General features: G+C 38.7%; 2 protein-coding genes across 6 annotated transcripts; both read left to right on the top strand.

Moving 5' to 3' along the window:
• The first annotated feature begins 6,295 nt into the window (after window positions 1-6,295).
• On the top strand, window positions 6,296-21,646 carry LOC116771165 (calpain-2 catalytic subunit-like). Of its 5 annotated transcripts, none has more exons than XM_032662925.2 (14): window positions 6,296-6,495; window positions 9,392-9,583; window positions 12,584-12,632; window positions 13,329-13,470; window positions 17,981-18,213; window positions 18,388-18,528; window positions 18,597-18,989; window positions 19,121-19,499; window positions 19,589-19,746; window positions 19,833-19,905; window positions 20,290-20,343; window positions 20,422-20,788; window positions 20,863-20,918; window positions 21,001-21,646. In XM_032662925.2, the coding sequence occupies exons 2-14, from the start codon at window positions 9,454-9,456 to the stop codon at window positions 21,025-21,027; spliced, it is 2,202 nt and encodes a 733-aa protein (XP_032518816.2). In that variant the 5' UTR covers window positions 6,296-6,495; window positions 9,392-9,453; the 3' UTR covers window positions 21,028-21,646. The 5 variants fall into 5 exon arrangements, with proteins under 5 accessions (XP_032518816.2, XP_032518819.2, XP_061379200.1 ...); XM_032662928.2 differs by having other exon boundaries at window positions 9,392-9,587; XM_061523213.1 differs by having other exon boundaries at window positions 6,311-6,396.
• Window positions 21,647-22,951: 1,305 nt separating this feature from the next.
• LOC116771470 (microsomal triacylglycerol transfer protein) lies at window positions 22,952-28,825 on the top strand. Its single transcript, XM_032663314.2, has 11 exons — window positions 22,952-23,339; window positions 23,645-23,842; window positions 23,917-24,015; window positions 24,086-24,412; window positions 25,461-25,660; window positions 25,739-25,886; window positions 25,955-26,113; window positions 26,178-26,607; window positions 27,242-27,396; window positions 27,495-28,027; window positions 28,126-28,825. Exons 1-11 carry the CDS (start codon window positions 23,094-23,096, stop codon window positions 28,265-28,267), a joined length of 2,637 nt encoding a protein of 878 aa, XP_032519205.2. The 5' UTR covers window positions 22,952-23,093; the 3' UTR covers window positions 28,268-28,825.
• Window positions 28,826-60,948: the final 32,123 nt, after the last annotated feature.

The raw sequence follows: 60,948 nt of genomic DNA, 5'->3' as shown, positions 1-60,948 counted from the left end.
AATAACATTAGTTCATGTTGTATCAACCCGAATGCGTTCTCTTGATCTATCCAACAAACTTTAATTTGTCTCTCGCTTCTCCTAGCATCTCTTAAACTCTCTGACAATAAAGTGTTGTGTTCTAGGCATCCAGAAATCCCGGATAGAAACCCTTTGCGTCATGCGGCAATGCTTATTTCAAGAAATGCAACGTCAACATAATTAAAATAATCCTTCGTAAGTAGTTACTCACATACAAGTTTCCGCAATTATTCTTAAAGCTATCTGATGCATAGAGGAGTGATCCAGTTGTGTGCCAAACCCTCAAGACAAGAAACGAACTCGACCCGTTCATACAGACACTAGGTTTGGATATATGAAACACTAACAGAGAATTCAAGATTCAAATCCACAACAAAATATATCGTCTCAGGACAAAGCATACAGATATCTGTAGAGAGCTGGAAAAGTGTTCCATGAAGAGGCCTGAAGATATCTCCAGTTTTAGATCATCCGAAGAAAAGAAAACAAAACCAGCATGTTTCCCTTATTTGTTACAATTTCCGTATCAGGTGGCAGCTGACAATGCTAACTCCCTTTGTTACTTACTTTTAAGAAAGCTGAAGGCACGACTGGTAACATTTATTGATAACGTTTGTGGCCGTGACGGTTACTCCTAAACGTATCATCACGTTACAGAAGCTTCTCTGTATTATTTGTGTGATTTCGATCTACTTCACGTATCACTACATTATGTTGTATCCACGAACATTTAAATGATTCTCTTTCGTTATAAATGACTTAATTGTTATTTATTATATTTAGCTGTAATAAAGATTCCTTTTTTTTTAATCTTGGTAATTTGTGATGTGTTCCTCGTTATTAATGGTTGTATTTACGATATAGTTATGGATATGGGGAAATATACTTACAACAACGAGTTCGCTGTCTGCTGTTGACGAGACGGAACTCTAATAATATGTTAAATTTAATGTTGCGAATGTTATTATGAGTTATTCTTAAAATGGCTGTAGGTATTGCTCCAATAGCAATAAACTTATCAGATCAGACGTATTTTAGTATATTTATATATCTGTGAGAGCGAGGGGATCCTCGTGGAACCTTGGCCAGGACCCTAGTCCTTTAAAAGGCTTTAGAGTCTGGGCGTTAAGTACCGATGACGATGGACAGGCTTCCATTTTGAAGCAAAGATAGTCTTTACTCAAAATGATACTTGTTTATTGCTAAAAATTCTTACAATGAATGTCAAGAATTGTATAGCGGAGATTCTACCACTGTGGCTCCTAAGAACGACCAATGTAGAATGAGTTCACTACGATTATGTAGTTTGTAGAATTTTGTAGATGTTGTGATGTGCATACACTACACGTGTCATGCCATCGGTTTGTAGAATTTTGTAGATGTGATGTGCATACACTACACGTGTCATGCCATCGGTTTGTAGAATTTTGTAGATGTGATGTGCATACACTACACGTGTCATGCCATCGGTTTGTAGAATTTTGTAGATGTTGTGATGTGCATACACTACACGTGTCATGCCATCGGTTTGTAGATTCAGATGCGCATATACTACACGTGACAGAGGCCCTGTACGTGTCAGAGAACCTGTAGAGTTTTGGAGAATTTGGTAGATGTTGTTTCAGTTGGTGTTCGTAAGCTTGTTGTCATCACACTCATCAATGTGCGACACTGCCATCCGTTCGTGTGGGTTTGTTGCTTTTAGCAATATTTCGTGGTTTTCCTCTTCCTGCAACATGCTTAGCAAAATAACGGTCATTATCAAATATTTTATAAATCTCGTAGGGTTCCCCAAGACCTAGGTCTAATGTTATATTCCCATCTACGTTAATTAAATTTAGATATGATAATGGAGCAGTGATGATAACATGGAGCAGTGATGATAATATGGAGCAGTGATGATAATATGGAGCAGTGATGATAATATGGAGCAGTGATGATAATATGGAGCAGTGATGATAATATGGAGCAGTGATGATAATATGGAGCAGTGATGATAATATGGAGCAGTGATGATAGTATGGAGCAGTGATGATAGTATGGAGCAGTGATGATAGTATGGAGCAGTGATGATAATATGGAGCAGTGATGATAATATGGAGCAGTGATGATAGTATGGAGCAGTGATGATAATATGGAGCAGTGATGATAATATGGAGCAGTGATGATAATATGGAGCAGTGATGATAATATGGAGCAGTGATGATAATATGGAGCAGTGATGATAATATGGAGCAGTGATGATAATATGGAGCAGTGATCATAATATGGAGCAGTGATGATAATATGGAGCAGTGATCATAATATGGAGCAGTGATGATAATATGGAGCAGTGATGATAATATGGAGCAGTGATGATAATATGGAGCAGTGATGATAATATGGAGCAGTGATGATAGTATGGAGCAGTGATGATAGTATGGAGCAGTGATGATAATATGGAGCAGTGATGATAATATGGAGCAGTGATGATAATGGAGAAATGCTAATGTTTTATGACTTGTACAATTTTAACATTAGCTAAAATCCAATGCAGTATGCCATTCAGAAGTGACCTATTTCTTGATCATCACTAAACAATTTTTCAAGATTGACTTGACGCGCTTTACTGATCCATTTGCTCGGCTAATACCTGGCTATACGGAGTAAATACTAATTCCAAAACTATCACAAAAAGTTTTAAGCTCTCTTAACAGCTATCCCCGTCGACGATTATATTTCTTTTGGTGTACCAAATAAATTACCAAATAAAAGCATCACTTGCTCTAAAGCTGCCAAAATACTATAATGGCTTTTTTTTCTATGCACGATATAATAACACGTATTTGGAAAAGACAGTAATATTCACGATAATGCGTTTGTCTTTTGGTATAGCAACGTACACGCGGATAACATCAAATGCCGAAGACTGATTTGGTATGGAATGCAATCTGAGGTGTCTTGATACTGATAAACTTTTAAACATTTTTACAGATAAACCGGTTGTTTATAAAAGTGCGAATTATTTTAAACGAAGTTTTCCTCCACCCAATATGCCGAAGAGAATTATGATAAGCATATATAAAACTATACTTGAAAGCAGTTGGTACAACTGTTAACTGTTGAGGTGCGATAATGGGATTATCTATGGTTTTCTTGATGACCTCGTCTTCTAGAAAACGAGTCAATATTAGAATTCCTTTCAATTATTTCCTCCATGATTGGTTTAAGGCGTTGTTTTATACAAAAATTGGGATTAACTTTCCAAAACACCCTGCAAGACCGTTGAATCGTAATTCTTGGTTAATGGTTCTGGAAATAGAAGGTTTTATAGAATTTTTTTTTTTTACTTTTGTTTGCTGGGACGCACTCTTCCATTTGAAATTACGTTACAGAGATATTCAACACATTTTTTGAAGAAAGAGCACTCAATATTAATCAAAAAATTACCGAAGCCATCGGCGAACATACGTTCAAAAAGCAAATGATTAAGCTGATGATTATTTTTCGTCTAAGGTATTAACTGTTATTTATTACGTCTATAATTCTGTGAATCATCATTTATGAATGACTACGTTGAAGTTTTTAAATAGATCATGTTTAAGAACGAAACCAATACCAGGCCCATATGTAACAATATCGGTGAGGCCGTTTTTCTCTAAAAATTTGTTCCCAAGAACATCTCAACAGAAAGTTCATGAGCTGACAAAACAAACTGATTATAGTACTATCCGAAAGGAATATGAGTAGAACCGAACCGACCCCATCTAGTTCGTTAGGAAATGACGACTAAGGATTTTTTTTTTTTTTGAAAAGATTCTTTAATAACGGCACAACCACTACCACTATCAAAAAGGGCAATAAGAGATAAATTTTGAACTTGTTTTACCATAGTGGTGAATGTAGGACTTCCGATGTTCACTTATTGCGAGGAAATATCTTTAGTAATTGACATTACCGTTGAAATAGCATCCTAAAGGTGACGTTGTTTTGCAGTTATAGCAAAATAAGCCAGATCCGATGATTAAATGACAAGATCTAATAGTTTGAAATGGAATGGAAGGTTCCTTGTGATAACCATCGTTAACTCTCCTTTTTAATCTTGCAGTGGCAGCTACAAAAATCAGTTTAGGTACGGAATGAGTACTTACGTTCATAATTCTATACTTAATTTTGTCACCTGCATTTTCAATAGCAGCTTCCACAAACGGCATTTTTTTGGCTGAATTTGTCGTTGGTATTCGAGTTTTCAAAAACGTGCGGAGTTGTATGTTGAACAAGGCGATTTCATGTAGACGATCCGGCGGTTGAAAGTGTAGCGTGAGACATCCCACTTCTGATGTGAGAGCGAGGGGATCCTCGTGGAACCTTGGCCAGGACCCTAGTCCTTTAAAAGGCTTTAGAGTCTGGGCGTTAAGTACCGATGACGATGGACAGGCTTCCATTTTGAAGCAAAGATAGTCTTTACTCAAAATGATACTTGTTTATTGCTAACAAATTCTTACAATGAATGTCAAGAATTGTATAGCGGAGATTCTACCACTGTGACTCCTAAGAGCGACCAATGTAGAATGAGTTCAGTACGATTATGCTTGGACTTTTATATGGTAAATTCTGTATTACAATTGTGGGTACTTGGAAAAAACTAATCACCTTATGTATTAATAAAATTATTAACATCGGTGAAGTGGGTAATTTGAAAACAATTATAATGAACGAATACACGAAAAGGAATATTTTCGATACGAGAAGGCTGTCGGCGCGACATATCTTTGAACATTATTTCTATTTATTTGGGTGTAAATTTTTTGCAATAACATTACTCCTGTTGTTATAAATACATACATATAGTTGTAACTTTCCACAGCGCTACGACGCTATTGTTATGTCACATAATATAGAATGAAACAAAGCGACCTTTGAAGGAAGTCGTTAAGAAAGTTTAGATTAAGAAAGGAAGTCATACAGAAATTATTTATTAATTAGCAAGTTTCCGAAATAATCATTTGAATCAAAGAGATAAATCTTTTAGGCATGGTACAGGTCGAACCCCAACCCAAGGATTATTTGACAAGTTATAAAAGGCAACAATATGTGTGAATTCTTGTGTCAGTCAGTGCTTTGGAGATTAAATTCTTCTTGACAAATCAAACGAGGAACCGGTGTTTCTTTGAACATTTTGCTATAAATATAATAAATTACTAAAAATGTTTCATTTCAAAGCCATCTGCTGGACCGCGAGGACCTCGAGGACCTCGCTCTGTATCTCAATCACTTAAAGATATTTCTTCAGTTTAAGCATAACAATGTTTTGTTGGTAACTGCTGGTTTGTTAAGAAATTAAAATTTTTAATACTATGGATTTCAAAATACTTCATTACTCGGTGTCTTTTGCTCCTTAAACTTAATATTTTTATAAAAATAAAACTATCTAATAATAGCGTCCATGAGAATGCTTCTGGCGGTAAGTTTTATTTGGCCTCGGATGCCGAGAGGGTTTGAACGATTTCCGTGCATAAAAGAGGATTACTGTGTTATTATGGACTTTAAACAGCTGCCCGATGTTCTATCCGATACGTTTGTAACACGTCGTCTCCACGCCTGGTCCGATACTAAATATATTAAAGTGTTTAAGCAGCCGTCAACTGGTTGAGGACTTCACCGGCTCTGCTTTAGACTAGATTTGTACAATTTAGATTTTTCGATTAAAATGATTTATTGTAGTAATTGAGGATGATTTAGCGTTAGTTTTCAAACCGTACTTATAGACGAGCTGCTGCTTTAACAATCTCAGTGCAAGTCTTAGTTTATATAAAGAAATCACTTGACGTAACGTAACGTCGGCTGCCGACCTCTCGGGCCTGTGCAGCTGTTTATATCGGAGATCATAAACCATGAAACCGACTCGCCATATTCAGTTTTAAAATTCAAATTATAACTGTTTACGATCTTACTAAACCATCGACACGTGGAGAGTGCGGAAATGAATTTGTTAAAAATTATTAAATTAATGTAAATATTTAATCAAATTATTGAAGAAAGGATTGATTTTCCAATGTTTTTTTTTTAAACAAGACATTCTCTTTGAAATTATTATCTTTAAACTTTGTTGAAAAATTATTTTTACAAAATTGAAATCTAATTTTTTTTATGTTATAAACTACTTGTGGTAAAACAGGAACACTCAGTAATGTAAGTTCATCAAAATGAAACAATGCTATTAACACGAGAGGCGCGCCCCGCCGGGTGCGAGCGCTAGTCGAGGCGGCCTCGTGACCACATAAACCTCGTCATGAGTGAGCAGTGAACAGTCAGCGGCGGACAGGCGGCAGTCACCGGCGTGTGGTGCGAGGACACGGACCTCGAGTGGCCAGTGATCGGAGTGTTCTGTGGCGAGTGAGTGTCGGGTGTCGCGTGTCGGGACTGTCGAGTGTCGGTGGCGGCCTACGGAATACTGTTTCAACTCTCGTTACGGTGTTGTCGACACAACAAACGGTAAGACGACAAACCCCGCGGCTAGATGTACTCACACGGCGCCCCTCATCGATGTACTTTATGCAGTGTTTTCATCGTTCACATTTACTGTTTACGATTTTGCCAGGAATGTTATTTAGATAAACTTGTAAAATCTGTAAACCCGTCTATAATAAAGTTAGTGTGAAACAAGTCACGATGCATCCACATTACATAATAATCACACTCTTGAAGCTCGTCATAGGAGACACAGATTAAACAAATAAAAGGTTCAGTTTCAATCAGTCTCTTCTGTAGCTCCAGTGAAGCTAACGTCATATTATCGAACCGAACGCTAGTAGGACGCGCTGCAGTTATGATAAAAATTATGGCGGAACCATAAAAATAATTAAACACATCACACACCTCAGCACTCGCACTACTGACGCGACTCGTGCTGAAGTGTCTCTGTATATAGATCGTCGAGGAAACAGAGAAGTCAACAAAAACACAAAAACAAAGTTATGACTCGGAAAGGAGTCCGAATACAGTAATGATTATAAAACTTCAATATGTTACGGTTAACTGTCGGTCGACTGCGAAGACTTGAGTTGTAAATATGTAGTGTAAATTACAAATATTAAAGAAAAAATAATACGGAATAAAAAAATGAACAGCTGTCGACTACTGACCTTGCACATACAATTAAATATTAATATATTTTTATAACAACAACAAGTCCTCAGAGCAGACGTTCTTGTGGTTGAGCCGAGGAGTGTATCGGTCTGTCACACTGGCGGATGTTCATAGCACAGTAAACAGCACCGAGTTAGTTTTCTTCGCCGAGCTCAACTCGGTCAACTCGTGTGGACTGTGCTCGTTAGACCCCGACGTATTATAAATCATACACACATAATAATTCGCGCGCTTTCACTGTTCTCGCCGTGCTCTGTGCTCTGTGCTCTGTGCTCTGTGCTCTGTAGGTAGCCAACATTCCCTGTATTTGAGTGAACGTCTTCTTTACTATACGCGACATATAACAGCATCATTCCCCATTCGTCGTCGATCGCGATGCATTCCTTGGACGTGTCTCCGTGTTTTTGTTCAATCTGAACACAAACTGTATGGCAACCGTTTCAAACGACGAGCCGACGGTCAGGCGCTCGTCTCTGTGGCAGTTATATTGTTCAGTTAAAGTAGATCTACATTTAACGACTCGACTGTCGTGTTGGTCATGTGGTCGTGGTGGTCATCGGCTGACCAACCAATCATTAATGAGCGTTCCTTGTGTCGGTGCCGGGATGTATTCTTTCTTCGTTTTATTTACATTACTCCTAACTTTAGTATTAAAACAGATTCCACAGGATCCTAATTTATAATGAGTGTTCAGCTGTTACTAATGCGGACTGTATCTCTCGTCGCTCGTTGCTGTCTCTGTGCCTGTTCTTTTGACTGATGGTTCTATTTTATTTTGCTTATTACGATTGAACTTTATTTCTTTGTTATCTAAACGTAAAATTCTTGTTATTTATTTGTAATCTATTTGTAATTAATAATGGCTTTGATAAAAGTAAACATAATGTATTTTATAAATAAAAACTTTTTAAATTGTTTTTGTAGGCAATAAAATCGTTGTAGGTACATGCACTTACTCTAGAGCATAGTGTGTCAGAATATGATATGAATAATATTCTGACATATTGAGCTGGACGGTAGTTCTTCGCGACGGCTGAGATGTGACGTGTGGTATATGAAGAAGAGAAATGAGGCTCTGTAACAAAGATATCCCTTTAAAATATCGTACGGTATATTGACCAACGCGCGACGAGGTTCCCCTGTACAATAAGTTACGGTTAAAGGTCTGTGGCAGCCTAGCGTTGTGTTAGTAAGAAATGTTCTCAGAAATTGGAACCACCTCTAGTACAGTATTTATGTCAGTCTAGTTGAATAGTTGCTGACCGGGAAAACCAAATACTTTTTGTTAAATTATAACAATACGGTTATTTACCGCAGAAATATAGAATATAAAAAAATTATTTAAAATTAAAAAAACAATTTTTTCTCAATATTTGCTCTTTCAGCGGCCGCTTGACTAATATATTTATTGTTACGGTTTGTCGCATCTTAAAACTTTTTTTATACTCACTTGTCCATGGATACGTTTCAGCACTACATAGTATAAAACAAAGTCGTTTCTGTCTATTCGTTATATCCCTATGCATGCTTAAATCTTTAAAACTACGCAACGAATTTTGTTGCGGTTTCTTTTAATAGATAATAGATAGATAGGGTGATTGAAGAGGAAGGTTTATATGTATTATAATAAACATGAAATTGTGAAGAAATACTGTTATTTTTGAGGTTTCTAATGTGATATCGCAAATAATTACATTTTTCCGCTTCCATTGCCAACGCAGGCTGAACCCTACGAGATTGATCAACATAATGTACTAAGTATTGTCCACATTGAAAAGGTCTACAGAAAACTCTGCGATGGTATATGTCTGTCTCTTTTGGATATCCCACAATAACACATTTTTGTCATTTACTTTTTACGACTAATATTGGTTAAATTTCGAAGCGATTTTAACGAATACAGCATTAATACAGCATTAATCCTTATCCAATTCCTTTAAAATCCAATACCTTTAACACATTTTTCATGTAATATAGATCTATATGGCCCTTTACAGCATTTGATTTAAATTTTGTACTCGTGCGAAATCGGAGCGAATCGTTAGTACGGTATAATTTAAGAAATTTAAATAAATCCTCATGAAAGTGGTTGTCGTAGGGAACAGGGAACATCCACTGGTCGGGCATATGGAAGTGTTTTAGCTTAGATTGAACAAAGGGTGAGGAGAGTCTTCGCTCTTTGTGCTCACGTGGTCAGACATATTCTGACATATTATATAATGTACTTAACGTTTGTACCAAGGTACCGAAGACAGTTACGGAGGTTAGCATGACGGTCTACGAGCGTGAGGATTGCGAGCCGATATGAGGAAGTTCATGCGAACGCGTCCCGGACACTCTGGTCACCCCGGACACACCACACTACCCGGGCATGTCGGACATCCCGCGCTCATCCCGCACGCAGCGATCGGGCACAAGACCAACGGTGTTACCAGTAGGTATCTCTAACTTTTTATAGTTATCTGAGTCCTTTGCACTCATTTCACGGAGCACGTTTTCTTGTTTCACTACGGACAGACATCTCTTGTGTCATTTTTAAAGGGAAATAAAACATCATCATCAGCCTATAGGAGCCCACTGCTGAGCAAAGGCCTCTTCTTACATGGAGAAAGTTAGATCATTAATCACCACGTTTGCTCAAGACGGGTTGGCGATTTCAATCTTATAATTTCAAATTATAAGACTAGGTTTCCTCACGATGTTTTCCTTCGCCGTCCGTCAGTGGCGTCTAAATATTCTTAGAAAGTACATATGATTCGGAAAAGATCACATTGGTACTTGCCAGGTTTCGAAACCGCGCCCTCACGTACCAGGGGCGGGCCTCTAACCTCCAGGCCACCACGACTTCGAAAAAAGAACATATTACTCTTTATTACAATCGTCAGAGGTCAGCATCTCGGTACTCATCTCAGTCCACAAAAACGGAACGTTTGAAGAATAACTTTGTCTATACGTACTGTACTGTAAGTAATCAAACAAATGATACTTAATCATCACATCCCGGATGAAAGGAAATATTCTGAAAAGTGTTTTAAAATTCCACTCTAAAATAAATACTAATTTGCCTTTCAATGTCCGGTGACAGGAACACTCGAAAACTCGACTTGTATACGTTACAAATAAATACCAATGAGTATGTTTAAAAAAATTGTGTGTATTATATTATATCAGTTACAAAAATAATGTTTTTATGTTTACCCTTCACGAGAACGAGACGAGACCTCCGATAATATGAAGGAGTAGCATTGATTTTATATTATATATTAACACCTCTGCATTGAAATGTAAAGACGTAGTTGAATTTGATAAATACTTACTATTACAAACGAGGAACACACGAGTCAGAGCGTGAAATACAAAGATGTGTCGTGTGACGCCAACGGCCGACCTTCAATTACTCAAATTGGAACAAAGGAGCGAGGTTGAACGGTGTGGATGCTCTCCATCCACACGTCTTCCAAGTGCTGCAGCCGGTCCCACACATCAATACAGATCCCGATCGTGTTATGGACTGTACATAAGGCTGTAGTATAAAAAAACGATATTGTTCTGTAACGACACATTTATTTCCCGCGTTTTTTACTTGCGTTACACGATGCAGATCAATCAAATGCCACTTGTGGCTAAGAGGAACCCAAGGTATGCTAACCTGTAGATGGTTCATCGTTTTGAATTTGTAATTGTAAATTTTACTTTGGACTTTTCCAGAGACAGCATTCCGTATTAACCTACCGTAACAGCACCAAAATCATCTTATACAAGTTCCGCCTTTATAAATTTCGCCACGGAACCCTGAAATCTTAAAGAAAATAATATTTTGTCCCGTCAGCTCTGACGGCCTGATCAATGAGACAACGCCCGGTTCCAATTACTGTTGAAACCGTTCTTTAATAAATAATTTTAATGCATTTATTTTGTTACTGTTATTATTTTTATTCTTCACAGCCACGGCCACCATCGCCGTCTTAAATAAAACCCGAGTAAATATATAACACCTACTACACTGGATCTCGCGGCTCACCTTCAACTTGGATTATTTGAATTTTGAGGTTATGTGATGAACAGTTTAAACTCAATTGCCAAGGGTCATTGTAAAACCTACACTTTTATCATTAATTCTTTCCATAGAACATATTGTTTTGCCCGGAAAGGTGACAAAACTCCCCCCGTCCCACTTCATATCTACAGATCGCCTTTAAATGTTTTCCCTTTATTTTTCTTACAGTCTCAACTTCCGAAGGCTTTCATTCCACTGCAGTGTATGTCTGTTTCACTGTTCTCGTCCTGTTCTATTAATGAGTCACCCGGTGAAGTTTAATAATATTCCTTCACTATTTCCTGCCATAACTTTCCTCAGGTAGTGCGTGCGACTGTCGGAGGTGCACGATGACCTCAATGAACGTGGCTGGAGAAGTCACAACAATAGCTTGTCTAATATGTAGTCTGTTTGATGGTCTGTTTGTTCATCGTCTTAATATGCTCGACTCCGTGCATGTAGTGTGTGTATCTTGATGTCACTTGTTCTAAAACCTATTCACTCGTAAAAAACTCGTATTGAAATCAGGAAGTCTTTCATAATACATAAAGGATAGTAAGGCTCCATTTATTTGTATATTTTCACGATTATTTTTACCAATTAGACTTTTGGAACTTTTCTTTGATCAAGTGTCATGAAAAATGCTAAGACATAGCTATTTATTTGCAACTAGTAAATTGATGATTTTATTCATTGTCCAGAACCAATGAAACTAGAATCGTTTCTGTGTCTATTATTGTACTGAAATATCAGATATAGGCTAACAGTAGCTCAGTAGCTCCAATATGTTATTTTTTCGTATTTTGTTACACGGAAGATCAAATACGATAACTTAAATTGAGACCTCTCTATAACCCTACATCTATCAATGTCATATCCATAAATCGACCAAATTGTATTCCTATATAGATGATCCCTAGGGTACAAATCTGTTGTAGAAGACAAGTGGTTCTGTAGACTGGTAGGAGTAGCATGGACATGTTCGTTCTTATATCATAGTATTTAACGCAGGCTTTTTTTTTAAACTAAAAGAAAATACTAATAATAACTAAGATGTTTCTTTTGAATTTTACATGTCGAAGAAATCCTCATGTCTTAAACGTTTTATAAAGCACGGAAGAGAAATACAGATACGTTGGACTACATCGACTATAGTTTGTAAAATTATACATCGAGTTAATCCTCAGAAATGATAATTGTGTGCTGACTAACATTGGCCTTCTACTACTTTATATGGTCAAAGTATTCTTGTAAGCATAAAATGTACCCTTGGCTGGGAAAATGGTTTAGGAAATATGGTCTCAGGTATAGACGATGATGTCTTGCACATAAACACGTGAATATTAACGTAAAAGTTATTTTTTCTAAAGAAATGCGTTTAATTTAAATTGATTTCAGATGGCGTCGGAGGTGGCCCCAGGAAGGAGGAGCTCTCCACTCTTCCGAGGTATTTATATCACTCTCGACTGAGGTTGACTATTTTTTTTTTAATTTTATTTTATGCTAAAGGCGGCCAACGATCAAACGGCGTACCTCATGGAGGTAGATACAGTCGTCCATGGACATAGCTTTGCCACCCGTCATTGGGGAAGAGGGAGAGGAAAGGGCAACCGGCTCTCTCACTCATCCGACGAAACGCAGCCATAAAAGACTACTTCTATGAGAGGGTGGTACTTCCCCGGTCGAGCCAGCCTATGTTCGAGCTGCAGTAACTTGACCACAGCTAGGCTCCACCACCTCAATAGTCTCACCAAGATAATAATTACGATATTTCTTTAACTTGTGACGAATTCTTTATTATCGGACAATAAACTATAAAGGTGTAGTTGATCAGAGGTGCTCTGAGACACGCGATCTGACTCACCAATTTAAAACAGTGTAATATGTCTAACAGTTCCACAGCCGCTTCAACGTTCAAGTTCTACAACAAATATACGTGTCTATTATAAAGTATAATTTATTTATTTTGCTTTCTTCTCACACACACTCTTTAACTTGTTAGTATATACCTGTCTCAAGTAAAGCCTCCTACTTAAATAATGTGCTCGGAACCCAAAGTTCACAAATCTGGTATTGGATATTTGGATGTGTATATTAAAAATACTGGTTCAATACATCAATGTGACTGACTGCCTATGTTTAGATACTGGAGCTCGTCGGAGGACGAGGGGGTGGAGTGTGCGGATGGAGTGGAGGCGTTGTTCATGGACCGAGACTTTCCCGCCGCCGCTTCCAGTCTGGGCGACAGACGCCTCGCCTCGCGCACTTCGTGGATAAGACCTCACGTATGTACACACACCAGAAGTGAAGTCACGGTACGGATCCTGTATACGCATTGACCTAGTATCTTTGGACTACTTACATTGTAGTTATAGTACAAATATAAAGATATATTCATGTACCCTAAGGGAAAAAGAACAAACCGGCTTATCGATAGTAAGTAGTCCCCACCGCTTGTCTATAGGCCTCTGGGACATAAACAGGTGCTTACATTATAATATGGTGATGACTATAATCCCGAATCTTGTACAATCTATAGTCATGGAAGACATGCTTGCTGTACACTCACAGTCCTAGAATGAAATCCACGTGAGAGATTCACATCACATACTTCTCTATCGGTGAGAATGTGATAGTAAAAGTGAAAGCGTAACAGTAACGTCATAACCAAAAATATCTAAAAACATACCCAATTATGCAGATAATAACAAAAAAGAGTTAGTACTGTTCCCGATTTTATATGAAATGTTCTGAAAAGCTAGACTCTTTAAGATGGAAGGTTTTTTCGTCAAACTTGTGTTAACGTGGTCTTAAAATAAATAAGATTCAGTCTTGTTCACATCGAAACCTACTCCAAGAAAGTCTCAAACGTAGACACGAATTTTATTTAATTCTCTATTAAATGTGCTGCTTCCAGCAGGACAATTACGGGCAGTCGAAAAGCCTTCAAACTTTGGGGTCAATATTATTGCATAATCTTATAGAATGGTCTTCTAACGTGGTCTTGAATGTCTTCAAGCCCGTTATTTGTTATTATTTCGAGCCAACTGAACAAATACCAGGTCTCACAAACGATCTCATTACCGATGACTTTAACGGTGTAAATAACTGCACACACTGAGACGCACACACACACGCACACACACATACACACACACGTGCGTGTGTCACGACTCGGTGTTATATTTTTCGTGACGTCGTGTTTAACACATAAATTCCACATTAAAGAAAACGTTCTCGAGTCCGGTCAACTTTGTAATTTCCGCTACGTGAGAGTCAATTTGTAATATAATAGTTATAACAGAACACCTCATGTGAATACTTTTAAATATGTGTGTGTGTGTTATAGTGGTACTGTCATGTTTATATATGTAGATATGAATCTATTGAACTGCCGTCTCCTCCTGGTGGAAGCATCGTCTCCTGGACGGTCGTCTCTGAATCCTGAAACAATATTAATAAACATTTAACGTCCCGATTACATACGACTATGACGTCCTTCAACGCCAATGGATGAAATAAATATGACTCGCTGCTAACATCTGCAGTACAGACACACATACTCAAACTATATCATTATAAAAATAAAAAAAAATCGGACCCCTTAGATCTACATTCCTAATATAATAAAACTATTACAGGGCCGATGAACACGTTAATATGGGCACCAAAAGTACGGTCTGAGACCCCACTTAGTAGTTCTAAGTGTGAAACATTCTTCCTGATTCAAGCTCCTTATCATTGTAATTAAGCCAGCGTCTCGCGCTGTCGTGACGCCGACACCGGTAATGATGTAATATTGACCCATCACTGTCCCTACTGTTGTAAAGGAATGCTTTGTGTGCTGATCATAATGTTCCTAGGACTACGTTAGTTTTGGTCTCAGACCTGTTGTTAGTTTAATGTCGGAAAACGTCCATCATCTTATATAATTTAATTTAAATAACAATTTGCAACTTTCAAAATAAATATGTTAATTTAAAATCTGTAGTGTTTAAATCTTTATAGTTCATCTGTTTTCAAATGTTTAATTATTATTCTGACAACCGGTCTAGTTACAAGTGACTCCTCGTCAAGAAGCGTACGACTTCTTATCCTATTTAATATTCCTTTCGAGTTGCCAGGAGCGGGACAGATGTGATCGATGTTATTAATTCAATCAATAATATTCTTGACATCTTTCTGGTGCCATTGAAACTTAACAACTTGTGCAGCTCCTGGTCCATGATATTTGTCCTCATCAAGTTGCTGACACGACATGGACAGTGACATCACTCACTGGGTTTCAATAAGGCAAACCAGCACTGTCGTCGTTAGACTCATACTAGATATAAATACAATATGTTTCACTGAAGAACTCCGCCGCTAGCCTCATTCGACAAGTTCATATTGAGTACAGTCTATTGAAATGTCTCCGGCGTCGACCCATTTTCATCCATGTACAGGTGTCGGAAGGCGGAGCGTGTACCATTCGTGTAACGGTGATGCCATACACGTCCGCATGACCCTCGCTTACAGACGTGCTTCTATGTCGCTCAGCGCACCACGCGCCACGCTCCTCGCACCTCGCACCTCGCTATATGATGAAACAGTACAGTTCACGTCATCGGTACCTTCGACGCGCTCTGTGTTAAGAATAACAACATTAGTGTCTCTCAGGTGGATGTTGTCGATATGTAGTGTAGATACACCTTTAATATAAACGGTATTTTAGTATTCTGTATCCATGCAACGTAAGTTACCAAAAGGCTTTATGTCCGGAACTGTCGTCATCGGCGCCGGATTTTTTTTTTGGTAACTTTCATTCGCCACAAAACATTTATCAATATATCTACTAATTAACAAACGCACGCTAATGTCGATTTGACTAACAAAAAGTACCTCAACAACGAACTTTCTCCGACGCGCCTCAAGCAGAACGTGTTACAGTTTTTCCCACTTTTACATTAAGTGAAGTGCATTTGTTGGCGTTCTAGTATAGAACGCACAGTCTGCTCGGCGATGAGTTCACATGCCGTCATCATCATCGCTAACATGAAATGATGGCTCCACCACTTCTTCACCTCACTTCCGGCGTGGCCGTGTACGTTCCAATGTTGCTGTTAATTTCATTATCTTATTACTCTAACCAAAGCTCCAAAAGTTATGCGTCTTGTTGGATAGCTATGATGGACCCCATACCTTCAACTACATCTCGTCCTATATCGACAGGATCATTGTTATCTTATTCTTTATAACAGTTGAATCCCTTCACGTTACGAGTTATATTTGTCGTTCTTTCTACGCTTTCCCTCCTCTCTGAAGTTTCACACTCATTCACCGACGTCATGTTCCATACTAATCATACAGCGATATAAGCTGACAGAATTTCAACTATTTAATAATTTTAAAACTTCACTACCCTAAGCACTAAAGTGTTGTAGTCGACTTTTGTTCTCTTATAATTCAGTAACAATAAATATATTAGTCGTCTGATTTCTGGTCTCTCTAATAAATAATAATCTAATAGTATTTCAAAATATAATTTGAAATTGGAAAAAAAATACAGAAGTTAAGAAAAAAAAAAAGGTTAAGAACAACCGTTTCATTTGAACGCGACGTTTATTAGTTATGGACTGTTCTTTCAATAGACTTACTTTCGAAACACTATTATTCTCCATAGGATAACAGTGAAATGTGAACTGGTCGAAGGAGTGGAGCGACATAAAAGTAATGTTACTTTTTAAAGAACACCAGAGCTGATCACATCACTCGGCAGTTCGAGAAAGTTCGGGAGAAACTTTTATTTTCGTTGGCGTCACGAATATCTTCCGTTATTTTAATAGTGAAGGCGCTCTGCAGCGTTGATCCAATTGAATAAAATCGGATCATCCTGAAATTAAAGTTAACGACGGTCTTTAAAAGCGAAGATAAAGAAATGCGCTAGTCTTAGGCACATTGTTCATTTAAAACAACGAGTAGTCGTGAGAAGAAGACGGACACACTCGTATATGTCGACGCGACCTATGCGAGTTTCTACATACATGTATATATTTATGTCGACTAGTAGAATCGTTATGATACAGATCATTGTGTAGCTTATGAATGACTCGGTCGTGGGAAGTGTGTCAGATACACAGCGCCGCGCGATGCACCTCACCACGCCGCCGCGCCGTCGATATTTACGAGTGAATACAAAAACTTTTACATTCACAGTTTAGGCGTCTTTGATGCATCGTAACAATACATTGTTACTATATACAATAACGCACATTTTTCCCACATTAGTCTCTGGAAAATCATTAGAAGACTAAATTGTTTTATATATACATAATAAGATTTTCTTGAGAACAGTAAGTTAGCTTTGTAGTTTATAATGTTCGTACCATATTACTCGGGACCTGATCGAATTCATACTCTCCTTACGATATGTTGTTACCGTCTCCTTTTCTAAGAATAGTTTATCCTGGTCTAATAGTTTAGGTCTAAAAATTCTTGTCAAAAAATTATAACTATAATAAAAATTAAGTAAACCGGAACTTATTGTGATTTCTTAATTTTTCCAACACAGTTGACGAAGCTAACTTGGGTTTTAATATGTTCATCCAAATTAATAAAGATAATGAATACTAAAAACTAATCAATGAATTTGTTTGTTTATTCAAACAATACACATTGAACTGCGCTCATGTCCTTCTCCTTAATATGTCCTTTTTAATAAAGGTACGACGTCTCAAAAAATAGTATTTTATGGAATAGCGGGCCTCTACTCGTTACCTTGCGAATTCATTATATAGTAGGACCGCCAACCGTCAGGAGATCTGTCCTCGGCCGCGGTTCCTGGGAGACGCAGCGTTGGAAGCCGGGCTATCGAACGACCAGCTCGAGGACGAACCCGCGGAGCTTCAGGCTGCTCGCTGGGACGTGCGGCCCGGGGCGGCCGGGGACGCATTGTCCCTGGCGGCCGCCGCACTCTCGCACACGCCGCGTCTGCTTGCACGCGTCGCGCCACCACACTCCTTCCGCACCCGATACACTGGGAAATTCAGGTGCTGCCCGCGTGTAGACTCGCTAATATATGACATAATTACTTTTCAAAATACTTTTAACACGAAAAGTCAGGTTACCACATTCTTCACATTCTTTTGTAGCTTATATATGAATTAAATACACTTGATACTCATCTATATACACTAAAATAATTAGTCTCATCTCTGCCATAGGTTCCGGTTTTGGGTATTCGGATCGTGGCGTGAGGTGGTGGTCGATGACCTGTTGCCGACACGCGGTGGCGTGTTGCTCACTGCGCGTGGTGGTCTGTTAGACGACTTCACATTGCCGCTTCTCGAGAAGGCTTACGCTAAGTAAAGTCGAATACAACTGTACTTCTGACGAGCGTAGACCTACGAGTAACAAGTCTACTTGTCCACAGACTACAAGGGTCGCTGGCATCACTGCGCGGGTGCGGCGCGGCTCAAGTACTACAAGACCTCACCGGTGCAGTAGTGCAGAGCTTTTCACCGCCGCGACAGCCCCGCTCGCTTTTATTACAGGTGCTGCACTCGGCGGTGCCACGGTCTACTCTGTTAGTGGCGTCTACGGAGCGCGGGACTTCTGGCCTTATGCCTGGCCGCGCCTATCTGGTGACCGGTTTAGCTCGAGTGCGTGAGACGGGAGGTGAGGGGGCTCTAGTGAGGCTGCTGGCTGCGGGTGGGCCTGCCGCATGGTCGGGTGCATGGTCGCGAGGCTCTCCCGAGTGGCGAGCGTTGCCCCCTGCTGATCTGGACCTGCTGGCCGGCCGCCTCACACACCCTGGACACTTTTGGTGAGCATGCGCTTACCCTCCAACAGTCGAATTCAAAATCTAAGGCTTGATCCTATATTTAATTACGAATTATATAAATTGACACATTTATTTAAAAGTTAAGCTATTATTTTAAAATATTATCGTTCCAGGATGTCGTTCCAGGAGTTCGCGCGGTTATTTTCGCGATTGGAGCTGGTGCATATAGGACCGGATGACTGGCTCCTGGAGCCAGCGCTGCACGCTAGACGGCCGTGGCGCGCGGTGTTGGCTCGTCGTCGCTGGAGACGCGGTTACAACGCGGGTGGGCCGCCGGCTTGCACTCGTACTGTTCACGCCAATCCCCAGTTTCACGTTCATGTGCCACGATCTGAATCCGGCAAGTGCCACGTAGTGGTGTCTGTCACCCAGCAGTACTCTCCCGCTGGTTCACCTGACCGCCTTCACGGCATCGGATTCGCGGTATATGAATTGCCCCCGGGTACTCCTCCCCCTCGCGCCCCCCGAGCCCCCGCTGCTTTGGCAGACCTCGTAAGTCTCTTCTTTGTCTTGTCTCTAGACTGAAAGTTATTTTCGCTCTAATTTTTTTCTGCTCCCTGTAAACCTGGTGGTGCTCACAGCGAGCACTGGACGTGACACATTGGTCTCGAGCACGCGAGGTGGCCACGTTCTTCACGTTGCCGGCAGGACAGTACTTGGTGGTGCCTCACACGCACCGACCACACCTCGAGACTACCTTCCTGCTGCGCATCCTGACTGATGAGCACACGGACGTATGGTGAGCGTTATTTCCTATTCCCGCTCTGATCCAAGCCGCTGATGCCGCGTCGTTCTCTCATCTTATAACTCTCTGTTCGCTGACAGGGAGGTCAACGATGACAATGTGATCGTCCGTGACGTTGCGACCGAGTTCTTGGACGAAGGATGCCCTTTGGAGGTATATACACATGTACATCTTACATAGACGTAAAATTTTTAGAGACCTAACCAACCTAAATTTTTAAAGTGATATATTGCCCTACATTTAATATTCCATCCATGGCAAGCTGCATTACTGACGGTCACAAAGTAGGGGTGAAATTAAAGACCGCGGCAAAGTAACCAAGGCCAAAATGACGGTACCGATCTCTCGCATGATGATAGCCATGATAAAAAAAAATAAAAATCCATGCAAGACGCAAGTGATTTGAAGAATAAATGTATTTTGATTTTATTTAGTTGGAAATCTTTCCCAGTTTCGCAGACATCGTATTTCCACGTAATTCTATTTCTTTTGTAGAATGTAGACATGTGAGGCTAAAAGCCGCCCTTACTGTTACAGCCCGAGGTTCAGGCCGCGATCGCAAAAACGATCGGAAAAAGAGGCATCGAAGAGGTGAGGCTCGACGTGAGAGGGATGAGAGGGGGACTGCTGAGAGAGCCGGGTTTGACGAGGACGGTGTGGTGTTCGCAGGTGGACGCGCGCGCGCTGAGGAGCTTGCTGCGGCGCGTGTGGCGGCGCGTGCTGCCGGCGCGGCCGTCGCGGGCGCTGTGCGGTGCGCTGGTGGCGCTGGGCGACCCCGCCGCGGCGGGGAGGCTGGAGGTGGGCGCGCTGCCGGCGCTACTGGCGCGCCTGGCGCTGTGGCGGGGTGCGGTGCTGGGCGCCGCCCCAGGCTGCCGGGCCGCCGTCAGCGCCTACTGCTTGCGCGCGCTGCTGTGGGCGTGCGGCGTGCGAGCCTCCAACAAGGTGCTGGAGTGCCTCGTGCTGAGGTTCGCACGCGGGACTCGCCTCTCGCCCGACGCCTGCGTGTTGGCGCTGGCCCGTCTGCATCTCGCCCACGGTATTCGGAAGGAGAGAGGACGCCGTTTTTCCAAACCTTTGATGATTTATCATAAAATATTCTTTATTTTTCAGAGAGATTCCGAAGCCTCGACAACAAACTCAAATCTAATCCCATTTCGCTGGAGGAAGTGCGTACATCAGTTGGTCAGTGTTCAACGTGTTTATATTCGCATGTTCGTGTTTTTAAGCCGCATGTTTATTTTGTTTCAGATGCTCCTCATGACCATCTACTCCTGAGGAGTCCTGTTGCTGCTCCGACGTCAGTTTCATAGCCATGTAACGATGTTGATTATAATTTATGTTATTGTTGTTGTTTTTCGTCATGTTTTCCAAGTTTTATATTTGTTATCGGGCGGCGCGTCCGACGCGGTTGTAATTATATCGTTGCACATAGCATGTCACAGAGTCCGTTATATTTACTGCATAGTATATTTCTAGCAGCGGCGTGCGCCGGTCTGTAGAGACGTAGTGACCAAAGATAGCATGTCACAGACTTGTGGTATTAGTCCATATTTATATTTGTATTGTATGTTGTTATAAATCTACTCTTTATTGTTAAAATATGTTTACTAATGTCTGGGAAATAGTTTTTTTTAAATGTATTAACTGATCTTGTAGCTGATATGTATCCCCTGGGACCACGATGGATAAAAAATTAATGTAAGAGGAAGAAAAATATCGTTATTGATAAACATAAAGTGAACGCTTCATAACAATAGACATATACTTATTTTACTAAAAAAATTATATACTCGTATTGTTGACTTATTAAACATATTGTTTTGATAATGTTGAAATGTTCCAAGTCTTGTGATACGAACTTCTATTACCAAATAAATGTATTATTAAGAAGTCACTTCATATGTTTTAATCTTGATATTTTACAAAACCTTTTTTTTTCAAACAGGATGTGTGAAAGAAGAACAATCTCTTAAAAATTGCATGTGTTTCCAGCCATGAATGCTTCTTTTAGGATTACATTTTGTTTATTTTGTTAGTGACATTCCTTTTCCTAAAAATACATGATACGCGGAACATCTCGGCCCGTAACGAAAAATAATTTCAAAAGGGGTTCGAAACCAACTTTTTTTTAAACCACCGCAAGTTTGACTAAAAAAATTACCCGACTAACTTATTGTGTCTGTTATGTGTATTGATTACGCTATTGATATTACGATGTACACAAACACAAACACGGTGCGTGTTCTGTGCTGATTCCCTAATCTTTATGAAGCTATCATTAAAGGATGTGGGATGAACAGCGTGTCAAATTAGCCGGGTCGGGACCCGTCATACATCTGTATGATGCTGTATAGATTTCAAGGTTGGAGTTGCATACAACATAAGTGGATAGTTGATTGCAGATCCGTGGGACAGTCCCGGGATTTTATTAATAATTGAAAGTGGTAATATGAAATATAGCAAAACATGTTAAAATACTTTTTTTGTCGTTTTACTTTTGTGAAGACATCTAATATTCAAATTTTAAGTCTTCAAAAAGATGCTTAAATAAAATTATCGTTAAACGAACTGGACTATTTTTGTGAATAACTTATCAAACGCACAGTAAACTTAAAAAAAAACTATTTTAGTAAACCATACAAAACATTATGTGCTAGAGAGAACAATGTCTACAGGAACTCATATTTTTATCGATATATATCGATCCTGATAATACCGGAATCATTAAATTTGATCCTGACAAGTATGAGCAGGAACCCGGGATCGAATCCTTTATCGGTGTGAAACGTTTCTGAGATAAACTGTAACATTTTTTGTTTGCCTTCAGTTTCACAATTTAAATAATAGATCGAGGATAAGATCAGTAAAAGTGGAAATTAATTACATAACTAGATATACAACTTATATACTCTTTACATGTTCTGTAAAGTATCCAGTAGTTTAGTAATCGCTCCCTTTCTAATCTGTATATTTGCGATATCAATATAAGCAGAAGCAGAAATTAGTTACTTAAATGAAAATTTATGAAAATACAATACTGTGATAAAAGAATACACTTTAATGCTTCATATTTCTCTTTTTTCCATTAGTGAAGAACGAATCTTTGTGTGTTGTCTTTCAATCAACAATTATTGATTTTTGCATATATTGATATACCCTGTCGACTGGCAACACCGACGCAGCGTACTTGTCATCAGTGTCTCATTTGTAACTGTGGGTTTTGGACGTGTCGATATAGTTGACGCAGAGATTAAACGAATATTTAAATAAAAAATATTTTCAACTGTATGTCTGGAAGCTTTAGACATATGAAACTATTTTGTGTTTGAAATATAGTAATCATGTTGAGCTATATCGTAATATTATATTGTTCTGCGATTTTACAAACGACTACATCTTCCGAAAGCCGGGCGGATTCCCGTCAGTTGAAATTGTTTGAAGAGCCGATATCTTACGATGTGGAGTCAACGGTGTTGCTGAACGAGCTGGAGCGGAAAGAAAAGGAGGTTAGCTACAAAATCAAGGCAAAGCTTAATGTAATCCCGCTCTGGACCGAGGCCGGCGTCCAAAGTGTTCTCAAATTCGAGGTATGTTTACTGGACATTTATAAAAAAAGCATATTCATGAGTTTTATGAAAAGGAAAGAAAAGAAAAATTGCCTTGAATTATTTGACAAAGATTTCATAAGGAACTTCTTTATCTAATTAATATTTTTTTTATAAAAATTATAGGATATCTTATAATAATATATTTATGTTAGTTCACATTATAGTAGTCATTCTTGTATATTATTTATTATACTGTCATATCTGCCTCTGTGTATCGAGACCTCAACATGTAAATGGTTTTAGTCTTTAAATATTATACTGAATTTTCCTAATGACGGTTTTAGCTCCTGTCTCCACATCTATTTTCCCGAAGTAAGAGTGTGACAGCAGATTACTTACCGATGAATTCCATCTGGGACCTGTATTCACATTCCACATTTTATGCTCATTGGAAGCTCGGTCTAATCGAAACTGCTTATTTAGACCCCAAAGATCCAGTGGAGATACAGAATTTTAAAAGGTCCCTGATGAGCGTGTTCCAGGTAGTAGTAATTGTAGTTCATTACCAAAACGTCTCGAGTACTACAGAGAATACAACTTATTATTATATTTCAAGTTTGAAACGGTCGGCAAGGAGCTCAATGAAACAGACGTCTCCGGTACTTGTCATGTTCAATATGAGACCACTTCAGCCAACACGGTCAGGAAGTACAAGGTATGACAGAACCATCAATGTAGCTCTAGATGTAGGAGACTTCCGGTGTAATAGAAAACTTGGTTTACAGAGTTCATGTAGACTGGACGACTGGCCTGAGATGGAAGAGGGCGTGGTGAAGTCGCGGAGACTGGCCAGATACACTTTGGATGACCGGCGACACTCACTCCGGGACCTGCACGCTGAGGAGCTGCACGAGTTGGTGGCGGGCGGCAGGGGAGGGAGGGGAGGACTCAAGGCGCGGGCCTGGCTGAGGCTCACCGCGGATGAGGCTGCGGGGGCCATGGTCCCACGGTCTTCCTCTTTGGCCGAGGCTCTGTCCGGGCTTCCTCACCACGTGGCGGCAGAGTCGCTCCAGGCCGCACCCGTCCAGGTGACGGACCCGCTCTACTTGGAGGTGAGATGCGCACACACACTTGGCACATAACACATGACACATAACACATGACACGTGGCCTTAGGGTCGTCATCTCTTTTATTCCACTTCATGTGGTCGTGTCACTATCAGTTCCAGAATACTCGGCTCGCACAGCACATGACGTCACAGTCTCGGTCTCTCTCACACATTGAAGTGATTAATATGTAATCTAAGCTGAGACTTAGTTTTACTACTACTGATGAACTTTGACCTTCTGATAAAAATACAATAATCAAATCCTTTTGTCAGTCTCTGCCCGTCAGAAGCCGGCGGACAGAAATGCCTCTCATGATTTATGACTACAGAACGTTTAAACTGTCCGTGTGTAGGTGAACGGTGATAACAATCATCGTTTATTGTATGTTTTTGGTGTCGGCTGTCTGATATATAAATAGAGTACAGTGATTACACTATCAGCGCCTCACGAAGACAGCGCGACCTCTGAGTGTGGCGGGGAGCTTGTGACATATGTTACTCATATCACTATAACGTAAAAAAAAAACGAAATCCGCTGACTGTTACTAACGCGGTTATACGCTAATTATTATGAATTATTTCACACGATCGGAATAAACCTTTTTAAACCTTATCTTTTAGTCCGCCACACTCTTATTTCTAATATTAAAAAGGAAAATGAATTTGTGCCTACTATAAATACTATGTCACATAATTTTATTATTCAGTGTTGTAATAGATACTCAATTAAATAGACTTGACTTCCTGCGGCGTCTAGTTAGTCACGCTTTCCAAATAAGGTACTAAACTGTAAACACAGTGGTGACCCCGACTGTAAACACAAATTTATTACATAGAAATATAGGAATAGTCTTTGATATATTGAGTAAGGTTATATTAAAACAAATCCTTAAATATTTAAGTCCTTTTTTTTATTGAGAGCCTTATTAGTCGAGTAAGAGAGCCATATAAGTCACGATTCTTTTTTTGTTTTATTAAAGTTCGGTTCTGCAAGTTAGAGGAGGGACATAATAAATCTCAACTATTTTTGTATATGACTGACTCCATTCAGGAGAGTTTGGAGATGGAGTTGGAGGCGGCAATTTCTGAACTGCGCGACTACTCGGCGGAGAGGTACCCGGGGCCCAAGGGGGATGAGGGGGGAGAAGCGATGACAGCCCACGTCATCAGGAGGCTTGTACGAGCGCTTAGAGCGGCTCCACTCCCCGCACTGGTTCCGATCCTCTCCGACGACCACGATCCTGAATACCTGTGAGTATGGAACGATGTCATCGTGTGAGGGGACGAGAGATCCTTCCGGAAACTCGCTGTAACACCTGTGTTCTGCAGGAGGCAAATGTGTATGGCGCTGGGGCTGGCGGGGACCGCGCATACACACGCCACGGCGATGCGCTTCTTCCGGCTGAGATCGCGCGACGCCCCCGTCAAGTTGGTGCACACATACCTCGCCGCGTTGGCGCTCACACCGCAACCACACGTACGTACCGAGGTCGGTCGGAGTACGACGTCACTAAACTGCTAGCCATTTCATAATTTGTCTGGCAGGAATCCGTCGTAGAGGATGTGCTGCGTCTGGCCGAGGAGATGACCGACCTCGAGCTAGTGGAGAGCGCGCTGCTGGCTGGGGCCGCCGCCGCTGCCGGGGATGAGATTCTCTCGGCTGGCGCCAGGCACGCGCTGACCAAGAGCCTCGTGCGGTGTAAGGTGAGGAGGGTCGGAGCGATGCGAGCGGCGGGTCGAGCTGGCACTCACCTGGCCGATGTTACAGACCGACGAGTGTCGCCGGGTGAGGATCGCGGCCCTCGGCAACTTGAAACGGAAGGACACTGTGGAGCTGCTGCTGGAGCACGCGGAGGCGGGGCGGCGGGGGGTGGCGCTCGCGGCGCTGGACGCGCTGGGCGGGACGCTGGCAGCGCTGCGAACGGACACGCGCCTCCCGCGCCTGGAGCGGCTGGTGCTACGGCCGAGCCCGCTGGAGCTCCGCGCCGCCGCGCTCGACCTGCTGCTCCGCTGCAGCGCGGAGGCTCCCTTCGGCCTCACTCGGTTGATGCTGGAGCTGCACGGAGGAGCGCCGCTCGAACTCGTGCGCCTCGCCTGGCATCGCCTGCACGCGCTCGCCGACGACCACCCGCACGTCCGGAACATGATGAAGCTCCTTCCTCGACGACTCCGAGGCTGGGAGGTGCAGGCCATGGCGGGTGAGTGCTCTCCCCTTCTGCGCCGTTCCTCCTGTGTTGATCCCTTCATCCACAACAGATATCAAAACTATTTAAACTAAACGAAATTCACAATTGATGGCATCACCTCTTTAGGAGACCTCTTCCGGCCTCTCAGCGCACAGGAAAGAATATTCGATGAGCGAAAATAAGTTCATAAACGTATAAAAATGAAAATGGGCCGCGGCCTTAAACAACAAGTGATTCTAACCCTGGTCTGTTTCTTTATGCACCTATCATAAACTGTTAATGGAATTGAAGTCTTAACTCCAGCTCCGGGGCATCTTTGTCTTTTGGGAGCGTAGTATTGACGTCATCATGGGATTTTCCCAGGATATGTCTCTTGGAAACTCTGAGGTGTTTATAGAATTCCGATGGCCTTTTTAGATTCTACTCAAAATTATTGCGATCCCGGACGAAGCTGCCGAAAGCACGAGCCCGAGTCACAACTCCAACACCTTTATGACTGAATCGGCCACAGAATATATTTTTAAGAAATGATAATCTGCATCTGGTAGTGTTTAAGGCTTCCAAATTGAGTAATCAATTTGTACTCATTCTCGTAATTGTTTAAGATTTTTTACATTATTGTTGATACATATTGCTTTAATTTCAGGCACTTCGTCGGTACTTGTGCGGGAGCTGGGTGCGGTGGACGGCTGGCGCGCCCGCCTGGAGTCCGTGCAGGTGGCCAGCGGCGGACTGCTCCGTCGAGGACGAGTTCATTTGTCAGCCGTAGCGCCACACGGAGACTCGGATGACACCCTGGCGGTGAGTAGCGTCCGTAGTAGTATCGATTGCGGAGATACTGAGGCACGTGTCTTCCGTCGAGTTTAAGATCGTGGAACATAGCGAAATTACCTGTTCAGGTCGAATTTTGGACCAGAGGACTCGAAGCCATCGCGGGAAACGGTCAGAACTCCGACGAGGAAGACGAGGAGGGTGTGGAGGTTAGCGGCGGACTAGCGCTCTCCGTCGGGGGTGTCCGCGGCAGGAGCGTGACGCTGTTCACGGGTCAGGGCGAGCTGCTGGGGCACGTGTGGGCCAGCACCGCCAGCGAGCCCACGCCCGTGCTACGCGCCGCCAGGACGGTGGGGGCGTCCGGCGTCGTTCTGCCGCTGCTGGACGGAGCCGCTCTGCGCCTGGAGCGGGACTCGCTGCAGCTGCTGGCGTTGGATGCGGCCGCGCAGGTGTCGCTGTGGTCGAGGAGCGCACGTTCGCAGATGCGCTTGAGTGTCGCGCTCGAGGCGGCTTGGGGAGCTCGCGTGGTGGCGGCCGGCGCTCGATTGACGGCGCGGGGCTGGCTGCGCGGCGCACCGAGGATGGCTGTCGAAGCGGACCTCGATTTCTACGACGGAAACGTGCTGTGCGTCCGAGTGTACACCGCCGGCTGTGACAGCAGGTGGGTCGGCCAGGGAAGAGACTGCGTCGTCTCCTGGCCGGAGTCCGTTCCGCCAGTGACGCTGGGGTGACTGATTCGTACGTTCGTTTGTTTCACAGCTACGGGTTCGAGCTGGTGTCCAAGACGGGCATGAAGCACGTGTGGCGTCGCCGACACTCGTCCATGAAGAGCCCCGGCCGCACGCTGTCACTCGGCCGCATCAACGATTCGCTCTGCCGCGTGCTCACCGCCATGCTGTAATATTACAAGATCAAAACTGTAACAACCGACTTGAAACTAACATACAACAATATCACACACACAAATACACACACACACACAAATAGAAATATACATACACAAATACAAACATACACACACACACACACACACACACACACACACACAAATAGAAATATACATACACAAATACAAACACACACACTCACACACACACACACATACACATACATAATACGTGTACGAATACATACACATACATGATCATCTAGGTGTGTAAAACCGCGCACATGAAAATCTCAGCGCTCAACCAAAGCTCTCGGCCAAAGGTGTCCGTCTGTGATCTCGTCACACGGCATTTCTTATAGTATGCTTTATTTAATGTAGTCATCGTAGCCTTAAGGAACTTTACCTGCAACGTGTCTCCGCGGCCACGGACGGGTCCGCGCCGCGGCGGCCGTTACAGGATCACGTTATAAGAGTAATGTTTGAATCTCCGCTTGTTTAGAAGTAACGTTTTGTTCTCTTGTAGAGATTGTGATCATTTTGGCAATTTAAAATACATTTTTTTCTTATGAACGTTTTTTTTATTTCTGGTTATTCGTCCAGCCATTTTCCGTCCAAATGTAAGTACGATGTCTCATAATATGTACTTAGAGATGACCCGTCCTGTCCCTCTCTTACTCCTGGTCAATCTTCGGTTTGCTGAATATCTTAAACATGTCTTTCTTTTGGGTCTCGATGTCTATTCAATAAACGTTCCACGATCTTTCGGATTATGGAGGTAATTGAAACGGATTGATAATTAGCAGGATCCAAGCAAGCTGCCGAGATTAAGGCATTGGCACTGGCACTGGCACTGGCACTGACACTGGCACTCCACTAATGAAGAAGAGTTGCTTCAACCGTGTTAATCAGGAGACGACTGGCGCGCACATGTCGTTAGCAAAGAGCCTGGTACACAGGCCGGGCCACCGGCTTTTTTGACGTCAAACGTTCGCGGAGTTTCCAATACCTGTCATGAGGATTCGCAGTCAGCTAAGCGGAGTGGATTTCTGTTGTCAAGACGGGTAAAGTAAGGCATGCAGACACTCCATAAAAAGTAAAGTGTGTTATTAAAGCTCTCGTCCCTCCTGGTTTCGTTCTATTGGGAGTTTCAACTGCTCGGACATTTCTACTGAATCTGTGTGTCTATAAAGATATCCTGCGAGGCCTTAGTTATGGTTTCAATCATTTGTGGTTTCGTTACATTGGATCGTATTTCATTTTTTTACAAATTTCACAAAAATATATGATCTTAATATTAATATTTCCTTGTCGATGGTCTTAGTATGTTAAGATAAGTGGTTCTTTTCTTCACAACGTGCTTTAGCACTTATAACGTACGACTTGCTTAGCCGCTGTGGTGGTGACGGAGATGGACGTATGGCTGCCAACTGACCCTCGGTAAGGTGAGGTTTGCTAAGATCAGGATATTGAAGTATGGGTGCATTAATAAGAAGTTCTTCATTCTTGTCAATAAAATTATTAAATAAATTGCATTTAGGTAATGTATCTATTCGTTCCTTTATAAATATTATAATGTTTGAAATCTGTTGACAAACAAGTTCCGATAAATGTACATATTACAACGAACGATATATTGAGTTGGCTAATACATTCATATAAATTATACTGTCACAGACTTAACATTCTGTAACCAAGGCTTCCCGTGATGTGTGGCAACATGGAAATAGAGATAATTTCGTTAAACGTCGTTGTATTTAAAGTATTGTTATGACAATAGATAGTTATGATGCTAACGCAAAGACACTTTAGGATAATGACAACTGAACCGCATGCTAGGAAGCCATCCGTAAAATAGTTTATGTGGAATGTGTAGTTCGCTTTGGGGAACCCTCATTAGTTGTAAATCAATAAGACCAAAAACGTGAAAAGTTTCCTTTAGGATAAATAATAAGAACGTTAAAATTGTTTTTTTTTTGTATAGTATGACTAATAGAATAACAAAAATGCATTAGCAAAATAAGTTTGAAAGTTATTTAGGAGGGAGTGAGTACAGAGTAAGTACGTTGTAAATAAAAGTCGCATGGCCATGTCAGAAGTGAGTGACACGGTGCAGAAGAAATAGCTAATATTAGTAGAAAGTGGGGAAAGACAAAATATGTTTGGGCGACCTGCTGAAACCGGAGACTTCTTCCCGGAGATGGCGGCGTTGTCTCTTACATTTTGTAGTGGAACTTGCTTGACTAAGTTTCTTTACGTGAAATTGTTTACGTGTGAAATTCGATAACTAATTTTATTTGAAATTTGTTTCTTTAAACAAAAAAGAACCCGCGCACAAGACGTGGCTATGATTATATTAGTATGGTTATGAATTTAGTCGATGAATCAACTATTTGATGAACTGCCGGCCACCGACACGCGAGTCGCAATGAATGGTATGGAATATTAAAGAATAATTTATAAACGTGTCGTAACTGTTATTTTAAACGTTCAAATCTTCACGTTTATAATATAAAGTAGCTGTGCCCGCGACTTTGTTCGCGTAGAAAAATTTCTTCATAAGCAATGTTAGAAGTCGTATTAGCAGTTTCAGTGAGTATAAACAGGCTTCTTGCATTGCTCATTCGAGATAAAGATACATGTAACTGTCCATGAGAAAAACTGGACGTACGTAGATCTACACCGACACAACTCATGGTTTGTCCCTCGGAAATTAATACATTAATTACATAGAACATGTCATTATTAAACTCATAGTGTTCAATGCAAGTAACTTTACATAATTTTGGTTCAAAATAGTTTAAAAATATTCCCATGGGAATGAGGCATTCTCCTGCGGTAAAAGGTGCCCTTAATATTGCATCAGGTAATCGGCAACTCCCATATAAAATTTTACTGAAATCCGTCCAGTAGTTTCTAAGTTATAAATGTAAAACAGACAGACAGACGTTTCGGTTACTTTTCAGCTACCGTGATTACGGATAGACGAGACTTGAATGTCTGTCAGTTGGTCTTATTATTTATCATCTACCATTAATGAATATTCTCCAAAGTCTTAGAATCTCATTATTCCTCATTATTAGTTGCATCGACGGTCGAAGTTCAGCTGCTGGGCCTCAGCGAACCGAAAAATATGTGCAGCGACGCGAGGGTGCAAGGTTGCAGGAGCTATACGGGAAAAGAAATAAACACAACTGCAGATATTTTTTCCTTGTTTTGAATATGCGTCTTCAAGATATTGCGAATTTACTTATATTAATTAATTATCTCGGGCAAGACTTGGACGAGGAACTGCGAGTTATTATTTGGTTAAATAGCATCTTTAATCCCCAAATCAAAAAGCGGGCTGATACAAGTTTGACGTCTTTGACGAGTGACGTATATTTTTAATTTAATAAAAATCTTCCTATTGTTACTGAACTAGTTCCCTCTCTCTGTTACTATTTTATTGGACTTGATGACGCTAGTATTGTATTTGAGAGTTGTATTTATTCTTGTAAGTGAAAAAAATTTGATGTTCACAACCAGAGAACTGTTTTGTTCATTCTAAAATTTCCCAAAACACGTTATTCCTTTTAGCGGGGAGAGTAGCGCTGAATATCTTTTCCTTATAGTATGTAAGTAAGAATTAAACCTACGTCGTTTAATTCTTACTTACATACTTTTAATCATACAATACGCAATACGAATGATTAATTGTTTTCAGACATTTAAAATAACAATTGATTCACGATTTGTTTGTTTGTACCATCTATCAATGTAAAAACGAAACATTATCAATCACCCGCTGCTAACTGCTAGCGCCGCTATGCAGCCGGAGCGGCGCGGCGGTAGGCACAACTACTCGGTGGTATTTACCATGCAAAAATTCTCAAGGACGATCTACAAATCTTGGTTGTATAAGAAAATATTTGCACGTGTGTGTGCAAAAACTATGCATGAGTTATGGTTCAAGAGAATCTGCTTTCTTAACCCTATTCTTCAAAAAAGTGCGTTAACTGTCAAAAAAAGCCGTAGAAAGTGCGTTAACTGTCAAATGAAACGACTCTCCGATTGGTCGGTAAACTGTTCACATATTTTTTTGGCCATTTTGTTATTATTGAATATTGTCATTTGTCATTCTGAGCGCAAGTGAATAAGTTTTAATTAGCTAATGAGTGAATTTATTAACGAATTATAGAAAATTATAGCTGTGAGCTCTGTGCTGGTGATGTGTTTAACGAAATTAATTACGAGCACATTGTCAATTGTCGTTTGAATTTTGAATTAGTCGTTGTGGTTTGTTGTTGTTTGATGATACAATTAAAATAATTACAAAGGGAAAGGAATTATATAAGGTGGCAAACGGAGATTCTAGGAAAATTACGAAAATTACTTATATGTATTGTTAGAAATAAATTAGGCAGTACTTCCACTTAGATGTTTATTGCTCCAAAACTCGTAACAGAATCCCCCAGTCTAGCACTAACATCCTATTATAATATTCAAAGGTAACATTTTTAGGTGAGGGTAAGTTATAATATCATACAGAGGGCGCTACTTTCCCTCATAAGAGTTTCCATTAAAAAATAAAACACTGAACATTACGTGAAACATACAAAAGCTCTCAATATCAATCATAAAACCAATTGTTAAGTATTTAGAAATTTAAATTACTGTACAGAAACATTATTAATATTAATTTACATTATTATAACAAATATACAGATGGCGCTTGTTTAACCATCATAAGAATTTCCAATAAATATCAGAATACATATAAATAACGTTAAGCTTAGAATTTATCAAGTATATCACAATTTAAATTATTATAAATACATAATTATAACTAACAGTATGTAAAAAAAATTCTTTGAAGAAAAGAGTTCTAAGAGCATAACAAGGTTTCTTTAATTAAATAATGCAGAAGAATATCAATTAAATTAATCTTTTTATCACACAACCACTTCAACCAAATAATCTTTGAGGTTATCAAATTTCTGATATTGAACTCATTATCTGTAAAACTGATCTTAAAAGTATAAATTCATACATCTAAAGTAGTTACACCTTAGTTTTTTTTTCTAACTAACATATGTTTTCATCTGAATTCACATAATTAAAGACTGTTCCTACGACACTACTTTTTAAATATCTTTATTCAGTAAATTCTTCAAATTTAGGATTTACAAAGATAATTCTGTACTTTCTCTTTATTTTACCATTACTTTTTTTTAACTTTAACTACATTTCTCAATAGACCTCGAAAATATTAGTATATTTTATTATTTTTGTAGAATATTTGTCAATTGAAAAATTTTCTCTAATTATACTACGTTAAGGATACGACTTATTCAGCAGTACTGTTTGATTGCAATAATTTTGATTTGCACAAAGTGTTTGAATATTGTTTTTAATACAAACAAGGTTTAAATAATTCTTTAACAAAAATAATTTTAAAGAATATTAGTCATTTTTTTTGTTATAACCTTAAATAAATAAATTTAAAACTATTTTTCACCCATAGAAAACTTTACATTGCATTTGGATTGTCATCAATTAACATTTCTCATTATAAAACAATATAATGTAGCAGACATGAATAAGAATAGAAGCTAACACGGAAACCAACTCACACTATAAATAACTTTGTATAAGTACGACGTACCCTATAACGCAACATACTCAATATGTTCTACACGTCACACAAACAACACCGGTAGTAGGAAGCTTTTGATTTATGATGTCCTAGTACCTGTGCCTAAGTTTTTAATTTTCCATATCAACATTTTTAACAATAAAACATCAAATCAATAACCTTTACAGTTTTATGTTCTCCTGGTAAGATGTTTTGAGTTGGTAGATCAAACGTACCAGTCACGTTATTCATAACATTGTTTACCAGGAGAACATAAGAAGAGAGCTGGAAGATTAATGTATAAGGCCGAAGCGGGTATAAAGGAATCTGACTTTCGTTTGACTTTCGTTAAAGTAGAAAATGACTTTCTCTTAACAAATAGATAGACAACAGTGGCGATACAGTAATTTTTTTTAAGATTAAAAAAAATACAGAAGAGATGAAACAAAATTTAAATAAGACTTGTATATATTCAATTACATATGAAACTTCGATTGCATGAAGTACGATGGATGGCTACCAAACGAAGCCGGCGCATAACATAAAGTGATTCATTAAGACGAAGCAGTATAAATGAAACTAGTATTATTCGGATTTACTACGCGGATTTTATTATTTAAAAACTACATAATCCCGACGTTTCGGTTACGTTGCAGCAACCGTGATCACGGGCAGACGAGGTGTGAATGTCTGTCAGTTGGTCCTTGTTATTTATCATCTACCGCCATCGATTTCTTAATTTTCTGGCGTACCGCTCTGGATACCGGCAGAATGCGCTCACGGTGTCTTGAGGTCCTGCGGTGTGGTTTCGGACATGGGATTTTATATTTTTAAGAACGGGGTCCCAGGTGTTTGATAGATTCCAGCCATCTTCTCTATTGAAATTGCGATGTTTTTTAATTTCAATAGCCTCGCGAATTAATCTCGGTATATACTTGTCTTCCCGAGCGAGGATTTGAGGTTTATCAAAACGAACGTAGTGGCCTGGTTTGTCCATTGTGTGTTCCCACACTGCTGACTTCGACGCGCGCCTGTTTTAGATGTCTGAGATGTGTTCCTTAACCCTTGTACCGATGCTCCTCTTCGTCAGTCCAATGTATGACAAGCCACAGACACAGACGAGTTTGTATACACCCGCTTGTTGTAAAGGAATGTTACTCTTGATTGGTCTCAAGAATTGGCTCACTTTCTTATGTGGTTTGTAAATAGATTTAATGGAAACCTTCTTCAAAATGTTGCCTATTCTGTCAGTAACTCCCTTCACATATGGTAGTATAGCAGGTTGTCGCTCAACTGTGGGTGGCTTCAGGTGGTTCTTGCGGTGCTGGCGAGGCACGGGTAGGTTGTTGATGGTGAGAGCATGTTTTACATGCTGCAGCTCGGCCTCTAGGTGGTCAGCATCACAAAGGTGTTGGGCTCTCTGTAACAAAGATTTGCCAACGGTAGCTAACTGTATAGGGTGGTGGTGCGAGTTACCGTTGAGGTACCTGTCCGTGTGTGTGGGTTTCCTATAAACAGTATGTCCCAAAGTATTGTCAGGATTCCTAACGACAAGTATATCAAGGAAAGCTAAAGAATTATTTGCCTCCAATTCTATAGTAAACTGAATCTTATTATTGATAGAATTAAGATGGTTCAGAAAAGCAGATGTTTTATTTTTATTTAATATTGTGAAGGTGTCATCTACATACCGTTTATATATTAAAGGTCTTATAGGAGGAGAGCAAACGGCTCGCACCTCGAAGTCTTCCATGAATATGTCAGCGACAACGGGGGAAACCGGCGAACCCATTGCAACTCCATCTACTTGTATGTAGAATTCATCCTTCCACATGAGGTAGCCAGATGTTAGGCAATGCTTTAATAGTTCTGCATATTCTATAGGCATATTGTTATACTTTAACTTACCTCTTACAATCTCAATGCAGTCAAGAACAGGTATACTAGTGAATAATGACTGTACATCGAAACTGACCATACTGTCATTGTCGCTCAATTTTAGGTGTTTTAAATCTTTGACAAACTGGTAGGAATCCTTAACGAATGACTTTGTGTGGCCCCGGAGTGGTGATAATATCTTTGAAAGAAATTTAGCCAGTTTATAAGTTGGTGAGTCAATCTGGCTTACTATTGGGCGTAATGGAACATCTTGTTTATGGATTTCAGGTAACCCATACAATTTTGGAGGTTTTGCACACGATGGTACGAGTGATTTGATATCTAGATTGAGTTTTGGACTGTATTTATTTATTAAAAATTATGTTTCTGTTAAAACTTTCTATCAATAGTAAGATTCAGTTTACTATAGAATTGGAGGCAAATAATTCTTTAGCTTTCCTTGATATACTTGTCGTTAGGAATCCTGACAATACTTTGGGACATACTGTTTATAGGAAACCCACACACACGGACAGGTACCTCAACGGTAACTCGCACCACCACCCTATACAGTTAGCTACCGTTGGCAAATCTTTGTTACAGAGAGCCCAACACCTTTGTGATGCTGACCACCTAGAGGCCGAGCTGCAGCATGTAAAACATGCTCTCACCATCAACAACCTACCCGTGCCTCGCCAGCACCGCAAGAACCACCTGAAGCCACCCACAGTTGAGCGACAACCTGCTATACTACCATATGTGAAGGGAGTTACTGACAGAATAGGCAACATTTTGAAGAAGGTTTCCATTAAATCTATTTACAAACCACATAAGAAAGTGAGCCAATTCTTGAGACCAATCAAGAGTAACATTCCTTTACAACAAGCGGGTGTATACAAACTCGACTGTGTCTGTGGCTTGTCATACATTGGACAGACGAAGAGGAGCATCGGTACAAGGGTTAAGGAACACATCTCAGACATCAAAAACAGGCGCGCGTCGAAGTCAGCAGTGTGTGAACACACAATGGACAAACCAGGCCACTACATTCGTTTTGATAAACCTCAAATCTTCGCTCGGGAAGACAAGTATATACCGAGATTAATTCGCGAGGCTATTGAAATTAAAAAACATCCCAATTTCAATAGAGAAGATGGCTGGAATCTATCAAACACCTAGTTTTTAAATAATAAAATCCGCGTAGTAAATCCGACTAATACTAGTTTCATTTAAATGAATACTCGCGAAAATCTTAGATCTCATTACGAAGCAGTATAATGCCTAACTTTTTGCACTTATCTATATGTATACCAGGTATACCAGGTATAAATGCAAATTTTAAGATGAGAAAGACTCCGTACATAATTGCCAATTCTTCTTGTATAGGTCTTTTATTCAAAATTGAAATACTTTTATTTTGAAAACAGCAAACTACATTAGTAATAACCGCAGATTCAAAATAACTACTACCAAAAGTTGAAGCATAAATGATGTCATTTAAATAAAAGAGTTTTCAAAAGATGAAGTAAGTTATTCTACACGATAGACAAAGATGAGGAAGAAATTACATAATAAATAAACATACATATATGTATTTGAGTGTGTTAAGAAAATTATTATGGCAAAAATATTTTACTTTTGACTTTTGCCACAGGTGCCCACACATCTAAAAAGTAATTACCACAAACACACAACTAAACACGAGGTGAATATTATAAATATGCAGTTTCACTTCCATTCCCTGGAGCCACGTCACCCTCTCGGTTTTATGTTCTCCTGGTAAGATGGTATGAGATATGTCGGTGTCGCAATCAGCAGAAATGGATAAAACGATGCTGCAATGGGTATTTAAAAAAAACTAAAATCTAATAAACTAACTAAATTGTAACTTAAAAATTACTTATCTATAATATAAAAATAAGTCGAGTTTTCCTTCCTGACGCTATAACTCCAGAACGCACAAACAGATTTCCACAGTTTTGCATTTGTTGAAAAGGTCTCGGGCTCCGTGAGGTTTATAGCAAAGAAAATTCAGGAAACATTTCAATAGAAAAGCGGGAAAATAGGGAAATATTTTTTTAATACAGCGCCATCTCTGATACATAGCATGTACTACAAACCAATATTTTAAGTAGATGGCGCCGGTGCGTGACACATTGTTTGACAGCTACTTATTGTTTTCTTCTCAGTTAATTTCATGTGACAAACCGGTGTGAAATTGTGAAAAAAAATAAGTTATTCGTTTCTTAACATTTTAATTGGAAACCATCAAATCAATCACGTGTATTGTGTACATTTTTATTCAATTTCAACAGCAGGTATTTGTCTTTAAGGTGGTAAGTTGAACTGTGTAAATTATGTGGATCGTGCATTTGAGGTTAAATTCACCATTCTGCCCATAGTTAAAAATGCCTAGAGGACGACGTGCGAACATCGGCCGCCGCACAAGACATGCAAGTCAGCAACAAGTGTATTCACAGAACTTAAGCGAAGAAAGACAAAATATAATAAGAGAAAATGCCCGATTGAGACAACGCGTGAGTACACGAAGATCATTGGCATCATACAATCGCTTGGCATTCCAAAATGATCCCACTGCGAACTACAGTGACGAAGAAAATTTAAATAGTGGACCAATGACGACTGTATGCCGATATTGCAATGCGTTAAAGTTCAAAAGAGAAACGGCTGGATTGTGCTGCGCAAGTGGAAAAGTCAAACTGGATCCATTACTTACACCACCACAGCCACTGAAACCATTGTTCGATGGAAGTGATCCCGATTCCAGCCATTTTCTTCAACACATTCTTGAATACAATAACTGCTTTCGCATGTCTTCCTTTGGAGCTAATATCATTCGAGAAGGCGGCTTCATGCCGACTTGCAAGGTAAAAGATACAACACACACGATCAAAAGTTACACCATATTCTTTAACTTCACTGAAGCTAATGCAGCACAACGAGCTGAGAGACCACCATCGACAACATTGACTAGCTTCTTTGCAATGTGTGAAGCAGATCCATTCGCAGCGACGCTGATGTACGTTGAAATACCTAAGTATTACACTTGGAATCAATCAACAAAGAAATTCCAACGTCGCAAACAAGGAACCCCAGTTCCAGATTGGCCACAGGTGTTTTCCACTGATGCACTAGGTCGCATGTATACTGTTCATCCTAGAAATGATGAATGTTTTTATTTGCGACTGCTGTTGGTAAATGTACGTGGACCAAAATCATTTGCGCATTTGAAAACTGTGAATGGCCACCAATGCCAAACATATCGAGAAGCATGTCAACTATTGGGTTTGCTAGAGAACGATTCTCATTGGGATTTACTTGCGGATTCAGTTGTTTCATCAAATGCGTACCAAATACGAACGCTGGTCGCAATTATCATCACCACATGTCTTCCTTCACAACCAATTCAGTTATGGAACAAATACAAAGACGACATATGTGAAGATATCTTGCATCGCTAGCGCATTCAAACGAATAATCCTGACATGCAAATAACCGATGAAATCTACAATGAAGGATTGATTCTGATTGAGGATCAATGCTTGACTATTGCAAACAAGCTACTGATTGAAGTAGGAATGATTGCACCAAATCGATCGATACACGATGCATTCAACCAAGAATTAAATCGAGAGCTGCAATACAATGTTGATACATTGCAGGAATTCGTTCAAAATAATGTGCCGTTGCTGAATGAACAGCAAAAACCAGTATACGAAACATTAATGCAAGCGGTGGACAATAATACTGGTGGTCTATTCTTCCTGGACGCATCTGGAGGAACAGGGAAAACATTTGTCATTTCATTGATTTTGGCCACTATTCGATCAACAGGTGACATAGCTTTGGCGTTAGCATCATCTGGAATTGCGGCGACTCTTCTAGATGGCGGTCGTACTGCACATTCTGCGCTTAAGTTGCCACTCAATTTAAACACAATTGAGACTCCAACATGCAATATTTCCCGATCCAGTGCAATGAGAAAATTGTTGACGCAATGCAAGCTCATTGTTTGGGATGAGTGCACAATGGCACATAAGAAATCATTGAAGCACTTAACTTCACACTGAAGGATCTTCGGCGAAATAAAAACATTTTTGGCGGCTTGATGATACTGTTGGCAGGCGATTTCAGGCAGACGTTGCCAGTAATTCCCCGTGGAACGCCTGCAGATGAATTGAATGCTTGCCTGAAGGCATCACCTTTATGGAATAACGTAAAAACATTATAGCTAACCACTAATATGAGAGTTCAAATTCAAAATGATCAAAGTGCTGCACAATTTTCAAAACAATTGTTAGCTGTTGGAAATGGAAAAGTCCCAGTTGATGCGACATCTGGATTAATTACTCTTACCAACGACTTTTGCCGATTTGTAGACTCTCAACTAGCTCTTATTGAAAATGTTTTCCCAAACATTAGTGAGAATTATCAGAATTATGCTTGGTTAAGTCAACGAGCAATTCTTTCCGCAAAGAATAATGATGTACACGCACTGAATTTCACCATTCAATCAGAAATCGATGGCGATTTGGTGACATACAAATCCGTTGATTCCATAACAAATCCCGATGATGTAGTACATTATCCAACGGAGTTTTTGAACTCTCTGGAGTTACCAGGATTTCCACCACATAACTTGCAACTCAAAGTTGGTACAGTTATTATGATATTGCGTAATTTGAATCCACCGCGACTTTGCAACGGTACTCGACTTGCGGTAAAAAGACTTATGCCGAATTTGATTGAGGCAACCATTATTAACGGAAAGTACGCAGGTGAAAATGTATGTATTCCTCGAATACCAATGATTCCGACTGATCTTCCGTTTGACTTCAAACGATTGCAATTTCCAGTTCGCCTTGCGTTCGCAATGACAATTAACAAGTCGCAAGGCCAATCGCTTAGTGTTTGCGGGATAAATTTAGAAAATCATTGTTTTTCACATGGGCAGTTATACGTTGCGTGTTCACAAGTTGGGAAACCATCCGCTTTGTTTGTGTTAACGTCAGACCAAAAAACATAAAATGTGGTTTACCAAAGAGCACTTCAATGAAACGGATAATTTGCGGACACGTATAACGCTTCGATTCAATATTTACTTTGGATTCACTTTCATTTACTTAGAGAAGTTCAACTAAATAACACTTAATTTTTTTAATCGAAATGAATTCATTACTGTTGTGAAATGAAATAAAATTTTTCATTTCAAATATAAAACAAAAAAAAAATTTTTTCTTCATCTTTTAATCACCAAACGAAACGTTACATAAAACGAAGCCATCTGGTGGCGAAACGGAGTTCGCCGGGTTTGCTAGTTGTTTTTATAAATATTAAATATTCACATGTATCGAAAAATCCGAAACGAATGTAAGGTATGTTAAAAAAAAGATATGTATGATAAGTACCTCTATAATCAATATATCTGGAATCTGCCTAATTCATAAGCTGGGATGGCTTCTTTCCAAAATAAAATTTCAACATCAGCCAAGATGGCAAAAGGAGGCATTCCTGCCAGGAATGTCGACGCCTTCTTTGAGATTGGAAGTCGAGGGGCGTGACCGAAACCACTGCACCACGCAGACGCAAGATCTTTTCTCTCACTAGATCGCCCTAGTGTGTGTAGTGTACAACATGTGGAATATCTCTTTCACCCCTTAACGAAACATCACCTTTTCGGTTTCATGCTCTCCTGGTAAGATGTTATGGATAGTGGCGGCGTTACGCAGGCAAAAACGTTCGTCTCTCGGGCTATGAAACAATGAGAAGTACTTGTATTAGAAGTATTATTATTATTATAAATATTTTACTATGACTTGTTAATTTTATTTTTCTTTGTATCACATATTTATTATGTTATTTAATATTAAACTTAAAAGTATTGTTGTAGTCTAATAAAACTTCACCTTTTTCTTTTTATTCCTTATTTGTACTGATGACATTTCGTAAGTACCAAGTATTCTTAAGGTAAATTACTATGTTACAATCTGCTACGAAGTAGCTACGAAATAGCTACACATAATATGTATATTTTTATAGTGTGAGAACAAATATAATGAAAATAAATCGAATTTCTATATCCAAACTAAAACAAAACATTTGCCTTTTAAGCTCTCTTATGAGGGGTTTAAGAGATTTTCATGTGATAAAACAATGCTTGAATTCTTAAAACATTAGTTAATGACCTTTATTAGTTTAATGTCCACAAGGTTATTATCATAAGAACACTTCAACATATGCAAGTGTGTAACAACTTGTGTGATATAATAACCCGTGTCAGTGTGTGGCTCACTATTTCTCTCTTTTTCTCTTCATTATTGCGATCTTTCTTCTCTATTGCCATATTGAGTTCATATAACTATAGTGTACGCTGTGTTTTGATATATATAAGGAGAAGTCTAGCTTTACTAATTGACGGATAAAACGCGCATTAGATAAATTTCCCTTAAATCTACACATGGGTCTCGAGTCCCAGGTACTGTTGAAGCTTCTGTCCCTAGCATTCGATGGAACCGGCAACCGCACGGTGAATCCATAGAATGCTAAGAAGTTTCGTCCCTTATCGAAACTATCCCAAATATCCGGATGAAGGACCAGGGTTGTTACATCATATGATTGATATACAAATAATAAGTTCTGTGGTAGATTTCGCCCGTTACAAAAAATTTAATTAATATTTTCATAATGAAATACTAACAAAAAATACCTTTTAAATAAAATAATTATTGAGCAATACTTAAAAAAAGTATTACTCAATAATTATTATTAAACATACATAAAAAAAAATACAGTTACAAAACATTCTAATGTATTTATCAATAATAGGTGTGATTAAAGCACTACATGAAATATAGAGAATTTTTTATTACAATAACATTGCACTCGCTACAACAGAATACGCGTATCAAATATAACTAACCTTTTTTACCTTCGAAAATCTTTATGTTAAACCTGCAAACCTGTGATTATTATTGTAACCAAATTGTGAGGGAGTACAGTCAAAACCGTTTATAAAGACATCGTTTACAACGACCTATCGGTTATTACAACCAGATTGTATGGTCCCGTCCGAATCCCTAGTAAACTATTCAGTAAACAAACCGCTTATAACAACATCGGATACAGCGACATATCGCTTACAACGACGAAATTTTATCGATATTCAACGGCTATAACGACCAACCTTGACCTTGACCAGCTTGAATAAATATTTCATACTATTACCTACGCACTTTCTCGCACCTCATCCGAACCTCTTCCCGGCCATTTGACCTTGCATACTTTACACATTTTTAGTTCGCTTATTGACTGTGTGAGTAACAGTTTCATTTAAAGGTGTTGGTGTTGTTTAGACTGTGCAATTGTACAATTATGTGTTATCATGTCGCAAAAAAAGAGAAAAGTGTTTTCTATTGAAGAAAAATTTCATATCATATGGAGATTCGAAAATGGCGAGTCGAATAGTGAAATTGCAAAGGAATGTGGAGTTTCGCACTCGACGATATCAACAATTTGGAGGAATAGAGATAAAATAAAAGTTCTTTTCGAAAACAACTCTTTAAAACTTAAACGAGCGAGGACAAGTGAACATAAAGTTATAGAAGATGCTTTATTAACATGGTTTAAACATCAGAGGGCAAACAACGTCCCAATAAGTGGTCCGATTCTGCAACAAAAAGCCAATGACTTTGCTCATCATATGGGTAAAGAAAACTTTGAGTGTTTGTCGTCTTGGGTACAACGTTTTCGTGCTCGTCATAATATTGTGGCAAGAAAAGTTTGCGGTGAAGCGGCTGGCATTCCTGAGGGATTGTCTGAAGAGTGGCTCTCTCGTAAGTGGCCTGCACTGTGCGAAGGATACACGCCAGAGCAAATCTTTAATGCAGATGAAACAGGATTGTTTTACAATTTAACACCTGACAAAACACTTATATTCAAAGGCACGAAATGCAAGGGCGGAAAGTTGTCCAAAACAAGAATTACAATATTGGTTGCGGCAAACATGACTGGTTCATGTAAAAGAAAACTGTTGGTGATAGGCAAAAGCTAAAAAATCGCGTTGCTTTAAGAACATTCAGTCGTTGCCTGTAACTTATGAAAGCAACACTAGGTCCTGGATGACGTCCCAAATTTTTGAAAAATGGCTGCGTAGCTGGGATGCGGAATTGAAGTCTGGAGGAAATAAAATTCTTCTCCTAGTAGACAACTGTCTCGCTCACCCTGTAGTCTCCAATCTGAAATGCATAAAGCTTCTGTTTTTACCGCCCATGGACCAAGGAGTGATAAAAGCTTGAAAAACACATTATAGAAAACTTCAAGTGTTAGAAATGATACAGAATATTGAAAACAGCAAAGATATTAAAAGTCTTTCTGTTCTGGATGCAATTCTAATGATATCGGAAGCTTGGGAAAAGGTCACACAGACCACTATAGGTAACTGCTTTCGCCATGCAGGTTTCAAAGATCTCTGTCCATCACAAGCGGAGGAAGACGATGATATTCTGCTAGCGAGACTGATACAATCTACAGATGAAGATGACAACGTACCACTTGCTGACCTGGTTACCCAGTTGCAAAGATTTACTGCTACAGAACAAAGAATTGAGATAGAGGAATTTATTGGAATAGATGACAGTGTTGCCGTGTGCGCCTTAGCAACTGAGGAAGAAATTCTTGCAGAAGCTGAAAGTAACAACCATAACACTGACGAAGAAAACGAAGACCAACAAGACTCTGAAGAACAGTTTCAGCCCACAGCGATTTCCGAGGCTCTTAACGCTGTAACAATTTTGCAAAAATTTGTTGCCTTTAACGAACACTTTGATACCGGTGCTACTCATTCCTTGAGGAGTATGAAACGTAAAATGCAAAAAATATTTGAGACTGGACTAAAAAAAAAACAGACCAAAATGACTGATTACTTTTGTACCTAATTATTTCGTAATAAATATTTTTGTTTCTTTTTTGACTCGTTTACATATTATAGTATTAACGTACCATATTATAACCCATGCCTACCTATTCTAGATAGATAACTCTATAATATAACTACATATGTATACTTGTGTATACGACATTACTTATAACGACTATTGGATATAACGTCGGCAATTATACGGTCCCTTCAATGTCGTTATAAACGGTTTTGACTTTCCAAAAGATTAAAATTGGATCAAAAGTCCTTTTTTTACTTAACACGTAAAAGAAAGAAGTAAAGGACAAAACAGAAGGTGTGTGTGTACTTTGTTTGGTCACGTTTATATCAAGAAATGGGAAACCAGGACTTCATGAGGCTAAAGTAGTATACAGTCTGCTACCAGAATGTTATGAAAATTTAGACATGATCTCACTGAACTTATGAATATGTGTCCTCTACAAAATTATGATGAAGTTGTTGTTGTTTGAGATGTAGTGTATATAGTAAGATTTTATGAAATTTATTACCTTATATCAATATTATTTTATCTTATAAGGATAAATTCAAACTCTATCTTTGACATTTCAAAGGACTCCTTACAGATTCACTATCAGTTAGACTACCGAGGGCAGAAAGAATAAAAAACAGCAACTTGCATGTTGTCAGAGTTACGTATTTTTTAATAACTACAAAAAACATTGTATTGACTTTGACATATTTCACGGAAACAACTTCCCACTGCTGCTAGTCTGCAATAAATGTAAGGAACACTTTTAAGATTGACAAAGTACGTTGTTATAATTTGTGTGTCTCAGAATCCCAGAAGAAAAAAGTATTTTTTACATTAGCTCTCAGTAAGCGAGTAAAGAAACTTCACATGTGTGCGTCGATGTCGTAGGCTAACTTATTTACGTGTATTTCACAGACGGGGGAACACAAATCTTAAAAGTACAATCTATTTCAGGTATATATGTAGTATCGGATTAATGTTGATATGAAAATAACAAGGTTTTATTATTATATAGATACTGTTGATTAAATGAAATCATAGGACAGGAACTAAGTTATTATATGAGCTGCATTTATTGAAAACAGAAAGAAAGAATTACGTGGAAGAGAGTACCGACGTTGGTCAGCTCTCGTCAAAGACTTAAAACTAAGTACGCCTTCAACGTACGTCTAAACTCATACCTGGGTTTATTACCCCGCTTGCATACTTACAATCTTTTTCTTATATTCTAGATGGCTACAGTAAATTGTAATTTCACCACTTACAACTACGTTGCCTACATCTGGCGGCTATCTGTCCGGCACATTTTGACAGTATTGCTTATCTTTCATAAATTTATGACACTCAACAATAGAATAAAAATGAAATAAAAAGACTATTTTTCCCGATCTCAAAAATATTAATTCCTGAATTCATATACAACCAAATTAAATGAACTTATGTTTTTAATCCACGTAGGAAGGTTTTAGGTTTTAGTAGGGTTCGATCAAAATATTCCTCTTGTTGTTTACATACAAATTAGCAAGTTACTAAAAGTTGTATTGTACCTAATATGTATTATGAATTCCTGGTACACAATATGAAATAAATAAGGACAACCTAAATTATAAAAACAATACAATATTTATTTACTAATCCTCTGATTTGAAAAGGCTCAAAATGTTAATTAATCCCACATGAAAGTGATGACTTATGTCACCCAAAATTAAACTTTTCAAATGCAAATAGAACTATTTTAGATAAATGGCTATGATATTGTCATGACATTCCATGGATTTTAATTTAAAATACACAGATATATTAACTTCACTGGCACTGGATTGTTGTTGAATCCAAAAGTTAAAGTTAAGTTGTTATATGTATATTCTCAATCGTTTAAAATGTACAACAAATTATTTAATATATATTATGTACTTTCACTTTATGCCTGCCTGTATTTCACTTGTATTGTATTTCACTTTATGCCCTTTAGATCCCCTTAACCAGGGCTGAATTTCTCCAGCTGCTTTCATAACATGTGTACTAGGTATCCATGTTATTGAAGAGTGTTCAGCATCAGCGAGCTTTCAGTGTATAGGTACAGAGAGAAAAGGAGGGAAGACTTACTTTACTGCCGTTGCAAACGGCTTTTCTGGACCAACTCCAAACTGGAAACACTGTTACCAGGAACACATAAAATACGGGAGATGTTATGAAGTAATATTGATTTGTCGAGGCAAGGTAATGTAAAGTGCAGTTTTATGTAAAATAATTATGGTTTTGAATCAGATTATTGTAAATAAAAGACTACTACTATTAAAAAAAATTGAGACTTTATGAACACTAAACAGAAATTTCAAGTTTGTTACTACTATTATAATAAAAAATAATTACAATACAACTTTAATTTTGACACGTGGACATGCGACATATAATTCGTTGGCTAGATCAGAATGTACCAATTCGTTCCGTTTTGGGTTTGTTTATTTATGAATTCCTCTCTGAATTGGGGAAATGTAATATTATTCCGAATTTTTACACAAGAGCACAGACAAAAACACAAATTAAGGATTAAAAAAGAAGCGAAAGTATTTTTTAATATTGAAAAAATTTTGTCATCACAATATTTTGTTATTTAAATTATTTTTTAATTATTAAAGTGTTTTTTACAAAAAATAATTAATTAATCTCGTCTAAACTTATTATTAACAATAAATTACAAAAAAATATGTTGAGTAAGTAAGTTGGAAAACCAGTTGTTAGGTCACGTTTATTTCATACCATGAAGTACCAGGTGTTCATGAATCTGAGGTAGTATAGTATAAGTTGCTACGAGATGACGAGATGAAACGGTAACTTATAAGCACAACGACCGTATAATATACACATTCAGTCTCAATTGTGTTTCAGAAATATAAAAAAAATATTATAAGTTTCATAATTACTTCTAAATAAATTTCGATCTTACCCAGCCACTAAACGAATAAATAATGAAATGAAAAGTTTATTTTTCATTTATATTAATATGAGAAATCAAATAGAATAAATTGGTGTTATTCTTATTAAAAACTGAGTGTTATTTTACCAATTTTCTAAGTTTGTTTTATTAAGAAATAAAAAAGGGAAGAAATATACAACAGCTTTCTTGTTTTGTCAGAGCCATGTACTCTCAAATATTAAAGTCAAACGACCCATGTTCTATTACAAGAAAAGTACTAAACCTTACATTCTAATTCCACGTTTCATGACTTCAGTGATTTATTATATTAGTTGATTTTGGTTTTTTTGTCAATAGCCGTCGAGGTTAGCCAATTGAAGCAGTATAAGTTGTACAGTTTGAAAGTTGAAAAACAAACAAAAACTGAAAAATTCCTTTGTATAGAAGATAGATCTTATGATTCTGAATATTTTTCAATGAGCAACAACTAACCCGTGGTTTAGGAATAGTAATATGACAGTAAAAATAAAGACAAGACAACTAAGCAGTAACACTAGTAACAGTATTATTAAGTATTAGAGTTGTCAAAGAACAATAAGATTAGGTAATTAGACAAAAAAATTAAAAAAAAACTTTCAGAAAAATAAAAGCATTTATAAATAAAAATGGTTTAAGATTTGATATTGTAAACTCAGTTTGAGAATAAAATGACAAATAAACGCATATAATAATGTTATTATTATTAATTAGTCTTGAATGCTGGCAAAAATTAAATCTATGTATATAAGCACCAGTCAAATGGAAGTCCCTGCAAACCAGGATTGTTGATACATAACCATGACTGGTTCCTGTTAATATTATAAATGGTAAAGTTTGCGTTCGCATTTAGCATGTTTGATTTTTCTTCACGTAAAAACTACTGAACATATTTGAGTGAAACTTTACAGTATGATTATACATCAGAATGACGTATAGACTACAATTTATAACGATTTTTTGTTATATGTTCAGATTATAATGTTTTTTATATCAAATAATTTCGGAAAAAATATTATCTTGTCGCGAGGTATAACGGCTAAATCTCTCTACAGCCTGCTAAAAGACTTGGGCCTGTCCAGAACTCACATCAATTCGTTCTTGGAACGTACTTCGAAGGCAGCCCTAGTAGGTTCTTTTCAAATATGGTTAGGTAGGGAGAGGAGCTTGGACAGTGGAGGTGAGCGTTTAACGCGCGTTAGTTAGGGGCCCCTTAAACCTACACCTGGGTTGCAAGTCCCAGGCACTGTTGAAGCTCCACTCCCTGCAACGCAATGGACCCGGCACCCGCGCGGTGAATCCATTGGATGCTAAGAGGTTTCGTCTCGCTACCTAAACCGTTGGAGTTACACAAAAATGATGTACCGGAGATTGTTTGTCTTAAATAGTTCTAAATAAAAGTAGTCACAGCATTTATCTATCTTTTTTTCGTTTTCGTATTAAGATAAATAAATAAATATCATTATTATCAGACTCTATTCATGCCCATATTTGTATATATATTATACTCAAAACGTTGTACTACATCATATATGACCGATTCCTGTTAACGCCTTTCATTTATGATGTCCTAGTACTTGCGTCTGAGCTGTTACGCAATCACCGGTGTTCGCGACAAAACTTTTCTGTTCTCTCTCTATCTATTTTATTTTCTTCTTTTTAAAAACTTTCCTAACAGATTGTATTTAAAATATGATAGCGGGTAGATTCGCCATGTGTTCTTTGTATTTGTTTTGTATATATTTTCTTACTTTTTTAAAATATTGACTGACGTCTTTGAAGGGGAATATTTCCTTCCATTATTAACGTAGTTAAAGTAAAAATAAATAAAAATTGTGCGCGGAAGACGTGAAACTTCGTAATGATGGAATAAAAACAGGGGTATAAAGTGCTTTCTAAGGAATTTTTAGTGTTTTTTAAGACAAACTTTATTAACATTACTTAAAAATAACAATTGATTCCTCGCATGTATTAAGACGCCACGCGTTTCCTCTCACTCTTATCTCTTTTTAAGTACAACAAAATACATTGCATTGTTTTTTTAGTGTCCTTAACAATTAGTATCTCAAAAATTTCTTTAATTGAGTATATTTATATCAACAACTGTTTTTAATTTACAGGTACAGATTTCTGCGGCGCTACATCGATACCGACAAAGAGGTTGCTGGTGCGGGCCGTCTTAATATCAAGACTATTGCAGTTTTATGAACTGCTGGTCTGTATGGTATGAAATAAAAGAAAACTTCTTCTGAAGATTCTCCTTTAAGAATTTATGAAAATTTAATTTAAAACACGAATTTGGATGGAACTTTAAAAATACAGTGAAAAGAACAAGTATCAAGAATAAAAGAAAATATAAACAACACCGTGTCCGTTCTAAATATTCCATTAAAAAATAAGTGTTAAAATTACCAGAATTTGGTAATTTTTGAAAGATTCTTCTGTGAAATATTTAATTTTGTTCTCATTCATACGTTTTTGCGCCTAAACTGGTAATTATTTTAGATTTAGTAAAAATATGTAAAAAATTGTTAAATAAAAATGAAAAATAAAATATAAAAAATATTGTATTAAAAATAATAAAAAATATAAAAAAAAAATTAACAGTTAAACAAAATATTGTATTTAAATTTGAATCGCACACAGAGATGAGTTAGATGAGCAGAAATAATGAAAGGAAGAATTGATCCAGAGGGTGTCCTACTAAGTATTTTTCCGATATTTAGCCTTGGGCATACGGGTACGCGACCCCGGATCCTCGAGCCACCACTTTCATACCTCTATCCTCAGTCCATGAAGGTGGTGTCCTGTACCTCCCCTCATTCCCCTTCCTAACCTCTTTCCCCCATTCTCTATCTTTTCCTTTCCTGGTTTTACCCGTAAAACGGGGTTTTGGAGGTCAGACGGCAGTCGCTCCGTTAAAACCACTCCCGCCACTCTTATGGTTGCAAAAGTTTATGGACTGGGTACGGCTAGGGCGTCGCCGATAAACGACGCGCAGGCACATCGCCCTACACCTGCGATAAGTGGGCAAGGGCTACCGTGTCAAGTACGGGCACGGCTAAAGACGTTAGTACCCCAAAGGAAACTCCGCTTTGCAACGTGGAATATTGGCTCTCTAACCGGACGATGCAGAGAACTCGCAGATGTACTCATGAGACGTCGGGTCCAGTGTGCGTTCCTCCAGGAAACTCGCTGGAAGGGCAATAAGTCTCGGAACATCGGACAGGGTTACCGGCTGATATACACTGGGTCGCCTTCAGGTAAAGCTGGTGTAGCGGTAGTGCTATCTGAGGAGCTTCGGAATGGTCTTCTTGAAGTTGATCGTCGCTGCGACCGCCTGATGCGGGTGCGGGTACTGGTCGAGGGAGTGATTACTAACTTGATCAGTGCTTATACTCCTCAGGCTGGATGTAGCGGGTCCGAAAAAGAGTCATTCTGGGAGCAATTTGAAGAGGTTCTACGTGCTATACCAGCTGCTGAAGTAATCATAGTTGGGGGGGATTTAAATGGCCACGTAGGTAGGGCTGCGGAAACGTTTCACCGTGTACACGGTGGTTTTGGTTATGGTCGCCGCAATGCAGAGGGAGAAAATATTCTCAGAACCTGTATTGCGTCTGACTTAGCCGTCGTGAACACGTTCTTCCAAAAGACTCCACAGCACCTTATCACGTATAAGAGCGGGTCCCACTCAACCCAAATAGATTATCTGCTGACCAGACGGTGTCATATCAGCAAGGTGACTAACTGTAAAGTCATTCCTGGTGAAAGCCTGACGGCCCAACATCGACTTCTTGTCATGGACTATGTCGTTACCCCGAAAAAGAAAGTGGCCGAGAAACGTAAGCCTCGCATCAGGTGGTGGTTGCTGAATGGAACGATGCAGACCAGCTTTCGGGCAGAGGTTGAGAGTCAAAATCTGTCGACTAATACCGAAACTGCTCAGGAAGTTTGGGATCGAGCCCAGTCAGCAATTATCACAGCAGGTAAACGAGTTCTAGGCCTTTCTAAGGGAGGACGGGTCATTGACAAGGAGACATGGTGGTGGAATGACGAAGTGCAGGAGGTGATTCGTGAAAAGAAGACTGCCTTTAAGAAGTGGCAGCAATCAAACTCTCCTGAAGACAGACTAGAGTACATAGCAGCGAAACGTGCCAGTAAAAGGGCTGTTGCCAGAGCCCGCAGTGATAGGTTATCACCATTATATGATACACTTGAAACTGCGGAGGGGCAGAAGCTCATTTACAAATTGGCACGAGCTCGGGATAAGGCGACGCAAGATATCGCAAAATGTCTTAGCGTCAAAGATTCCCAAGGCACGTTGCTGTGTAATCATGCCTCTGTGAAGGAGAGATGGAGATGCTACTTCAAGGAGTTGCTAAATACTCAGCACCCGTGCAGTCTTCCAACCGAAATACCTCCTAATCTTGGACTTATTGCCCCGATAACACCTGACGAAACTCGGAATTGTCTTCGACGCATGAAGAATCGGAAAGCGGTGGGACCTGACGATATTCCGATCGAAGCGTGGAAATCATTGGGCTCTCTTGGTGTGCTCATACTGACGGACCTTTTTAACCGCGTCTTGAACACTGGGACTATGCCACATCAGTGGCGTTATAGTTACATTACCCCTATATACAAAGGCAGGGGCAGTGTTCAAGATTGTGGTAGTTATAGGGGCGTTAAGATCATGAGTCATACCATGAAGCTCTTTGAGCGTATGATCGACCTCAGGCTCCGCCGAGAGTGTACTGTCTCGGAATGTCAATATGGATTTCAGCCAGGATCGGGCACCTTGGACGCCATCTTTGCCATCAGAACTCTCATGGAGGCATACAGGGAAAAAAGGAGAGCTCTGCATGTCGCATTCCTAGATCTGCAGAAGGCCTTTGACTGCGTTCCTCGTCAATGTATCTGGTGGGCATTGCGATTCAAAGGCATCCCTGAGGCCTATATTGACATCATTAGAGACATGTACCGCGATTCCGTTTCAATGGTTAGGACTGCTGTTGGCGATACAAAACCCTTTCCGATCTCAGTAGGGGTTCACCAAGGCTCGGCTCTTAGCCCCTTCTTGTTCAATGTAGTGCTGGACACTGTCTCGGCTAACATCCAGGACCAGCCTCCATGGCTGATGATGTATGCCGATGACATAGTGCTCATTGATGAGAGCAGGTTGACGCTAGAGCGAAGAGTGAACCTCTGGAAGGGTACGCTTGAGAACGGTGGTCTTAAACTAAATGTGGCGAAGACCGAGTACATGGCTTGCGGAAGCCCGGACTCTTGCACTATCCATATAGGTCCTGAACCAGCCGTTAAGTCGGAAAAGTTCAGGTACCTTGGATCTATTCTGCATGAGTCCGGAGGCATCGATCACGATGTCCAAGCCCGGATCAGCGCTGCTTGGGCGAAATGGCGTGAGGTCACAGGTGTGGTCTGCGATCGCAGAATACCTACCAAGCTCAAGGGAATAATATACAAGAGCATAATCCGACCGGTTCTCTTATATGGAAGCGAATGTTGGCCAACACTGTCCAGGCACACTCAGGAGCTTCACGTCACGGAGATGAAGATGCTGAGGTGGATGTGTGGCGTAACGCGAGCTGACCGTATACGTAACACATTTATCCGAGGTAGTCTTGGAGTCCGTGACGTAGCGGATAAGCTTCAAGAGAGTCGCCTGAGATGGTATGGTCACGTTGCACGCCGGCCTAAGAATTACGTCGGAAAAATTTGCCTTGATATGTCGGTCCCTGGAGCAAGACCCCCAGGACGCCCAAGAAAGCGATGGCTGGACACCGTGAAACAGGATATGAGAGCCAATGGACTTACCACTGCGGATGCTAAAGATCGTGCAAAGTGGAGGAGTTTAAGCAGGAAGGCAGACCCTGGCTAATGCTGGGATAATTGCCAGGATGAAGAAGAATGAAAGGAAGAATTGGAAAATAAAAGAAAACGTCCCTTAAAAATATTTGGATGTCTTTTTAGTCTGCGTAGTTTTTTATTTTACTCGATAAGTAAGAATCATGTTGTTGATGTTCATAGGTTACCAGGAAAACATATTTTGTGGTCATGAAGATTAAATTTTTCAACTATTACAAAATCCATCTTAAGTATCCTAAAAATGCTATTAGGTACTGCTTTCCATTATAAATATGTGACGAATTTGAATTACTATAATACGCCGTTACGATATGAAGCCATATGTCGAATATTATGAATTATTAGAATAATGTCTATCTTATGGTGGTGGTATAGAGTTGTGTACTTGATCTTTAATGACGATTTGCTATAAATATATTTTTTATTTCTCTATAGGAAATTATTGAAACTACCACTTAGAAAATATGTATTATTTATGATTTATTAGTAATCTAAGCAAGAAAACATGTTATTTTTTTTGTTTAAATGATTTTTTTATTATTAAAAATATGTAAATATATATCCATATATACTTATGAACCGAGCAAGACAAAATAATATTCTCAATGCTATCCTTTTAATCACTTATAAATACGTACTAGGAAATGTTTTCTATGAGAAATGACTGCTCTCTTTTGAAATTATTGCATTTTGAAGATCTTAAATCAATATTACTTAAAAATAAAAAACCTTTATATTTAAGCGTTTTGTAACCTACTAGTGGTTTCAGTTTGGGCTTCAAAATATCAATTCTACTTTGTTTTTTCTGATGAAGGAAACCGTTAGTTATTCAACTAACCATCACTTCTGCTTATATTCTTTTAAGTAAAATGTTATTTTTGGGTCTAAAAGATTCGGGGTTGTGTTTAAAAAATTCCTACCAAGAAAACGTGAATGACCCACCATTGTCTTCTGGTGCTTATATTTATATATGTGTCCTAAGTATAATGATTTCTTTAATAGATTTTTCCGTTTAATCAAAACAAAACTCTGTTCATATGAAATTATTGACGAAGGAATCATGCCCATATCATTTATTTATCCGAAAAAGACAAATCCTTAAACTTCAGAGATTTTAGCCTTTTTTTCAGCGAAAGTTCTAAACGATCATTTCCTACGAATTTCTTTGCGCTCTGAGTTCCACCCTGGTTCTCATGGCTACAGCTCTCATCAAAGTTATTGATGACATACGTCTAGCAAAAAATAACAAACATGGATAAACGTTTAACTATGTTAATATTTTGAACCAGAACATCCTCAGTCCATTGATCTCGGTGTAGCTCGTTTTTGGCGTTAACTAGTATGGTTTGTTATCTTCTAGGTGTACGACGAGACTTCCGTTGAATATAAGTTCCACAGTCTTGAATGGTTATAGGTAATTGAAATCGAAAGTAAATAAATACCAGGATTGAAGTCCCATATCTACTAATTCACTTTTATTAAATTTGCTGTCAGCAATTATTATTAAAAAGCATTAAAAAAAAATTTCTTGTTGTTTTGTTAGTGATTTTTATTATAAGTTTACAAGTAATTTTGTTTGTATGACAAAGAAGATAATGTAATTTTAATAAGTGGAAGGTAGATTAACTAAGTTTTGCACTCTCACTCTTAGTAAGAAAAAACTTACAAATTATTTTTTTTTACAAGTAGGAACAAAGGTATAGGCACAAATAACTAAATGTCTTTTTCTGTGTGTGTGTCTTTTTTTTTGAGTGTAAAAATGGATAGTTTGAAATTTTTTACTGGAAATCATCCTTCATACAAGTAACCCTTTAGCACGGTAGTTACCAGGATATCATAACCCGTGTGGTGCAATATTTAAAATAAAAGTAAAAGTTATCACACACGTCTACAATCTAACGACCTGTTGGTTCAGGCTAGATTCTACGTTCAGTTTTATTCAGTACCGCCTTAAAGGAGGAGCATCTTGGACAACTTCCCAAGATGCTGTAGTCTTTAGGGCGGTGCTACGACGAATAAAAACTTTTTTCACGATTCCCTCTGTTAATCAATGCAAAAAACAAAAATATATTAATAGAACTCACAAGTTAAATTTATTATTGTTGAAATAAGAAGAAATTGAAACAGTTCAGACATTTCTAATAAAATTTAAAAAAGTCAAGGAAGTCACAAGAGACATATTCTAGAAGGAGTCACAAGTGTCATTTGCTATAATTTTTCTTGTGTGGAATGTTTAAGATATTTAAAATTATAATTTTAACTAAGTCTATATTAGCTCCAATACGTTTAAGTTTTATCCACTCATACATATTTATATGTATCACAACGAAAAATATAGACGAAAGTTGAATATAACAAACATGAATAGTTAATTTATTCCTCTATTGAAACATCGAACTGTTACATATTCCCAATGCACCCTTTTCTGCTGACTCTATACCTTATTCCTGCCTCATCAGCACCTCTTCTCCTTGCCCCCTCTCAGCCATCCATCACACATTTCAGTCTCAATCCATCATCCATAAAAAACGGTCGTGTCTACTTTCCATACTAAATCTTTTTTTAAAAACCCTTCGACCCCGAGGCTCATAACATTTGGTGGCAGCGTAAAGGGATTCAAAGAGTCCCCGGAAACGTCTCTCCTTTATTTAAAGTGTTAAATTCGGTGGAAAAGTGACAATTGTGAAAAGAATTATCATACAGATATATATATATCTATAAATAAACTATTTCCATATCCTGGCAATTTAAATTACAAAACAGTGAATAAAATTGAATATTTGCCATATAAAATATATTCAATTCATCAACATCAACGCCCAGAGAAACAGCTCCGATCTTTATTGCGAGAAGAATTCAAGAAACATGATCCTGCCCGTTATCGCTCTGTAAGTGGAAGCCTTATGTCTTGGTCATTGCCTCAATATTATACTCTATTATTTTTTTGAACTTTCACATTAGTGATTTGTCTGTTTGTATGGTGTTTATATTGTACTTTATACTGTCTATTTGTGTTTTATATTACATTTGGACTATTTTATTATTATTTTTGTTGTATTGTAAAATATTTTTCTGTGTTTGGGGTGATTAAAAATGGCTGAAAGTAGATCACAAAGTCCCAAAAATGAAAGACCAGAAATAGCTGTAACCGACACCGAGGACGATAGAGAAGGTCTCTGTCCGCCTCCTTCAGGACCATCAACCAGGTCCACGTCCAAAAGGAAAACACCAGTAGCTAAACCAGAATTAGAGCTCTCAATCTTATTAAAATTCATTAAGCCCTATGATGGCCGAAGAGATACATTAAACTCATTTATAATTAATTGTAATAATGCTTATGAATTGGCATCCGAAACCCAAAAAGATATTCTTTTTAAATATATACTATGTCAATTACAAGGAAAAGCCGAAACCGGCTGTTCCATTAAAGAATTCACCAACTGGCAACAACTAAAAGAATTTCTTAAGACACAGTTTAGTGTCCGTAAACATTATGCTCACCTATTGACCGAGTTACAAGAATGCAAACAAAAATTAAATGAACCAGTTAGTCAATATGCTTTAAGAGTAGAAACTTGCCTTTCATCGTTGCTCACAGAAATTTCAATCTCACACGGAAATAAAAGCCGTGAAATGATAGGTCGCACAGCAGCAATGGAGGAATTAGCCCTTCATCATTTTCAAATGGGATTAATACCGCGTATTTCAAATATAGTGCGATGTAAATCAGTCAAAACTTTAAATGAAGCAATAAATGCAGCGATCAGCGAAGAGAAAATTCAACAATCTCTTAATAAAAATATTAATTACAATACAAACGATAACATCCGTGTAAATAAACCTTATAACTTTAAATCAAATTTTCAAAACAATCGTAGAATCCCAAATGAACAATATGTTCCGAACCTAAACCCAACTACTTCAAATTTTAATCGCCAGCAAAGTTCAAATGATTCCAAAAACATAATCTGTAGATACTGCAAGACTCCCGGGCATACCCTGGAACAATGCCGCAAACGCGTATTCAATAACCAACGGTTCAGAAACCTCCATCAAAACCAAAATGTAAGAATTCCCATTCAAACTATGCCCAATATAAATTTTATGACCGAAGAAACTAATGATGAACAGTCTATTGAAAACCTTAATGATGAAAAGGGTTACGATACTGTTGACATTTTACCAAAAAACGAGTAAAAGTCTCGTCCCTGTGCCGAACGGGACTGCCCAAGCCAAAAATCGGCACCCCAAAATCTAAACCGATTCCGCTACATGGCAATCGGAGTATCAATTCACCACTGGCATCGTTACATGATTCGCCAGTCTCCACTGTATCCGTGCAGCGACAGCAAAGTCTTCGTCTGCCAAAGTCCACTGTATCCGTGCAGCAACAGCAAAGTGTTCGTCTGCCAAAGTCCGCTGTATCCGTTTCTCATAATGAAACAAAAATCTTTGAAATCACAACAGATCCGACCAAAGTACTACTTCCTCATGTTATTATCAATTCGTCAGTTTCTGAAATTCCATTAATTTTGCTAATAGATTCTGGCTCAGCAATTAGTTTAATTAAATCCTGTTGTATTCAGAAACCTGTAAAATTAACAAAAGAACAAATAGATTTGAAAGGGATTGAACCCGACAAAAGTTCTACAAAAACTTGTGGCCATTTTCCCTTAAAATTATATTTATCCGATTCCTTAAAAAAATGTGTGAGTCATAAATTTCATGTTATAAATAAAATACATTTACCTTACGATGGAATCATTGGGACCGATATGCTCAATTCATTCGGTTGCAACATTAATTATACAACGAATAAACTCCAAATAAACGGAACTCAAATACCGATGTATTTTAATGAACCAATCTATACTATTCCTGCTAGATCCGAAATGATCATAGAATGCTCTGTTTCAAACCCTGAAGTGAAAGAAGGGCTCATATTAGACCAAAACCAATTCAAAGACATCCTCATAGCTAACTGTTTAGTGAGAGTAAAAGGTAACAATAGGGTTAATATATCCGTTGTCAATGTATCCGAATCTCCTAAATCACTTTGTTCCAATCTATTCCTTACCCTAATTTCGACTGACTCCGACAGTATTACAGAAAATAAATCCCCTGAATATTCTATTAATACCGTACAATCCTATGACTCGCTTTCGCGCACCCAAGAAGTTCTAAATCAATTAAGAACCTCACATTTAAATAACGAAGAAGCCAATGCTCTCCACAACATTTGCTCGAATTACTCAGATATCTTTTATTTGCCTGGAGATCCCCTATCTTTTACCAGGACTCTGGAACACGAAATCAATACAACGAACAACGAGCCAATACATGTTAAGTCCTACCGTTTTCCTGAATGCCACAAAAAAGAAGTTCAGAACCAAGTTAACAAAATGTTAAAAGACGGGATCATAAAACCTTCTATGTCCCCGTGGTCTGCTCCCATTTGGGTTGTTCCAAAGAAGCTAGATGCTTCTGGACAACGGAAGTGGAGAGTTGTAATCGATTATAGACGCCTCAACGATGTTACAATTGGTGATTCATACCCAATACCTAACATTAACGAAATATTAGATCAGCTTGGTAAATCCAAATATTTCTCAACTCTCGACCTAGCATCTGGATTTCATCAGATTAAAATGACATCAAAAGACGCAGCAAAAACAGCATTTAATGTTCCTCAAGGACATTTCGAATTTCAACGGATGCCCTTTGGTTTAAAAAACGCACCTTCTACATTCCAAAGACTAATGAACACAGTGCTCACAGGACTCCAAGGTACCAGATGTTTTGTTTATTTAGATGACATAGTAATATATTCTTATGACCTCAATTCACATATTAAAAATCTTGAGTTAATATTTAATCGTCTCAGACAACACAATCTCAAACTTCAGCCTGACAAATGCGAGTTTCTTAGAAAAGAAGTTTCTTATCTTGGTCATCTTATTACTGATAAAGGTGTGAAACCTGACCCTGAAAAAGTCAAAGCTGTATCCCGTTTTCCAATTCCAAAATGTCCTAAAGATGTCAAATCATTCCTAGGCCTCATGTCGTATTACAGAAAATTTATTCCCGATTTTTCACAAACAGCGAAACCCTTAACAACTCTTTTAAAGAAAGATATTCCCTTTATTTGGCATAATGAACACCAACTAGCTTTTGAAAACCTAAAAGCACGTCTTATTTCACCCCCTCTTCTCATATACCCAGATTTTACAAAACAATTTACCCTTACATGTGATGCTTCTAATTATGCTATCAGCGCAATCCTTTCTCAAGGAGATCTGAATAAAGAACAACCAATAGCTTATGCCTCTCGAACTCTTAACAAAAACGAAATTAATTACAACACTACTGAAAAAGAATTATTAGCCATTTTATTTGGATGTAAGACCTTTCGACCTTACCTTTATGGTCATAAATTCATAATAATTACAGACCACAGACCTTTAAAATGGTTATTCAACCATAAAGATCCAGGAAGTAAACTACAACGGTGGCGCTTAAAGTTAGAAGAATTCGATTATGACATTCAATACCGCAAAGGCAAATTAAACTCTGCCGCAGATGCCCTTTCGAGATATCCCGTGAATCCTATATATCCAGAAAATAACGCAAACCCTGAACAACAGCAGCAAAATCCAAATTCACCCGACATCATGGATGAATTACAAAGTCTTTTAATGTCCCCACCTTCAGCTGTTGAAAATCTTCTTAACCCTGAAATGGAACAAGAAGTTTTAGACTATTTTAGTTCCATCAATAACGATACACCTGTCAACGTCGAACCCAATCCACAGCCTTCAACTAGCAGACAAAATCCTGAAACTTTACCTGTATCAACGAATCGTAGCTCTCAACAATCTTTACCTTCTAAAAATCTACATTTATCTAACGAAAACTTACCTTTACCCGCTGACTCTAATCCCAAGACAATTCAATCCACTGAAAACCAGGATAAATCGCCTGACAATGATTATAGTAATTTCCTTAAATCCCCTACAAGAACATATAATACCACGATTACAGAACACAATGAAAGTCTGCTAAAATGTACACAAAATTTAATAATAATACCAACTTCAATAGACTTAGACGAATCCATGCCCTATGTTCAAGAAATACTTGATAATTGCACCGAAAATACTCGCGACGAATTCTTGAAACTAGAAAGAGACTTATTCACCACACTACCTCTTACAGTCGAAAATAAACACTATCTCTTCTTATTTACTAAAGTACATCACTTTGACAATTTTTCTTATCCAGATATATACAGATCCTTAAAATTCACCCGCGACCAAATACTAATGACTTACCCAACAATAAACGACGTCAGCATATCCGACTTTAAAAACGCATTCGACAAACATTCTTTTGTAAAAATATTTAATATGTTAGG

The sequence above is a fragment of the Danaus plexippus genome, chromosome 17 (genome assembly GCF_018135715.1).
Source record: "Danaus plexippus chromosome 17, MEX_DaPlex, whole genome shotgun sequence".
Taxonomy (NCBI): domain Eukaryota; kingdom Metazoa; phylum Arthropoda; class Insecta; order Lepidoptera; family Nymphalidae; genus Danaus; species Danaus plexippus.
This window is presented reverse-complemented; position numbering and strand designations above follow the sequence as displayed.

What these genes read in the sequence shown, in the direction of transcription:
- LOC116771165 (XM_032662925.2), top strand. Translation starts at nt 9,454, where the DNA reads ATGAGGAAGTTCATGCGAACGCGTCCCGGACACTCTGGTCACCCCGGA. An exon ending in CAAGACCAACGGTGTTACCA is followed by an intron (nt 9,584 to 12,583) that starts GTAGGTATCTCT and finishes AATTGATTTCAG; the next exon opens with ATGGCGTCGGAGGTGGCCCC. An exon ending in GATGAGCACACGGACGTATG is followed by an intron (nt 19,747 to 19,832) that starts GTGAGCGTTATT and finishes GTTCGCTGACAG; the next exon opens with GGAGGTCAACGATGACAATG.
- LOC116771470 (XM_032663314.2), top strand. Translation starts at nt 23,094, where the DNA reads ATGTTGAGCTATATCGTAATATTATATTGTTCTGCGATTTTACAAACG. An exon ending in ACACGGTCAGGAAGTACAAG is followed by an intron (nt 24,016 to 24,085) that starts GTATGACAGAAC and finishes CTTGGTTTACAG; the next exon opens with AGTTCATGTAGACTGGACGA. An exon ending in ACTCGGATGACACCCTGGCG is followed by an intron (nt 27,397 to 27,494) that starts GTGAGTAGCGTC and finishes TTACCTGTTCAG; the next exon opens with GTCGAATTTTGGACCAGAGG.